Source organism: Myotis myotis, unplaced genomic scaffold (genome assembly GCF_014108235.1).
Source record: "Myotis myotis isolate mMyoMyo1 unplaced genomic scaffold, mMyoMyo1.p scaffold_m19_p_3, whole genome shotgun sequence".
NCBI classification, from domain to species: domain Eukaryota; kingdom Metazoa; phylum Chordata; class Mammalia; order Chiroptera; family Vespertilionidae; genus Myotis; species Myotis myotis.
Window position 1 is genome coordinate 179,117,898 of NW_023416335.1, and position 72,089 is coordinate 179,189,986.

Here is a 72,089-nt window from a genome sequence, read left to right on the forward strand (position 1 = left end):
GAGAGGGATAAGGGACAGCCGGGCTGAAGAAGCCAGGCAGCCTTGATTGCCTGCCTCATTAGACTTTTATTGGAATTTTTATCTTTAGATGCAATCAATAGGGTGAGTTATCTTGGGAGGACACATGTGTTTACATTGTCCTCTAGGCAAGGGCATCCAGGGATTAAGCATACGGATTCCAGTAAATATCCGGGGGTCTGAATATGCACACAGACTTGTTTGGAAAAGTCAAGAGATAATTAGGCGCACTGCCTTTGAAAATCCCCTAAGTCTCCCCTAAGTCAAAACTCTGATAAACAGGGCAGGTGGCCTTCCACACACTTCCCTTTTCTCAGAATGCCCTTTTTACAAATTTTCCAACCAAGTCTCATGTTCTCCCCAACAAACTAGCCTGATACTCCACGGGACCCAGCTCCACCATGGAACGGAGACTCTGGACACTGGCTTTCCTTTTACCAGGTGTACCGGTTAATAATGTTTATAATGCGGATTTTGTAATCAAAGAAAACACAATAATTTCAAGAGAAACATCAAAAGTGTTTTATTCAAAGTAATGTCCATCGCTAGCTACACATTTCCCCCATTTTTCAGGTAATTTGTGGATACCGTCCCAATAGAACTTTTCTTGTTTTGAGGCAAACCATTCAGAGACCCAATTTTCCACTTCTTACATTTTGAAGTGCTGCTCAGAAAGTGTGTGTGCCATCGATCGGAACAAGTGGTAATCTGAAGGAGCAAGGTCTGGTGAATAAGGCAGGTGGTTAATACTTCCCAGGCAAGATCTTTTAATGTGTCTTTAACTGGTTTTAAGTGTGTGATGGTGCATCATCATGAAGCAAAATTATTTTGCTGTGTCTTCTGGCACATTCTGTCGTTTCATGATCAAAGCATGGTTCAAATTGATTATTTGTTGTTAGTATCTATCAGTATTAACCTGGTTTTAGAAGCTCATAATACAGCACACCTTCCTGATCCCACCAAACGTAGAGAGCATTGTCTTCTTTCCGAAGCGATCTGGCCTGCAGTCGATGTTGATGGTTGACCTGGATCAGCCCATGATTTTATGCATTTGAGATTCTCAAAATAAATCCACTTTTCATCGCCAGTCACAATTCGATGCGAAAATGAATTTCTTTCATGTCGTTGAAGCAATATTTTACTGATGACTTTTCGTTTTCCATTTGTCTTTCGTTCCGTTGATGTGGCACCCATTTTCCTTCCTTTAAAATCTTTCCCATTGCTTGTAAATGATCGGAAATTGTTTGCTGAGCAATGTTTAATCTTTCTGCAAGTTGTTTTTGAGTTTGACACGCATCTTCATTCAATAATGCTCCTAATTGTTGGTTTTCAAACTTTTTCGGTTGACCTGGACGTTCTTTGTCTTTCACATTGAAATCATCACTTTTAAAGCATTTAAACCAGAGTTCACAAGTGTCTTGAGATGGAGCATGTTCACCATAAGCTTTCCGAAGTATATGATAATTTTCAGCAGCACTTTTCTTCAAAATAAAGTAATGAATTAAAACTTCCGCAAATGCTCTTTTTTTTGGTATGAAATTCGACATTTTTAAGCATAAAAATATCTATGATGTTAACACCTTCAGAAAATTTAACATATGAAGTTTTGAAGCTTGTTGTCAATACAACAAAATAGAATACATATCAAATCGCATATGTATCAACATATGTGTAACTCCGTCTACTGAAAAAAATCCACATTAGTAACCGGTACACCTAGTAGCTCTATTGAACCCCCAGCTGCACATCTTCCAGGACTGGGTTAAGGGAAATGGGACTTTGGAAACCCAAGGATGTATTCCATGAAAATAAAATTCACTCATCCTCCAGTACGAGTCTCAGGAAATTCTTTTTCTTGAGATATGGTAACAACTCGACCCCCAGCATCCAGTGAGAAAAGGGATCCCCCACTTTCACCGATACCAGTATCATATAATTAAATGGCATCCTATGACCTTGGTATTGCCTGCACTGAATTTCTTACATAAGCATTTACTTCTGACAGTTACCTAGGGACACTACCAAACTGAGACCACTTTAAATTAAATTCTCTTCCTGAGGTTTTTGCATCGTGCAGGTGGTGTGAATTGAGACATCATATCTATGTGAGTAATGGCTGTGGTTCACTATCTCAGGGGAGATTTTTCTTTTCTTTTTCCTCCCAGTGTAAAGGTTGACAAATGCAAGTTGTCATTTGGGGATTCCAGCTCTATGCCGGGATCTCTTATTAGATTTTCTATCTGGACATTTGTCCCTCAAAAGGATTTAAGAAATTTGATATTGGAACTGGAAAGGTTCACCAGGGACAAAAAAGAAGTTTCCTACTTCTGAGCAGCAGCACCGCCTTCCTTAGGTCTTTGCTTGTGTCTCAGAGCCTGCCACCACCTTCAAGAAGAGCTAGGTAATCACACTCCAGATGAATGATTCACGATGCAATTTGTAGGTATAATGGGATTTGTTAATTTGTAATTTCATCAAGGTGTAATTTGTGAGCAAAGATTGTGGTAAAGCTATAATTACCACTCTGTGATTTTGTTCATTGCTTTTGCAAATACTTATAAAGGTATCTATTCTGTGCCCTGGGGAAGGTACAAAGATGCCCAAGAAATGATGCCTGATCTCACTAGAAGCCGGATGCACAAAATTCGTGCAAGAGTAGGCCTTCCTTCCCCCGGCTGCCCGCACCAGCTTCCCTCTGGCACCTGGGACCCAGCCTTCCCTCGCAGCCATGGCAGGTTGCCTTGGCCCTCACAGCCCCAACTTCTTCCGGAAGGTCATCTGGAAGGATGTCTGGTCTAATTAGCATATTATGCTTTTATTATTATAGGTAAGTCATGTGCACATTAACTATAGTGCAGTGTAGACAGTGATGATGCCAGGGAGGAGGAATGAAAAATATGCCCCTTGGATATTCAGGAGAGAAAGTGAAAGGCGCGCCGCCCGCCTCTCCGGGCGGTGCGGGAGGAGGAGTCTGGCCGCTGGGCTCTGGGATCCCTCCGCGGCCGCCGGCCTCCCCGGAGCGGGTCCGAGTGTCCGGACCGGCTGCGTGGTGGCCGGCGGCGGCGGGCCGAGGGGTGGGGCCGGGCGGTGACCGACCGCGGGGGAGGTCATGGGAGCGGAAGGCCTCACCGCCTGGCTCTTCCCTCCCTTCCCCCCGTGGTCGGCTCCCCGCTTGCCCGCGCTGGGGCCGGGGGTCCATGCGGCCCTTGGGGCCCGGTCGGGGGGGCCGGGGCCTGCGTGGGCCGGCCGCTGGGCCCCATGGGGGGGGCATTGGCTCCCCAGCCCACGGCGGGAGCCCGCCGTGGGCTGCCACCCGCCCGCTGCCCCCCGGACCGGGCCCAGTGCAACAGCGGCGGCAGCGCAGTGGCGCACGTGCCCTGGCTCGGGGAGGCCGCCATGCTGCAGTGCACCGGCCCCATGGCCGGGCCTGCTCCGAGCGGATGCCGCTCCTCCAGAGCTGGGCCACTCCACCGGCCGCACCCCGTTTGCTGGGCCTGTGCCGCCCAGACGCGCTGGAGTCCCAGTCTGCCCGCAGGCCAGCTGCGGGGGCTGTGCGGGAGGGCCATCCTGCCTTGTGGTGGGTTCGAGCGGCAGCGGCAGGAGCCGGACAAGGACTGCGCCCTCCATCTTGCCTTGGGTCCTCCATCTTGGGACAGAGCCATGTGCGCCCTCCATCTTGCCTTGGGTCCTCCATTTTGGGACGGTACCATGTGCTTCCTCACGGGAAGAAGCCGCTACTAGCCACACCCAGGATTTCTCTGGACTAACCAATAATAATCAAGGGAGGTGCACGCCATCACTATGACCGACTTGCGCCTGGCCAATCAGCGGGGCCCACAGTCCCCTCTCCTGCCCTCACTCCACCCCCCTTTAAAACCCCCTGTCCCATCAGGTCTCTCTCTCTCTCGGCCACTGGAGCTTACCGTTGCATCGGTGAGTGTGGCAGGGGAGCCAAACCTAGGTTTGAAATAAATGACTCTTTGCTTTTGCATCGGACTGACTGGCTCCCTGGGGGGTCTTGGGAACTTTGAATTCTGGGCACAACAAAAGAAATAATTTCTAGTTTGTGGAGAATAAAAAATACTTTTATGAAAAATATGGGTATAATAGTAATAATAAAAATAATAATGATTACCATTTAAAATGCTCTACTCATATTATTTTACCTAGTTCCTCATGAAATAGATATTAATTCCACTTTATAGTTGAGTACACTGGTTTTGAAGAGCAGATAGATTTTTTGAGGCTGGCGCAGTGTTGGAAACAGTGCCTAGGTGAGAACAAAAGAACAAAGGCACATGTGGGAAAGCAAGGGGAGCATACTGAAATACTGTAGCACATGGTTTAATTTGGTTGGAGCATGGGATGTGTATAGGCAAGTAATAAGAGATAAAACTGAATATTTCGTTTTAAGTAGGTAATGGAGGAATAAATGGGAGTTGTCATGGAGACGGAATAAAATAACCTGGCAGATGGTTTTGCAAGGTAACACAGGAGGAAGATATTTTCCAAGATGAAGAAATGTTTTGGGGACAAGTGATGCTAAGAGAAGAAATAGTAAATACAAGAGAATATTGGACATAGAGGTTCTGTCCTAAGGAGCTAAATTAGAAAAGTGCTAACACTGGCTGTGCTAGTAGAGAAAAGGCTTGGGAGAAGGCCTAAGCAAGGTGTGAGATGTAATCAATGGTGGCATTGATGAAAAGGTGCTCAACATCACTACTCATCAGAGAAATGTAAATCAAAATCCCAGTATCATCTCACACCTGTAAGGATGGCTTTTATAAAAAAGACTAGAGGCCTGTTGCACGAAGGGATTTGTGCAATAGGCCTTCCCTTCCCCTGGCTGCCGGCACCAGTTTTCCTCTGGCACCCGGGACCCAGGCCTTCGCTCTGGCCGGAGCCTTCAGTCTTCATGGCTCTGGCCAGAGCCTTCAGTCTTCAGAGCTCCAGCCAGAGCCTTCAGTCTTCGCTCTGCTGCTTTGTGCCTACGTATGCAAATTAACCGCCATCTTTGTTGGGTTAATTTGCATACTCTCCTGATTGGCTGGTGAGCATAGCGGAGGGATGGTCAATTTACATGTTTATTTATTGTTAGGTAAGATAAGTATTGGTGAGGATGTGGAGAAAAGAAAACTCTATATACTGTTGATGGGAATGTAAAATGTAGGCAAAACCTACAATCAAAATGATGAATTTTGATATACTTCTCTCTGTATTTTTTATAATAAATAGGGCAAAATTAGTAAGAATACTAATGATTTGAATAAGTTTTTACAATTAATCTAATTGAGACATATAAAACACTATACTCAACAAATTCAAAGTATGCACTCCTTTAAAAAACATATGAAAATTTAAAAATGGATCATATGCCAGCCATGAGGTAAACTCAATAAATTTCAAAGAACATAAATTATTCAGATTATGTTCTCTGACCACAGAAGAATTTAGCTAGAAATCACTAACAACAACAACAACAACAAACTAAAATCTTCATATGTTTGGAAATTAACCAATAGCTACCTGTAAAAAAACTATGTAAATTTTTAAAGTGTATTGAAATAAATAATAATACTACATATTAAAATTTATGGAATAAAAACTAAAGCCATGCCTACTGGAAAATACCTTAACTGCCTATGTCAGGAAATAAAAATAGGCTACAAAGCACTTATCTAAGTATCCATTTCAAGTACTCACAAAAATAACAACAAATTGAACCCCCCAAAAACATAAAAAGAATGTATGATAAAGAGAAAATATACAAATAATCATATAATAAAGAGGATCAAAAGCTATAGTTGATTCTTTAAAAAGACTGAGAAGATTAATGAAGAAATAAAAACATCAAAGAGACAAATAAACAATAACAGTTATGAAAAGGTAGATGACACCATAGATTCCACCAACATTAAAAAAATATTAAGAGGATATTTTGAAAAAGTTGGGGTAAAAACACAGCTTTCCAAAAAACAAACAAAAAAAGAAATAGAAAATATGATCAGCTCTGTAACTACTAAAGAAATTGAACTTTAAAACTCCCTAGAAAGTAAAGTCCAGAACCACAATGTTTTATCAGGAAACTCTACCTAGGATATAAGGAAGTAATAATGCCAATCATTCACAAATTCTTCCAGTTGGTGGAAAAAGAGAAAACATTTACAAACTTGTTTTGTGAGACCAGCATAATCTTCATACCAAAAATTGACAAGGATATTACCAGAAAGGAAGATTACAGGTAATCCAGTCTTTCCAAATCTATAGATTCAGTACAATCCCAATCAAAATCCAAGATGGTATTTTTTTTTAAATTAACAAGATTGTAAAATTCATATGGAAATCAAAGAACCTAGATTAGTCATGATAAACAAGGTGTGGCAAAAGTAGGTTTACAGTTGTTCGTATGGAAAATAATACAATAATTGATAAATAATAATACAAGAATAAACTTTCACAGTATGCACAACTATAAACCTACTTTTGTCCCATCCTGTATTGAAAGAACAAATTTGGAAGATCTATACTATACTCTGTAGTTACAATAATTAAGACAGTGTTATGGTAATAGCACAAGGGTAGAGAAATAGACTAATAAAGCAGAATAGAGACCCAAACATATGGTCACATGATTCACAACCAAGATACCACTTCAATGAGGGAAATGCAGGAATTACTGGATAATCATGTGGAAAAGAACTAAACCTTGAACCTATTAATCATACATAAAAATTAAGGTGCATCATAAATGTGAAAGATTAAACACAGTAAAACTTCTAAGAAGAAAATAGTCTAAATTTTCATGACCCTGAGATAAACATTTTTTTAAAATGGGACATAAAATCATTAAGCAAAAAATATTGATAAATTGGACTTCATTAACATTAAGAACCTCTACGCATAAAATGCACTATCCAGAGAGTGAGAAGACAAATCACAGTCTGGGAGAATGTATTTGTTATACATAAATCCAGCAAAGAACTCTGATCTGGAGTATATAAAAAACTCCTACAAATCAACCCCAACCCCCACATACACACACCACAAGCACACCACACACACACACATACAAATAGAAGCAAGGAACTCCTGAAGTGTCCTGTGGTTAATCTAATTACCGATCCATTAGGATCAAATAAATGCCTACTACACATAATGCATACTGAGAATACATTCCATCCTTGGCCTGGGTTCAAGACCCTCACAGTCTGGTCTCCTGTATCCCTCTGGCTCTACCTCACACTACACACCAGGTCATCTCTCTGCCTTGGCCATTTAATATGCCTGCACCACGTCTACCCTGGCATTTTGATGCTTCCCAGAAAAGTACATTCAGCACTGTTTAGCCACAATAGACAATGAATATGCATTTGATGAGTAAAATGCATGTAAAAAATAAGTTAATAAATGCCTTCCTTCCTGTTCTCTGCCTTTTGAAATCCTACCTATCCTTTGAGGTCTACTTATATTTCACCTCTTCTGTGAAGTCTTTACTAACCATAACAGCAAAAGTCATTTTTCCATGAGTTCTTCTAATTCTTAACAAAACCATTCCTTTGATTCTTATCACATTCCATCCTGCATTATTTTATCATAGTCACAGATACTATTGTCCTATCAAAAGGACCGTGCCTGACACCTGTTTATATTATTACAGAGTATCTGTCCAATTGCCTTGTGAAGAGTGGTGCCTAGTATTTTTCAGGGATGGTATAGTGTAATGACAAGTGCAATCTCTAAAGTTAGACAGACCTGAACTCTGGCTGTGGTTCTGTTGCTTCAGAGATGTGTGACTCTGGGCAACTACCTGACTGCAATCGTCATCGATTTCCTCATCTGTGAGAGGCAGATAAAAACATATCCTCAAAAGGATGAAATGAGATAATACACAGAGAGTACTTAACATAAATAGGAAACGTGATAAATGATAGCTAATAGTAGCAGTAGTAGTAGCATTCACTATTGATTATGGCTGACTCTGAACTGTAGAAGCATTTACCCAGAAATCTAAGGGAGAAACAAACATGAGCACAGGACAACAACAACAAAACCAAGAATAATACACCAGCGAGGGAAAACTTCAAGCACATCAAAATGCCCAGCTTGTCTTTCTTCTACTGCAGACTATTCTACATGTGATCAGAGGTCTTTCAGAGAGTTCTGTTTCCCAACACTGCATGACTTTTCTCATTCCATCTAAGGTGTCTGATTTCTCACCTCTTCCTAATATACAGGGACTCAAACAAATGACACAAAGCTACTTCATTCATTCAGATAATCCACTCCAGTGGTTTCTTTTCTGCTCCTAGTGAAGGCTAGAGGTGTTCTCTTGCAAAAGACTTAACTTGAAACTCAGCGTCCTTAATATCCTTAGAAGCCTCCTAATTTCTTCTGTTCTCTCATTAGCACATGAGGAGAAAAGCTGCTAACCAACTTAAATTCAATTTACCGGCTTAAATTTGCTTATACTTCAAGTTGTCAAGAGACTAATGAAAGCAGCTTCATTTATGTAGATGGTATCAAGAGATTTCTCAAGAATTAACAAAGCCACCCGTAGTGAACTGTACCCCTTTACCACCTATTGCCATCATCAATAAGTGAATAATGAGCCCTGACCAGTGTGGCTCAGTTGGTTGGGCACCGAGGGATTGCTGGTTCAATTCCCAGTCAGGGCACATGCCCAGATTGCAGGCTCTATCCCCAGTAGGGGGAGTTCAGGAAGCAGCCAATCAGTGTTTCACTCTAACATCGATGTTTGATGTTTCTCTTTCTCCCTCTCCCTTCCTCATTCTCTAAAAATCAATAAAAATATTATACGTATATATATAATGAGAACAGTAGCTACCAGTGATCAAATTTGTTATGTGTGTGGTAACAAGAGTAGAGAAGCAAGGTTTAGGTCCCTCCTTGCCTGTTGTGCTTCCACAGTGAGCTTGACTGGGCTCCATACGGTCTTATATTTGTGCCTGAAGACATGGGTAAGGCTCATATTCAGGCTTCTAATAACTCTCTTTCATACTCTAATCCAGTGCTTCTCACAGTGTTCCCATGGGTCTCTAGTGTTTCATAAGCTGTACAGAAGGTGCATTCAACTGTAATATTGAGTAATGATTGCCTTTACCCTGTTTACAGAGGGGGAAAAGTTGGTGGATAGTATTTCCTCAATTCAAATTGTTATCGATAATTTTTTTCAAGTCTTTGGCTCCAGATACCACGTTTCTGCTGAAGGTTGCCAGTAGATGACAGGAAAAAAATGAAATGGCAAATTCATTTCTATAGGGAAACTGAAAACCAATCATTTGTTCTTTGTTCAATAGTTTGTTGGGTGTGTTATTTTGTTTTAAGACCTGTGAGCTGTTGGTTGTGAGTTTATATGGTGTACAAATAATAAAAGGTAGATTTCTTTTTGCTAGTAAAAATATATTAAAATAGTGTGTAGATGAAATACAAAAATATGTTGATTTGTATTTTTTAAAATATTCTACAAAGATATGGTGTCTGCAAATAAGATCATATGTTCTGAATCTCTGCCTCCCGAACAAGTCTGAGATACCCTGTCTTAGAATAATCTCATAAGCCATGCCAGATGCTCAGATCTTAGAGCATCAGCCCAAGGACCAAAGGGTCAGTGGTTTGATTCCTGGCCAAGGGCACGTACATGGGTCGTAGGTTCAATTCCTGGCCCCACATCAGAACTAATATGGGAGGCAACCAATTGATATGTCTCTCTTACATCAATGTTTCTCTCTCTCTCTCCCTCCCTCCCTCCCTCCCACCGTCCCTTCTACTCTCCCTGAAAGTCAATTGGGGGGAAAAAATTCTCGGGTGAGGATTAACAACAACAAAAAGATAGAAAAGATTGATAGATGAAGGCTAAATCTAAAGTAAAGGCTAAGTCTATGTATAAAGTAACTATGAAATTCTTTATGAGCCATTGCTAAAATTGACATGAATGTCTGAGGATTCAAACCACTATTTGACACTTGGTATCACACATGTAGATCTAGGATCTTAGAATGTGTTAAATTGAATTTTTGATTGGGAAGTCCAGTGAAGGTACTTGGACAAACTGTCTGAAACTTGAACCTCCCAGTAAATGGTCTTTTATTCTCTCTGTGAACACCTCCAGTAGGACCTTAACGTGACCCTTACTTCAAGGTAAAATAATAACATCTATGTTCAAGGCTGTGTTAGTTACAAGTGGATCGGTGTGAAGGAAATGAATGAACCCAGTACATTTTTAGACTAGCAAGATATTTACAATAGGAATTTATTCTGTATTTGTGCAGGTACACATGTGAAACTATATTTCTATATATACAAACTCCTTGAATCTTAGATAGTGGGACATGTCATGTTTTAAATTATAATCCTCAAGTGCATATTACTCAATTTGGAAACTACCACCCATGACCTGAGAGGGAAGGAAAATTCTCTTTATATACACAGCCTTCATTCACACAAGACATTTTATTTATATTACTGATTTAATAAAATCCCCCAGTGAGCAAATGTTCTCCATATGTGGAAACAGTGGGCTAGACTGCATAAAGCCAGTTCTTTGTGCTTTTCAACTTTTAAAAAATTATGTACATATAATATTTTGCCTGTTTTTTTTAGAAATGGCTGAATTTTGCCACTTTAAGTTTGTTCTTGGTTAAGATAAAAGATCATAATATAAAACTCAGTTTTCAGGATCCTATTAGACCCTATTTTTTCTCTTAGGGGGCTTCAGTTTCTCAAGCAACGTTCGTTTTCCCAACTGAGGAAAGAGTGAACAGAACAGTGACACAGGTCCAGATGCTGAGGGAGAGAGGGATTGGAGACCAGATAGAGAGAAAGATCAGGACAAAGCTGGTTCAGGAGTAGATAAGCGGCTAGGCAGTGACTGTGGAAGGACTTTGGAAGATAGTGGACAAGAATTGTAGCAGAGAAACAGAGTAGGGTGAAGGGGGTCTTTGTAACAAATGGATGTAAGACCAAATCCTGGCTGTGCCATCTATTGGCTCTATAACCTTGGAAGAGGTATTTATCTCTCTGAACTTCCGTCTCCTCAATTTGGAAAATGGGGAAATTCCCATGCTCCAGAGTTGTGTTGAAAGGACCTCTGTGAGACCCTGTAAATAGTGTTTCTGCATTTCCCTTTCAGCTCTTGCTTGATCCTCTCTTCCCTTAACTAGAGACAGCCGTGATGACGATGCTCTTGATGGTGGAAGTCTACACATCCCAAAGTGATCCTTCCTTTTTTAGCCTTTTTACTATGGAGAATTTCAAATGTCTACAGAAAAACAAAAGACATAATGTATAATGAACCTCCATGTACATTACCCAGCTTCAAATATTACAAGTCATGGCCCATCTTTTTCATCTACATCCACTCCCTGCTCTCTGTGTTATTCGATTTTTTGTTTGTTTTTTGTTTTATTTTAATTGATTTCAGGGAGGAAGGGAGAGGGAGAGAGAAACAGAAACATCCCGCATGCCCCACACCCAGGACCAAGCCTGCAACCCAGGCACATGTCCCAACTGGGAAGTGAACTGTGACCTCCTGGTTCACAGGTCGATGCTCAACCACTGAGCCACGCTGGTCATTTTATCTATAAACTAGTAGCCCATCCTGTGATATTGCATGCATGAGGCCGCTCACCGCTCCCGCGGGAGCCGGCGGGAACTGCAGCACGCTGCTGGGAGCCACGCTGCTTCCACAGGAGCTGTGTGGCTTCCGTGGGAGGTGGAAGCAAGCCGCCTGTGCCCACGGGAGCCAGGAGGGAGCTGCGCCGTTTCTTCAGGAGGCAGGAGGGAGCCACACTGCTTCTGTGGCAGGCGGGCCTGCCATTTCCTCTCTGGGCCTGCGCTCGGCTGCGGAGGCTGTGGGCCAGCCCCCCCAGTCCCTGTCCGTGTCCGCTCTGGCTGGGGGGGGGGGGGGGGGGGGGGGGGCCCAAGCCAGGGCACAGCAGTTCACCAGCTCCCTCTCTCTGTCTCCATCTCTGCTCCCAGCCTCAACTGCACACACAACCTCCTCCTGTCCAGTCGTGAAGCATTATGGCATCCCAGCCTAATTTGCATATTTCCTCTTTATATATAGACTAGAGGCCCAGTGCACAAAAATTTGTGCACTGGAGGGGCAGGGGGGGGGGGGTGTCCCTCAGCCTGGCCTGTGCCCTCTCACAGTCTGGGACCCCTTGGGAGATAACGACCTGCTGGCTTAGGCCCGCTCCCAGGTGGCAGAAGGCAGGCCCAATCCCTAGGTGCAGCCCCTAGTCGGGCTCAGAGCAGGGCTGATTGGGGAGTTGGGGTGCCGCCCCCTGTCATGCACAGAGCAGGGCAGATTGGGAGGTTGCGATGCCACCCCTAGTCACGCTCAGGGTAGGGCCGATTGGGGGGTTTGGGCGCTGTCCCCTGTCACGCTGCTCCAGGGGCCAGGAGGCCTCATGGCTCCGCTGATTCCAGTGCTGGGAGGCCTCGTGGCTCCGCTTGACACCGGGGCAGTGAGGCCTCGCTGCTCCGCTGATCCTGGTGCTGGGAGGCTCCACTGATCCCGGTGCCAGGAGGCCTCGCAGCTCCGCTGATCCCAGGGCGTGAGGCCTCACGGCTCTGCTCATCCCAGGTTCGGGAGGCCTCACAGCTCCACTGATCCCGGTGCTGGGAGGCATATTACCCTTTTACTATATAGGATAGAGGCCTGGTGCACGGGTGGGGGCCGGCTGGTTTACCCTGAAGGGTGTCCTGGATCAGGGTGGGGGTCACACTTGGGTGCCTGGACAGCCTGGATGAGGGGATGATGGCTGTTTGCAGCTGGTCACACCCCCTTCAGGGTGGGGGTCCCCACTAGGGTGCCTGGCCAGCCTGGATAAGGGGATGATGGCTGTTTGCAGCTGGTCACACCCCCTTCAGGGTGGGGGTCCCCACTGGGGTGCCTGGCCAGTCTGAGTGAGGGGCTGAGGGCCATTTTCAGGCTGGCGGGTGACTGAAGCTCCCAACCTCTCCTTTTTTTCTTTTTCTTTTTTATTCTGGGATTTATTTACCTTCTATGGCTGTCACTGGAACTGAGAGCCGGCTTTAGCTCTGAGGCTTGGCTCCAGCTCTGAGACCTCTGCTGCTGAAAGCAGGTATCTGTTTTGTTTGGCTTCTGTAATTGAAACACTGTTGCAACTCCAGCTTGGCCGGCTGGCTGAAAGCATGGGGATTGTTTAGCTTCTATAATTGCAACATTGTTTCTTAGAGTCCAAGCTCAGAGGCCATCAGTGTCAGGCAGGAACCTTGGCATCCTCCTTCACTGGATCAAGCAAACCTCCTGTTCGCTTCAGCTGCCGGCCGCCATCTTGGTTGGCAGTTAACTTGCACATCGCCCTGATTAGCCAATGGGAAGCATGTCGGAGGTATGGTTAATTACCATGTTTGTCTATTATTAGATAGGATGTTTCACTATGTATCTCTAAATAATAGGATTCTCTTTAAAATAAAGAAAAAGATGATGCCCAGATAGCATTGTGGTGCTAGCCAGAGGGAAAGTGGGTAGGGAGTGGCTAGGAGGGGTCAAAAGTGGGGGGGGGGGATGGGGATGCAAAGAGACTTTTCTTGAGGCAATGGGTGCAGGATGCAGTGTGCAGGTGATGTTTTGTTGAGTTGTACCCTTGGAACCACTATGATTTTGAAAACCAGTGTCACCCCAATAAAGTCAATTAAAATAAATAAATAAAATGGTTAAAATAAAAATAAGTGATGCCATAACATACCTAAAATATTTGTTATTCCTTAATATTATTAAATACCCAGTGTGCTTAAGTTTCCAATGTCTTATAAATTTTTTATAGTTTACTTGAATTAGAATATAAATTATAGCCACAAAGTACAAGTTTTGTCTCTTAGTCTATTAGTTAACATGCTCTTCTGTTTTCTGCATTTTATGTAAATTAGAGGATTCATCAGGTTCAGGTTGATTTTGTTGTTGTTGTTGTTCTATTATTATTACCTATGTCAGGAAGTTACATCAACCACATAAATAAACCAAGTAATTTTTACAAACTGAACAATTCTTAGAAAAGGTCTGAACAAACCAATATATTAATCTTCCTTCCATGAAAACAGTAAATACTTACTTCTGGGAAACGTCTATGTAAAAGGTGTGCAAAAATACTTTGTATTTATAGATAATAAAGAGTTAAGATTTATGCTTAGAAATTATAAACTGTTTTTCATCTGCATGAATCTCAGACAAACCATGTGATACAGGGGAAAATTCTTTGGCAACTGAGATTATCTGCCACATTGCAGAAATCTTGCATCTCTGGCTCCTTCCACTAAATGCCAGCACCAAATCTTAATGACTTCTATTAATGTCTCCTCATAGTGACAAAATGCGCCCTATGGTTCACTTCACCCCTATTGCAAAACATACGCTTAGTTCAAGTAACAGGAAAAGAGGAAACTGGTTTTCGTTGCATATATGCTATAATTTGGGGGAAGGAAATAAGAAAAATATCCTGAATGGGGTATGACTATTAAAACATTTACAAAGTTAAAGCTTTCCAAAGTGTTGCTCAGTTGACAGAATTTTGTTTGTCCAAACTATGCTGGAAAATGTGAATAGGCCCTCTGATAAAACACATGTGGTCATAATAAGTTCATGCTAATATATGTAGTTCAAATACAGACATTTTAACAGCTAGGAGACCAGACAGAATTAGGGAAACTGGAATAGTGGCAAGAAATAAAAAATCCATTTTCAGTTCTTTTCTAAGCATAAGTATAAATTTATAAATCTCTCATTACTTTATTTTTGCTTTTCTTTATATTTATTTAAATTATAGTTTACTATAAATCTCTTTATGCTATATGTACATAATTGGCCCATAACACTGATAAGAAATTGCACTTCATCTCTGAAGAGAAAGTATACCTTCCTCTAGCTTACTTGCCTCATTATGTGGTACACTTCTTGTCTTTTGATTTATTAAAATAGTTACTTTGTTCATTGTTAGTTGTATTTAAATACTATTTATAGTTCTAAGATGGAAGTCATTTTCTAATCTAAATTGGAAGATGTTTTATCATTATTCCTTGAAGTAGGAATTGTTTATTTATAATACCTTGCTTTTTCCTGGTACATAGTAGATTCTCATTTAAATATTTAAATTAACTTACCCATCCAGTAATCATCATCATATATCATATTGTATGCAATGATGTACTTTTGTGTTAATTTTATTCTCATGCCTCATTATCATAAACATTAAGTATAGATTGTTTACTCAAAGTGGAATCTATATTAAGTGATTTATTTTAAATCATACTGCTGACATAACTAGGAGAAGAATTTATGTCTCCTGGCTTCAATTTCACTATTTCTACCAGTAGGTTTCTTTTTGCCTTAAAAGTATATGTTTTCTGTTTCTGCTTCCTGGCTGTTTCCATGTGTCAAAACAAAACAAAAAAAACAATACAAGAATTGTTTAAAATCAACATTCAAAAACAGTGATTAACTTTCCAATATTTATTGCATACTAGTTTTGACCCTCACAAATCCAAAATAGGATATCAAACATCCCGGTGACAAAGTTTGTCTGGTGGGAGATCTGGTTCCCCTAAAAGCAGGACTGGGGGGTAGGGGAGGCCAGGGGATTGTCGAGGGCGGGGGGGGGAAAAAGACACATATGTAAAACCCTTTGTAATACTTTAAGCAATAAAACAATTAAAAAAATAAAAAAAATTTAAAAAAGCAAGTTCCCTTATTTCATCTCTGCAAACGACAAAGCAGGTGCAGCATCAACGTAGTCATTGTTTAGAGACTGGAACTTTGTAACTACGGAGACATTACCTCACAGTGTTCTGACCAGCAGCGTTGGCCAGATGTGAGAACTGTAGTCATAAAGATAGCTATGCTGGGTTACCACCCTGCCCCATGAGCTGCTTCTAGTGAACGCTTCACACCTTCACCTTGATTTGTTTGACAGCCTTAGCCAATAGCAGTATTGGCTATGTCAGGACTTATATATTCCCATTAGAATCCTGGTTCTGGTATCAGCATGGTAGAGAAATCATTAAGCCTGGCAAGTGCTTTAAGGTAGTTAGATTAACAGATGAGGTCACTTGACATAGAAAACCTGGCGTGAACCTCAGCTATAGTCGTGGCCTAATGTCATGATCTGTTTTCCCAGGAAAGAAGAGACTCTTCTGGCCAAGATAAAAGATACACAAGCCACTCAAGAAACATCGACAGCTCTGCAGAGTCAAGTTCCTGAGCAGGAAGATAAAATGGAGAAAGACACCTCGTAAGAATGGCACAAAGGAGAGGAGGGAAGGGGCTGAGTGTTAGAGGATAGTGATGGAGCACTTGGCCTCTTGTTTTAAGACATCTAATAAAGTAGTTAGGATTGGAATTGATTCCACACGTTTTCAAAGATTAACTATAACACGCAGTTATTTCCCACCCACTGTTTTATAAGGTTGAGTCCTTGAGGAATATAAAAATATACCTGGACAGATGTCCATCATATCAGACCTGGTTGAGGTTCAAAAGCTCATATCTAACACGTTAAAACAATTGGCAGATAATTTCCTTAGAATCACTTTACTGATCCAGGGACAAAGAATTACCAAAGAATTTTGGTTTAGGAAATGCCTGTGAGGATATGAGATAAAAATTACAACTCCCTATTGTGACCACTAATGTAAATCATTCTATCAACTGAAGCATTAGCATTGATTTTCCAATGTTTTCTACCAAAAAAAAAAAAAAAAAAGTGACCCATTGTATTGAATATACACAATTTAAAGCCAATGTTACTTTGGACCAAGATGTCCTGTGTTTATTGCTCGGTTCAAGTTTATTTTTAAAATATTTTATATATTAAACAGTTTAAATAACTTCTCAGGTGAACTGCGCATGGCTGTCGTCAGTATTACCAGTGCAGCATCTCCCAAAACCACACTGACATGCTGGCATTGAACTTTTGTAACTGCCTCTGGTTTAGTGCTAATCAGTTACAGAAGGAGGAAAATACCAAGAAGGGGGTTGGAAGATTCCGCATGCAAGAGCAGCAGGGGAGGCTAACTAAGCACCCGGACAGACCGCTCATCTTCCAAGAAGCCTGCTCGGTCTGCGAGTGCAGGGTGTTCAGACAATGGGCTGCGTCACGCACATCTCTGCCTGAAATATTTCAGCTCTTCCAAACGTGTATGCAGCCCGTAGACGTTTCTTATTCAAATAGAAAAGAAACACCCTGTGGTCCTAGGGCAGATTGCTTTGATTGCAACCTTTGCCAAGGCTTATTGGGAATCTTTCGTGGAATTAAATTTATGTGGGAGCACTATTGTTTTACTGGAGGAAAATAAATGCAGAGCTTATAAGATGAACATGCTGAAAGATAGAGCCAGCTTGTCTGTAATGAAACCCAGATGTGAGGAACTTGGAAAGAGAGAAGTCCTTTTCCTGCTTATTCTAGCCAGTGTGGGGAGAAGTCACGTGGTAAGGGCCTGTTTCAGGTTGGACAGAGATGGGATGTTTGTAATTTGACAACTGATCTCTATAGTCTCCACCCACAGTCAAACTCGAGTGTATCTTCATGGGTTTTAGCTTTTCAGACGAAGATGAGTGCTCGGGTTGTCAGCAGAATGGCACTGCTCAAGCTTAATAAGTACTGGGCCAGGAATAATACAATTTTTAAAGCCAATGCCTTCAATTATAAAAAATAATAATAATTTGCCTGAGATGCCTATGCCTTCTGAGAGGTACAGAGTTAGGGAAGTCTGCTTTTGAGAAACACTCTCTAGATTAATAGTTCTGATGAAGGAACTTACAAATTATAAAACAAAAGGATTATGCATACCTGTTGGTAAACAGAGATATTGAGACTGACATCACAAGATGGCAGATTAGGAAGCTCCAGGCCCTTGTACCCTTTTGGAAACATTAAACACACACACACACACACACACACACACACACACACTACAAACAAACAAAAAGACGGCAACAGAAAACTGGCTAAAATAACTTTATAGAAACTCTGGAAAACAAAGAGATCAAAATAGAGATAATCCATTGAGGTAAAATACTTAGTTCCTAAATTGTAGTGGATATGTGACCACCAGAAAGGGGGTCACTAAAAGCTGGCTGCTGCTTTGGCTCAGTGGATAGAGCATCGGCCTGCGGACTGAAGGATCCCAGGTTTGATTCCGGTCAAGGGCATGTACCTTGGTTGCGGGCACACTGGGGGTGTGCAAGAGGCAGCTGATGGTTCTCTCTCATCAATGTTTCTAACTCTCTATCCCTCTCCCTTCCTCTCTGTAAGAAATCAATAAAAATTTAAAAAAAAAAACTGGCTGCTCATTTATCCAATGGTTCAGAGAGCCAAAAGGTTTTGGACCCCAGAACTTTGTTCACAACTCAAGCATTAAACACACACACACACACACACACACACACACACACACACACGCACACACACACACACACACACGGCTTTTAGTTTATTGAGGAGAGTCTCAATGGGACACATAAAATGGGGTTGTCATAAACCTTTTCATGAGTCATGCAGGAGGCTACTGTTTTACTAGTACTTGTAAAATAATTGTACTTTAAAAAATGTTTGTGCGTTAGTTAAGAAATGCTTTTATATTTATGAAAAAGAAAGAAAGGAAAAGCTTTGTTCATAGTAATGTTTGCTTATAAAAATAGTACCTGGAAATTAAGTCTTTCTTTTCCTGCTATTCCCTTCAACATTCACACACACGCGTGCGCACACACGCGCATACACACACACACAAACTACACACACACACTTACATACACACATATATACATATATACACGTGTGCTGTATTTATGGCTATTAATTTTCATAGAGTATTTGAAAGTAAACATTAACTATAGAATCTTAACATAGGAAAATTAATTCAACAGCAGAAGTCAAAAGAAAAGGATATAGTAAACAATATATTAAACAAGAACTATAATATTTTTATGTCAGTAGGAAAGGGAACTAGGGTACAATGAGTGATAAATGTGGGATACAAATGGTTTATAGAGTCTCAATTATGTGTAAAAATATGCATTAAAAAGCCTACAATTCTTTTTTTTAAATATATCTTATTGATTTTTTACAGAGAAGAAGGGAGAGGAATAGAGAGTTAGAAACATCGATGAGAGAGAAACATTGATCAGCTGCCTCCTACACACTCCCTACTAGGGATGTGCCCACAACCAAGGTACATGCCCTTGGCCAGAATCGAACCTGGGACCCTTGAGTCCGCAGGCCAATGCTCTATCCACTGAGCCAAACCAGTTAGGGCCAGCCTACAATTCTTGGCTGATTTTTATTTTCTTTCTATTTTTACACATTTTTAAAACCATCTATAGTGGGAATTTAGTGATTCTTACATTTAAAAAAAAATGAGAAAATTTCTTAACTTAACACTAAAGTGTTCCATTTAGGTTGTTAACACTAGAGCTATAAGAAGTTCTTGTGCTTATTTTAGATGCATAATACCTTTGAAAACCAGAACTCTGGGTAATAATGATAGTTTATGCTTCTTGTGTTCATGGTCTATTCATTTTGACTTGCTTACTTTGTTTATTATACTCATTTTTGTCCACAGAAGAGAAACTACATATGGCAACCTCTCAAGGGTACACCACTCTTCAGTACGTTTCCCAAGTACTGAAAATTCCTATAGCACAGCACAGCTATTGTCACTGTCATCAACCAGTGAAACACCTCTCTGTTGCTATCTGTCTAACTTTGAGATTAGTGGAATGGCTATATTAAGGGGATCAAAGTCTTCTAAATCAGTTACAGGGGACCAATCAGAAAGCACCTTGGGTAAGTAAAGCCTGTACTGATTATTTTTAGACTATTTTTAAATTATATAGTTCAATAAATTTTCTATGTGTCTAGAAACCAGAATGATGTTTTATTATCTGTGTTCAACAATGCTAGTTTTTTAATGTCATATGACTATGCTCACTATTGATCCTCACACTGGAGTCATATTCCAGTTCCATAAATGTATGTGGCCAAGTATATCATCCCCATGATTAAAATATTGAGATAACCAACTTACACCATACACAAAAATAAACTCAAAATGGATAAAGGACTTAAACATAAGATGGGAAACAATAAAAATATTAGAGAAATCCACAGGCAGCAAAATCTCAGACATATGCCGAAGCAATTTCTTCACCGATACAGTTCCTAGGGCAATGGAAACTAAAGGGAAAATAAATGGGACTACATTAAAATAAAAAGCTTTGCATAGCAAAAGAAACCATCAACAAAACAACAAGAAAGCCCACTGCATGGGAGAACATATTTGCCAATGTTATCACTGATAAGGGTTTAATCTCCAACATTTATAGGGAACGCATACAACTTAACAAAAGGAAGATAAACAACCCAATCAAAAAATGGGCAACAGATATAAATAGATACTTTTTGAAAGAAGACATAAGGAAGGCCAAGAGACATGTGAAAACATGCTCAAAGTCATTAATCATCCGAGAGATGCAAATCAAAACGACAATGAGGTACCATCTCACACCTGTCAGAATGGCTATCATCAACAAATCAACAAATGACAAGTGCTGGTGAGGATGTGGAGAAAAAGGAACCCTCATGCACTGCTGGTGGGAATGCAGACTGGTGTAGCCACTGTGGAGAACAGTATGGAGTTTCCTCAAAAAACTAAAAATGGAACTCCCATTTGACCCAGTGATCCCACTTCTAGGAATATATCCCAAGAAACTAGAAACACCCATCAGAAAGGATATATGCACCCCTATGTCATACTGGCACAATTCACCATAGCTAAGACTTGGAAACAGCCTAAGTGCCCATCAGCAGATGAGTGAATTAAAAACTGTGGTACATATACACAATGGAATACGCTGCTGTAAAAAAAGAAGGAACTCCTACCATTTGCAACAGCATGGATGGCCCTGAAGAGCATTATGCTAAGCAAAATAAGCCAGTCAGAGAAAGATAAATATCACATGATCTCATTCATTTATGGAATATAATGAACAACATAAACTGATCCAGAGACAGAAGCATTGATCAGACCGTCAAACCTCAGAGGAAAGGTAGGGGAGGGTGGGGGTAAGGAGGAGAGAATGAACAAAGGACTTGTATGCATGCATATAAGCCTAACCAATGGACACAGACACCAGAGGAGTGAGGGCATGAGTGGGAGTGGGGGTGAGGAGAGACAATGGGGCAATAAGGACACATATATAATACCTTAATAAAAAAAAATTAAAATACTTTGAGTTTGCATAATGGTTCATAGATTGACTGCTTGTATGTTCTAGAATTGCTAGATAATTAAACAATTCTAATGCATAACATGGCCTGCCCTTCTTCTTAATGCTACTAGAAAGATTAAGTAATGTCTTGGGTATTTTGTGCCTTTAGGAGATTTAGGACTTTGGTAAGGAAAAGACAGACAGGTAAGAGAAAGAAGAAAAATAAAGTAGGTAAAATGGTGGCGAGAAAAGAAAAAAGCAATAAAGCATTTGGAGGAGAGGAAAATAAGAACAGGACTATGGTAGGAAGAAGTAAAGTTGTAACAGTTGCCAACAATGCACTCAGCAATTGCAGGCTGCAGGGTGTTTGTTCCTCACCATGTACAGGAAACTTTGAGGGTGTGTTCTAGTTTCCTAGAAAGACGGCTGAACTTGGAAACAGAAGACCAAGGTCCAAACTACCCCTCTACTCCCTACAGTGTGAAACATTGTGCATTTAGCATCTCTAAGTCCCATTTTCCACAACAGCAAAAATAGGGATTAAAATATCAACTTGACAGGGCTCTCCTAAGGATGACTAAAGGAGATATGAAGGATTTATGAAAATCACCTAGCACATAGTAGGTACTCAATAAAAATCAGTTGTGAATCTGAACCTATCTCTAAGCACCTTCTCATAGAATGGGCTAGATTGGGGCCTATATTTCCATTACTCATCTATTAACAAGCTTTAAAACTGGAAACACAAACACACTGACTCCCTAATGCCTCCATTTCAGTCTACCATTCTGTGCACATTTACAGCCTGGCTGCTGCTTATCTATGTTTGATTTTGTTTGTGGTATTTGCCTACGCCTTTGACACAGAGGTAGCTAGGGTTTTGACCTACTGCCATTGTTGTCATATTCCCTGTGCTTCATTGTTTGCACACCTAAGGTACATTTTTTCAAAGAAGCCTTCTAAGTTCACACTGACCTTTAGCAATAACCAGATCCATATGTGTAAAAGTGAAAGTACAGATTTAGATCTAGGGAGGGAATATTTTCTATCCTTTAGCACTGTATCATCATGACATGTGTTCTATATTTGGGTCAAACTGGGAAAGCTCCCACTATTAGTGGGGAAAAGAAACAAAAAATATAGTGGCTTCCCCTTGCAAGATGAGCGTTGAGCTAGGAAGTAGGCTTCTCCTTCAGTTACTGTAGGTTCTGCTGCTATTGGTAGAAGCCTGAGTTTGCTGGGACTTGTTGCATTTGGTTCATTTCCATCTGTTTCTCCTGATGAAATAATGACTGGGACTAAAAATTAATGGATCTTCTTTCCTTTTAGAATACAAAGGTCCCCCCCCCCCACCCCAGGATGAGCTATTCAAAGGGCTGCTATATATTCTCTATTCCCAAAGGAATTTTTAAAAATTAAATAAATACTTGATTGAGAATAAACAAATTGAATTCCAAACATTTCTTCTGAACAAAATACTTTGAGGAATCCTCTTTAGAAACTATGAGTTTAAACCTTTCCAGCTTTCACCTCACTCTGGTTTTGTTAAAGATACACAAATATAAATTGAACTCTAGATTGTGTTAATTTGTTGATAATTTTGGACCCAGGGTCACAATAATAACTATCGTTTATTGAGTACCAGCTAAATACCAGATATTGCTAGACACTTATCTACAGTACCTTCAATTCTCACATCACCCTAACAAGGTAGTAACAGTTTTCATTTTTATGTTCATGAAAACTGAGAATTGGAAAGTCTAACTCAGTTGGCTTAGTAAGTGACAGATCGGGGATACAATTGCAGGTCCTTCTAAATCCAGGACATATTCCTCTGTCCACTTTGTCATCATGCCTCTCTGTACTGTTACTTTCCCTTGGAACTTACATTATTAGATGTACTCTGCATGGTACTCTCTGCAAAATTACAAAGCCTATTTTGTGTTTGAATCTTAGCGTGAGGATTTGAAAGGAGCTTATTTCCAAGAGGACACTAGAATCTGAGTGAGCATTACTTTATCTGTCTAATCAAGTATTTTAGTTGATGAGAGGGCACATATCTTTATCCGGCAAAATTACTAACCATTAGTAGGAAAGGACTCATTTGAAGATTTAATTTATGGGTATGATTTGGAAGAATAAAGATGTACTTATATATGACATATCCAAATTTGAGATATTCAAATGTCTTACCTACTCAAAAATGTATGATGCTTCTGGTACAAGTAACGAATCTGTTGAATAGTCATTATGTTGATGATGTAATTGAGAGTTTAAAACAATCTCTAGGAATTTGAGTATCACTAAAAACAATCTCTTCCTGGTTATTTTGTAGCCTTTGGTTTAAAGTTTTTAATTATCTTTAATCTTCATTTAGATTGACAGTGACAGTAAAATATATAAAGAATATAGTTTTGTAGAAGCAAAGAATAAAGATAGTGACTTTGGGTTCTTTTACTATCCTGTTATTTACTTCTCTCTTTGTTGCTTCCCTCGTTGGTTTAGAAAAAGTCAGTAGCTTCACAGCTCCAAAGAAAAAGACTCTGCTCATCCCTCCTCCGGAGCCAGCTGTGATAGGGGAAGGGGAGGATTATTTCCTATCTTTGTTTGGTGATTCAAAGAAACCTATTGCACACTCATTCAATATCAAGAAGATTTGGAAGCACTTTTCTATGATTCTTGAAGAAGTGGGCTCCTCTAGATCCAGGTACATATTCTATTTTAATTATTTTATATTTTCTATTGGGATAGGAGTAATAAGTCAGTAGGAAGCAAAGTTTTAATCTGTTGTGCTGTGCCATGATTTCATCTAAGAAATTAGATAAAATATAATTGTTTCATGTTATGAGCAATTAAAAAAAATCAATATAACTTTCTAAGAAACTGAATAATGAATGCTAATTCTTCAAAGATGCTAGAGGAAACAGCAATACATAATCCCTACAAATAAAGTCAACTCAATTACTGTATTCAAGGACTTTATTATTGGCAAGTAATTCAGGTGGACTTGGTATCTTTTTTTCTTCTACTAGGTTCTTGAGTTCAATACAGAAAGAGAAATGTGGACTTTTTATATTGAATTTATTGGGGTGACATTGGTTAATATAATTATATAGGTTTCAGGTATATAGTTCTATAATTCAACATCTGCATATTGTATTGTATTCACCACCCAATGTCAAGTCTCCTTCCATCACTGTTTATTTACCTCTCCCACCCCCCTTCCCCTCTTATAATCACCACTAGAGGCCCGGTGCACAACATTTGTGCACTGGGGGGGGGTGGGGGGTCCCTCAGCCCAGCCTGTGCCCTCTTGCAGTCTGGGACCCTGCAGGGAGTGGGCCTAAGCCGGCAGGCAGACATCCCCCAACAGGTTCTTAATGCTGCCGCAGAGGTGAGAGAGGCTCCCACCACCGCCCCTGTGCTTGCCAGCCATGAGCCCAGCTTCTGGCTGAGTGGTGCTCCCCCTGTGGGAGCGCACTGACCACCAGGGGGCAACTGCTGCGTTGAGTATTTGCCCCTGGTGGTCAGTGCATGTCATAGAGACTGATTGTTCCACCATTAGTCAATTTGCATATTAGCCTTTTATTATATAGCATACTGTTGTCTATGTCTATGAGGTATTTTTCTTTGCTTAATCTCTTCCCCTTTTTCACCCAGCCTGCAACCCCCTTTCTGACAATTGTCAGTCTGTTCTCTGTATCTATGAGTGTGTTTCTATTTTGTTTGTTGGTTTATTTTGCAATAAAAAACAAACAATGCAATCAAGAAATGGCAAAGGATTTAAACAGACACCTCTTCAAAGAGGACATATATGGCCAATAGACATATGAAAAGATGCTCAATGTCACTAATCATCAGAGAAATGCAAATTAAAACCACAATGAGACATCACTTTTACTATCTGACTAGCTATCATCAGTAAAGCAACAAGTGTTTGTGAGGATGTGGAGAAAAGTAAACCCTTGTGCACTGTTGGAGAGAATGCATATTGGTGCAGCCACTGTGGAAAACAGTATGAAGTTACCTCAAAAAAATTAAAAATGGAACTGCCTCATGACCTATGATTCCACTTATGGGTATATAGTCAAGGAAACACAAAACACGAATTTGAAAGAACATGTGCACCCCTAATGTTCATTGCAGCATTATTTACAATAGCCAAGATATGGAAGCAACCAAGTGCCCATCAATAGACAAGTAGATAAAAAAGTTGTGGTACATATATACAATGGACAAAAGCCATTTAGTTCACTCATATGTGGAATTTAAAGAACAAAAACAAAGTAGAAACATTAACTGATAGATACAGAGATCAGATTGATGGTTGCCAAGGAGAGGGATTGGGAGGTTGGCTGAAAAAGGATTTGGAAGTACCAATTGGTAGTGAACAAAATTGTTGCGGGGATGTAAAGCACAGCATAGGGAATATAGTCAATAATATTGTAATAACTATGGGTGATGCCAGGTGGGTACCAGAAATATCAGGGGGACTACTTTGTAATCAACATATTGTGTGGATTAGTAGTTGTATATGATTGTCTAACCACTATGCTGTGCACCTGAAACTAATACAATGTAATATTGAATGTCAACTGTAATTGAAAAAAATTGTAGACATAGATATAATCTTTAAAAAGTGCCTGGCACATAGTAAGTATTGGTTATTATAATTGGTAGGGGTATATTTCATTTTTTAAATGATGTCTCTAATCCACCAAAGGGATTGTGACCCACACTCTAAGAAACACTAATTTATAAGTGTTCAGCCTGATCCCTGGTACATATTAAGCCCTTAACACGTTAGTAAGAAAAAATACCATCTTATCTCTGTAAAATATTTTGTTTGCTGAGTTCTTTTAAGAATACAGTTGCTAGTCATCTTCATAGTAACTTTATCAGAAATAAACTAAAATATTTAACTTTCCTCTTGATGTATTTCATTTCATGTCTCAGTGGTTTTTTCAACAGTAGGATTTAACTAATGATAATTGCACCTTCCTATGGCACTTATACCTCGACACCTAAAGCACCTTTTAAGTTTCCTTTATTTTATGGGAAAGAGATGATTTCATTGCACAGATAAGCAAGCAGAACTAAGAGATCAAGGCATTTGCTATGGAAATACACTATCTCCACATAGAATGTGTCCAATAGTGTAGACAGTTTAGGAATAACTTCCAAAGCATATTTATTACTCAGCTCTTCAAGTGAACTAAAGACACGCTCATCTGAAGGCACCTTATAATCTTTATATTTTTCTAGTGCTTTTGGAGACATTAAAATAGCAGAAGTGAATGATTTATTTGTGAAGCTCATTAACTCTTCCCTTAACAAAGAACTGGAGATTGGAAATCACATTCTCCAGCAAAATATGAATGGAAAACCAGACTCTCTGTATCATTTCCCTCCCAATATCACAATTCATGCCAATTCCACAGTAACAGTGAGTATAAGATATCAATACTACGAACTAAAATTGTACAGGAAAATCTCACTTACCCAGGTCGGATTGCGGCTCAGCACCCGTGGTTTCTTCATCACTTGCTCTCTATGTAAAATGGGGTGTATTGTTGGTGGTGGCCCATTGAGCCACGTTGTTCATCTCTGTGTGTAAGTTAATTAATACCATAGTTAAAATAATTCCATAGCTTTCTTCAATTTGTTGTAGAATACCTTGTGCTTTTATGACTTAACTATTAAAATGAAATCCAGAAGTTCCTAAAATTAAGCAAACATAATCCTTAAAAGAAAAGTTAAGAGAGTGTTTGCCTAGAGAACAGAAAACTAGTTGATACTGGAGGGTTTTTCCTCTTTCTTGTGCTTTCCTTTAAACCACATACAGTGTTGCACAGCGTGGCATTAGATATTATATACTCATTATATGTGAAGATCTCATATGTTGAGAAAGATAACATTGCAATCACCCTCTGACATTTACAAAACTGTTGAACTCTAATGGCATTTTAAATTAACAAACTATTTTCTTACAGGTCTGGACAGCAGCATCTGACAGAAAGCATCAGCCACCATCAGATTTTCTTTGGAAGGAAAAAGACAAGTTTACAACAAGCCCAAATTGTACAACCGTCCTGTGCAAACCTAATGGTGAGGTCGGTATCTGGTTATTAGCAATGCTTTTTAAATGGATAGCCTCCTTATGTTCTCCTCTCCTTAGCTCGCTCAATTATTCTTCCTTCCTTAAATTTTGGATAGAACCATCACTGACTGTCATAAAAAATCAGCAAATCAACAGCACCTTCTTCCCAGTGCTAATGTGCCAAAGAGCTGCTTATACTTGGCAAAAAGAATTTTGATATCCCAAATTTGAAGCTACTTCAGATTTCAGAGTTAAGGATGGATTTTATTTATGGTATTTAGCATGAAGAGCAGGATAAGAAAGGAAGAAACTCTGTATAGGCCCTTTCTATCCATGTATGTATTTTTCAAATGTCTGTTGAGATTTTTCTCTGCTCTAAGGGTTGCAATACCACAGGGCATCTGCTCTCAAGAACTAGAATTCCAATGAAATAAACTACAATCTAATTTGTCTAACTATACTGTATTCACTATAAAATTATGTGTATTAGTAATAGGTTAGTAACCAATTCTGAATATTTGACAATTTTATATTTTCACTCTATCTTTTTCCTTGGTATAATATTAGCATAAATACATACCCAAGGACTAACAGTAAAGTAAGGTATCTTTTTTTACAAAAAAAAAAATCTTACTTCTCTTATAAAACTACTAGAGGCCTGGTGCACGAATTCGTGCACCAGAGGGGTCCCTCAGCCTGGCCTGCGGGATCAGACTGAAACTGGCTCTCCGACATCCCCTGAGGGGTCCCAGATTATGAGGGGGTGCAGGCCAGGTTGAGGGACTCCACCGGTGCACGACTGGGGCCTGGAGGAACACAGGAGGTTGGCCAGCTGGGGAGGGACCACAGGAAGGCTCCAGGGCATGTCTGGCCCATCTTGCTCAGTCCCGATCAGCTGGACCGCAGCAGCAAGCTAACCTACTGGTCAGAGCATCTACCCCCTGGTGATCAGTGCACATCATAGCAACTGGTCAACTGGTCGACTGTCTGCCCCCTGGTGATCAGTGCACATCATAGCGAGCAGTTGAGTGGACACTTAGCATATTAGGCTTTTATTATATAGGATTCTTTAGATTTAAAAAAAATACCTGCCTTTTTTTCTTAGCCCCAGTCTAACTTACTATGTCATACAACTACTAATCTACACAATATGTTGATTAAAACCTATTTCTGAGTTTCTTCTTGCTAGATTATACCTGATGACATAGACTTGCTAATTTATTAAGAGTCATTTAACCATTTGCCACAACTTTTTGCAGCAAGGATTCAAGTCTAGAAAAGGGCCGTGCATAAACGAATACACTATACAAGAAATATGAATTTAGAAGACATGGAGGGTGGGCAGGCTGGAAACCTCCCTCTAGCAGGGAAGCTCTCTGACTTCTCGGTCCCTCTTGCTTTTATTCACTTGAATACACATTTGCCCTTTAGGAATGCAAACAGGCATATCAAAGGTGAAGTTTGGTAAATAGTAAAAGGATTATCAGGTTAGGGAATTGCCTTCAATCATTTTGCCAACAGCAGGGCAATATTATGCTGATTTTCAGCCCTGCTGAATATTGCATTAATATGCTAACTACTTGTTTGTCTTAGCCTCCAGCAGGGCTTGGAAAATTAAATGGCTTGCTCAAGGTCACATGATTGGTAAAATGGCAAAACTAAAATAAAACCAGATATTCCAACTCCAAGAATTTTTCTATTGCACTAAAAATAGCCTACAGGGTTCATATAGCCAACATTCCAGTGATGTAATTATTTTATTTTATCACATTAATAGAGGCCCGATGCACAAAATTTGAGCCCTTGGAGCCAGCCCTTGGAGCCACAGCTGCCTCAGCCCTTGCAGGCCAAGCTTCATCCAGAAAGTTATCCGGACAGTCATTCTGCTGTTCGATCTAATTAGCATATTAGTATTAGCTCTTTATTTTATAGGATCATTGTCATCAAATATTTTTAAGTCCCTATGGTATAGAGAGAAATAAAATATTACTCTTGTCAAAAAAAATCTTATAATCTAATTGAGGGAGATTGCACTAAAACAAAATCATAATGTATTTTCAACAAAAATGTCTGTGAGCTACTAAAAGAGGAGAATCCCTAATTGATTATCTGAAGCAAAAGTGGGGTTTTCCTGTTGTGATCCATGAAATTGAACTTTTTAGAAAAGATTTTATCTTTTTCTTTCTCTGCCATTGGCCTAATCTACCTGAATTTGCCTGACATTGCCTTTATGTCTAGTTAATTTTCCAATCCAATCAGTGAAATCTGCTCAATCCAATCAGTTTTTCAATGGTAACAGCATAATCCAAAACTTCTAATTTAATGAACTAAAAACAGATTAAAAGAACAAGTAGACTATTAGGGCACACTTCAGTATTTAATTTTCTCATGTTGAACACAGACATAATTATTAGTCCCTACATATGATTTTCCTGAAAAAATTTGCACATATATGTTGTATAGGTACCACATATTCAAGAAACCAAAACAAACTCCAGCTTTAGTAGTCATAGGTCCCCTAAATAGTCTCACTTAGTATCTAGTCTGGAGAATGTGGTATCCTCTCTTGTCTCTGGCTCTGGTTCTTCTGCTCATTTTCCCATCTCAAATTATAGTATTAAATATTTAGCATTTTGACTTATCAATATTACTAGAGACCCAGTGCACAAATTCGTGCATGGGTGGGGTTCCTCAGCCTGGCTGGTGATTGGGGCCAATTGGGGCCATCTCACCCAGTCCTGATAGGGGCCGATTATTGGGGCCAGCCGGCCAGGGGTAGGGACCTTGGGAGGTTGGATGGCAGTTGGAGCACACTGACCACCAGGGGGGCAGCCCTTCATTGAGAGTTTGCCCCCTGGTGGTCAGTGCGCGTCAACCAGTTGTTCTGTTGTAATGGTCGCTTAGGCTTTTATATATATTGATAACTACTTTTTACTTAGTATCTTAACTAAATCTCAGAACACCCTCATATAGCAGTTCCCTACTACTAGTCTCCTTATTTTGTGCCGGAGGACTCAGGTACATAACAAGTAACTACCTGGCCTGAGGATATACAACTTGTGATTTTCAGAATTGGAAACTAAGGCCAGGATGTCTTGCTACATTCTTATGATGTTTCACTAGTCCATGCACAATAGGTAAGTGACATTATACCGTTTGACTTTGAAATTTTATTGCAATAAGCCCATGTCATTTTTAAAAAACTCTAACTCCTGTCCAACCAGCATGGCTCAGTGGTTGAACATCGACTTATGAACTAGGAGGCTGGATTCCTGGTCAGGGCACATGCCTGAGTTTTGGGCTCAATCCCCAGTGGGGGGACGAGCAGGAGGCAGCCGATCAATGATTCTCTCTCATCATTAATGTTTCTCCTTCTTCCTTCCTCTCTGAAATCAATAAAAAAAATATATTTTTTTAAATCTAACTCCCATAGTATTTGATATTAATGAATCATTTCTGTTAGGCCATTGCCTGGTGCACTCCTATTCACTGGAAGCAAGCATGGGAAAAATTAGAGACTGACATTGAATTTCAGAGAAGCTCAGTAGTAAATGCAACCCCTCAAAAGCACATGTTTCATTGGCCAAAAGCTACAACTACAGCTAAAGAAACACTTAATCAACCTGATACTGAGATCTCAAACTACCAGATGGAAGTAGTTCCAGTTTTTCTTAAGAGGTAAAAGTTGCTCTTTTGTGTGTGTGTGTGTGTGTGTGTGTGTGTGTGTGTGTGTGTGTGTGTGTTGTTTGTTTGTTTAATTGAGCCCTTCCCACAATTGGTAACTGAGCAGGGAGGAATAACTGGGTCATAAGTAAATATATGATGAATAGGTAAATCAATAATGTCCAAAAAATTATTGAAAAGGACCATAAAACCCATAATAGTTTTAAAACATAAAAACACTCATGGCACAGCCTTAGCTGGTTTGGCTCAGTGGATAGAGCATCGGCCTGTGCACTGAAGGGCCCCAGGTTCAATTCTGGTCAAGAGTGCATGTCCAGGCTGCAGGCTTGATCCCCAGCTGGGGACGTGCAGGAGGCAACCGATCAATGATTCTCTCTCATCATTGATGTTTCTATCTCTTTCTCCCTCTCCCTTCCTCTCTAAAATCAATAAAAATATATTTTAGAAAACCAACAAAACACTCATGGTACAATAAAAGCTGGCAATTTCCCATATGCAATGAAGACCTGCACCTATCACCCCCCCCCCCCGCCCCCACCACCCTGGCCATTTCACCTCTCGATGGCACTGCTGTTAGAGGCAGAGCTGTGAAGGGGCGAAGAGATGAAGTTATCACCACATCTTTAGCAGTGCAGAGGCAAAGGGAGAAGTGCCACATCTGGTAGCTTTATCTTGGGTCAAGAGCTGGCTGTGACTGAAGGCGCAGATTTTACTCACTTGTGGGCAAATGCTTCTGAGGTTGTGATGAAAGTGCTGCCCACAAGGTCTAGAAAAGCTATACTGTCTTGTCTTAAAACATGTCCGTCTTTAGTTGCGCTTTCTTTACTAATAATGTCACTGCATACAATGCCTTTGTAGTTCAATTTGGGTTTAATTTTCCTTTTACAGAGAAAAAGAAATCCCACCAACTCTTTTCATGAATCGCAGCCCTTGGTGCCACAGTCCCGATAATCCTGCACATCCCCACTGTCCTCTGATGGAACCTCACAACCCCAGCATGGATGGAAGCCATTTAAATAGTCTTCCCAGGCCTCAGTCAGCCATGTCTAATCCTAATGCAGCCCTGGTAAGTCAAATGGATACTTATTCCAGCCGAGAGTAAGAGGTGTGTGTGTGTGTGTGTGTGTGTGTGTGTGTGTGTGTGTGTGTGTGTGTAGAACTGGTAAAAAGGGGTTAAGTTGTAAAATACACTAAGTATTAAAAATAAGTCATATCCTCAAACACAGCTGGCCCCTAAAGGAAATATTGTAAACCATTCACTTACATTTGCTCCAGCACTGTGTCTTTATTGTTTAAATAACAGCAAAATAGCATGGCCAGCAAAAATACGTAGTTCTTGAAGTTTGGTCAAAAGGACATATTGTTTTTTATTAGGCAGGATAAACTGGTCCTACAAGTGATGCTATGCTAAAAAAAATATTCATCTTTTCCAAACATACTCTCATTTAATCCCAAATTCTTTTTTTAAACTGAAGTGTCTTACTTAAATTCTCTCAATAAAGCTTTTATTAAATTCTCTCAATAAAAGCTTGTGTTATTAACCCAGAATCTGTGAATGGATTTCAGGAAGCCCAGGAATCTATTAAATTTGGTGCAAAAATGTGTTCCTGCGTTGTGTTTTCTGCAGAGAGAGTCACAGGGGGTTCCTCAGAAGCTCCCGCAAGTTAAGGATTTTGATTAGAAGAACACAATGCCAGATCTGAAGCTGTGGAGAAAGGCGGTTTCAGACAGTAGCCCTATGTTGGTGAGTTATCATAATTTGCAAACTTTTAGTTAGCAGAGGGTTCTTTTTGAAATGAAATCTTGGGCAGAGTCCCAATGTATGAAATGGATAAAAGCAGACCTGCCCAAGTGGAAGAGGAGGCAGTGATTCCCATTATACCCTTCTCCTTCTTCTTCCCTCTTTCCCTGTGATCCCTGAGGCACCTCCCTGGGATCATAATATTCTGTATACAACAGTATAAAAACCAGTTCAAATTCTAACATTTTATTGGGACACAGCACCCCAAAATAATACCTTTCAGCAGTGGAATGATGGAAATTTTGTAAATTTTATCCCATTTCATACAATTAAGTATTCCATATCTTTGTGCCTCAGTCCCTTTATCTGTAAAGTAAGAGATTTGGGTCTGAAATGTGAACTCTTTCAGCAATAAGTCTTAAACACATACTATGTACATAAATAATACATATTATCGTATACACACATGCATCTCTTCAGTACACTATGACTTAGATTTGAGTTTCTGAAGAAGCACATTAATTTATATTTTTCTCCAATTAATGATAGCCTTCACTCTATTACTCATTCTGGACAACTTGTTTTCCAAATCAATTTGACTTTAAATTTTCTTTTTCTAATTTTATTTTTTTTTAATTATAGTTTACATTCAATATTATTTTGTATTTAAATTTTCTGGATTCACCTTTCTACAGTGGTGGCAACTCACCTTGATTGTTCAATAATTTTTGCTATTCAACACAAGACATTTCATTGTATGTGTATATTCTATAATAGTTGCTTTGTTACTTTCAGGGACTCTGTTCATCATTATATACCTTTTTCCTTTTTTATTTATTAAATTTTCAATGTGAACAGCTATACGTCAGAAGTGTAAGAACTTTTCTTTGATTTCAACTATGAAAGGTGGCCATAAAGAGGCAGATATTATGAATATCATATTTTTATGTCATAATTTTACATTCATGACAACCCTAATCATCAATTAGTTGATGATTCACTGGATTATAGCAATCCTTAAATCATCAGTTCATTTCTTTGAAAGAATATGTAACTGATCCTTCAAGGGAAAATTACCTAAACTGTTAATTATCCAGTCTCTTTTTAATTTGCCTACCATTGAACTATTTGCTATCATTAGAGCACTTCTCAATAATTGACAATGAAAAAGGAGATAAAACAAAAATCGATCAGTTTTACTCATAGGTTCTTCAATCCTGCTCCTTTTCCCCTACACTAAAAAATAGGTTAGTTTGCTGAGTCATGGAAGAATCTTAGTTGCATGTGACTCATCTACATGGACATCATTGCCTTGTGTTTAAGTGTGCCTCTCAAGTACATTATAGCAGAGCCTAGTGACTTAACAGTAAGGATAGTTTTAAAGAAGCATCTACACATTGTATGCCTAATCTTTATCAAGCAAACTTGTGTTTTTAAACATGTTAAACTATAGAAAGTATGGAAGAAGTCTGATGTGAAATTGGAATAAGTCATTCTGGTTCTCATTTTTATATTTTAATTCTCTATAAATGGATCCATGAAACATAATTAATGTGTTTTTAATCACACAAATGACAATAAATATAATGCATATCACATAATAGTTGTTTAATACATGTTTGATGAAGCACAGGCAGAAAAGGAGACACTGCAGGTTTACAAGCAGGCAACTCATAGAGTTAGATCTGTCTTTTAAAGAGAATTTTGGAAGCAGTATTGAAAATGAAGTGGAGTGAGAATTATTCTAAAATCTATGAGGAAAGAAAGAAGGAGGGGAAAATAGAGGAAAGAAAAGAAAAGGAAGACCAAAGCAGGTTAGGAAAAGAGATTGGTGACAAATTGGTTCTATAGAATTGTAATTTGACTCCCAAAGGACAGGTGACAGAGAGATTGGGGCAGAAATAATATTTAAGAAATGAAAAAAAGACATCAAGCCATAGAATCAAGAAGAATAAATCTCAGCATATTTAAACCACACTAGTGCATATTATAACAAAACTTCAGAAAACCAAATAATAGAAATCAGAAATCAGTGGAATGATATCTTCAATGTGCTAAGAGAACTACTGTCCTAGAGTTCTATACAAAGCAAAAAATGTACTTCAAAAAGTGAAAGTGAGCCCAACTAGTGTGGCTCAGAGATTGAGTGTTGGATCATGAACCAGGAAGTCACAGTTCCATTCCGGGTCAGGGCACATGCTCCCATTGTGGGCTAGGTCCCCAGTGGGGACATGTAGGAGGCAGCCAATCAATGTTTCTCTCTATCTATCTTTCTCCCTCTCTCTAAAATCAATTATATATATATGTATATGTATATAAATAAAATAAAATAAAAAGTGAACAAAGACACTTTCAGGCAAACAAAAACTAAGAGAATCCAACAACAAAGTCACACTAAAGAAATGTTTCAAGTAGAAAGGAAATAACGCTAGAAGGATGCACAGACATACTGGAAGATGTGAAGAGAAATGCAGAGTCAAAGCATAGAAAAGCATAAATGAATATTTACTGTACTGCCGGGGTCCAACCCCAGCAGGTCCAGGGGTCCCCAAAGGCGTGGACGGAGTCGGCGAAGAAGGAAGGACGCAGAGACAGTGTTCAGTTGATCAGCAGCCTAGCCAGGATCTCTAGCCAGGATCTCCAGCCAAGTTCTGGTCTGGATCTCCAGCGAAGTTCTGCTTAGGATCTCCAGCCAGGTTCTGTGTCCATGTTCTCTTGCTAGGTTCTCCAGGTTCTCCAGCCAGGTTCTGTAGCCATGTTCCCTCGCTAAGTTCTCCAGCCAGGTTCAGTCACCAGGTTCTAGTCAGGTTCTCTTGCCAATTTCTGTAGTCAGGTTCAGTCCAGGATCTTTTGCCATGTTCTCTCGCTAGGTTCTGTCTCTAGGTTCTGAGGCCAGTTTCTGTCTAGGAACTTTTGCCATGTTCTCTCCAGCAAAGTTCTTCTGTCTCTAGAGAAGTTCTGTGTAGGTCCTGTGCCTAGGTTCTGTCTCTCTTGGTTCCGTATTCTAAGTTCTGTCTTGCTGTCTTATTACATCTGTATTTATACCAGTTGGTTCCAATCCTATCAATCTCTATTTCAAAGGTTAGGGCGTTTCTTATCTCCATTCCAGGGAGTAAAGATTATGTAGCTTAAGCATGATTGTTCATAGTTAAAGTGATTAATTACCCGCCTGGCACTTACTTAAGAGGTTTTATTCCCTCCCTAACTTCAGGGTAAAATCCCTACCTGGGGAAACACCCTTTCTCAGAGACCTTGGTTAAAACACATAGTGCCAAGAAGGTGAGCAAACATATTAAGAACAGTATGCCATATATGCCAGGTCCCTTGAAACAACAAGCATGGACCGGCTCCCGGCAAATTCCCCCTTTTTTATTTTTTAAAAGCGGGCATTAAAAAGAAAACCCCGAAATGCTCTCTTGTATCCATTTTAAGAGTAGGATTGGCGCTTTCCGCTATTACCTGAGTTCTGATCTATCACCCCAGGGAGAGCTTGCCAATCCTGCACTTTCCTGGGGTGGAAAGGCTGCAGTGGGGTTAAGGATAAGGCTCCTTGGGCCTACCTTCTCCCATGCCTTTACATTTACCTTTCCTTCCTCAGAAAAGCATGGACATGCTTCTTGTATAAAACGTTCTGTCTGACTGGGGGTAACCTTAATTCCTCTGCTAGCAAGCATATGTGTTAAAAGATCAGTACAGAGTCTTATTTCTTTAGACTCAGTATGGCACATCTTCTTAATCTAAAGATCAATACAGAGTCTTCTTTCTTTGGACTCAGTATGGCACATCTTCTCAATCTAAGAATCAATACAGAGTCTTCTTTCTTTGGACTCAGTATGGCACATCTTCTCAATCTAAGTTCTGTACTATCCACCATCTTACCCTACTTATCCTCTATAGGGGGGTCTGCAGTACCCTGGTGGAGTCCTATCCGTCCCGAGTGTGGGGTTCTCAATGGGGGGGGGGGGGGCTTACCCAGGGGAATCCTGTTCCAGGGGTTCCCAAAGGTGTGGACGGAGTTGGTGAAGACTATCTACCCTCTTCCTACGGTGGAGTCCTATCCATCCCGAGAGTGGGGCTTACCTAGGGGTCCCTGTTCGGGCGCCAGATGACGGGGTCCAACCCCAGCAGGTCCAGGGGTCCCCAAAGGCGTGGATGGAGTCGGCGAAGAAGGAATGACACAGAGACAGCGTTCAGTTGATCAGCAGCCTAGCCAGGATCTCTAGCCAGGATCTCCAGCCAAGTTCTGTTCAGGATCTCCAGCAAAGTTCTGGTTAGGATCTCCAGCCAGGTTCTGTGTCCATGTTCTCTTGTTAGGCTCTCCAGCCAGGTTCAGTCACCAGGTTCTAGCCAGGTTCTCTTGCCAATTTCTGTAGTCAGGTTCAGTCCAGGATCTTTTGCCATGTTCTCTCGCTAGGTTCTGTCTCTAGGTTCTGTCTCTAGGTTCTGAGGCCAGTTTCTGTCCAGGATCTTTTGCCATGTTCTCTCCAGCGAAGTTCTTCTGTCTCTAGAGAACGTTCTGTGTAGGTTCTGTGCCTCCTAAGTTCTGTGTTCTTAGTTCTGTGTTCTAAGTTCTGTGTTCTTACATCTGTATTTATACCAGTTGGTTCCAATCCTATCAATCTCTATTCCAAAGGCTAGGGCGTTTCTTATCTCCATTCCAGGGAGTAAAGATTATGTAGCTTAAGCATGATTGTTCGTAGTTAAAGTGATTAATTACCCACCTGGCACTTAGTTAAGAGGTTTTATTCCCTCCCTAACTTCAGGGGAAAATCCCTACCTGGGGAAACAACCTTTCTCAGAGACCTTGGTTAAAACACATAGTGCCAAGAAGGTGAGCAAACATATTAAGAACAGTATGCCATATATGCCAGGTCCCTTGAAACAGCAAGCATGGACCAGCTCCCGGCACTGTACAAAATAATACTAATATTGTCTTGCAGGTTTACAATTTATATCGAATTTTACATTCATGACAACCCTAGCCCATCCTATATAGCTCAGTAGACTAAGCAACCTACCATGCACCAAGTGGTCACTGGTTTGATTCCCAGTTAGGGCACATGCGTGGGTTGTGGGCTCAATCCCCAGTACAGGGTATGCAGAAGGTACCCGATCAATGTTTCTCTCTCATTGATGTTTCTCTCTCCCTCTCCCTTCCTAACAAATCAATAAAAAACATATTTAAATTAGTTTCCCAGGGCTACTGTGTCAAAGTACCATAAACTTGGTGGCTTAAAACAACAGAAATGTATTTTCTCACATATCTGGAGACTAGACATCTGGGGGGAAAAAAAAGGTGTCAGCAGAGCCACCCCCTCTCTGAAGGTTCTTGCCTATTCCCAGTTTCTAGTAATTGCCAGCATTCCTTGGTTTTTCGTGGTCTGTAGATGCATCACTATAATTTCTACCTCCATGTTCACCTGGCCTTCTCGTTTGTGTGTTCATATATCCCTCTTTTTATAAGGATGCCAGTCATTGGGTTAGGGCCTACCCTAATTTTATATGATCTCATCTTAACTTGATTACATCTGCAAAGACCCAATTTTCAAATAAAATCACATTTACTGTTCAATGGCTTAGGACTTCAAAATATATTTGGGGGTAGACATAGTTTAACCCTAACAACAGTAATAGCACAAATGCTCAGAGAGGAGTAAATGGAGTTAAAGTACTCTACATTTCATGACTTTTTCAATAAGTTGTAAAAGTAATCATTTATATTAGACTTTAGTAAATCAAGAATAATGCATGTTGGAATCTAGGATAGACACTAAAAGAATAGCATACAGTTGTCATGTTCATGATATGTATCATACGTTCATTATCATTCAATATAAAATATATTCTAATTTTCAATATATTCTTCTTTGATACATGGGTTCTTTGGGGATAATATATCCCCAAAAAAGTGGGTTTATTTAAGGAATGCAAAGTTGGTTTAAGCTTTGAAAATTAATCAAATTAATCATCTTAGAATAAAAAGGAAAATGATATGACTGTCTCAATAGATACAGAGAAAGCATTTGATAAAATTTAATATCCATCCATAAGGAGAGAACCTTAGAAAATTAGTATTTGAAAGAATTTCCTTAATCTGACAAATAGTATCTACAAAAGTCCTAAAGCAAACTATCATTTTTAATGGTCTGTAGTGGATATTTTCCCCTTAAAATCCAGATCAAGACAATTCTCCTTATGATGACTTCTGCTCAGCACTGCACTAGAAGTCTGAGTGAAAAAAAGGCAAGAAAATGAATATATAAATATACCATTATCCCATAATCCAGCAATTCCATTCCCAGGAATTATATATGACTGAAAAATATGTACATATGCATACCAGAAGACAAATACAATAATGATCATAGCAACTGTATTTGAAATAGCCAAAAACTAGAAGCAACCAATTGTTTGTCAGCAATATGATGGATAAATAAATTATGATATATTAATACAATCTTTTAATCAATGAAAACAAATGAACTACTGCTACATGTAGTGACATCAATGACTCTTATAAGCATACTATTGAGTGAAAGATGCCAAGCAAAAAGAATTGAATATTGTATGTTTCCTTTTATATAAAATTTAAAAACATACAAAACCATGGTGTTAAAGGTCAGAATAGCAGTTATCTCTGGGAGAGGGAAGGAAGTAGCCTTTGGAGGTTACACAAAAACTGCTTCTAGAACACTGACAGTGTTTCATTTCTTGACCTGAGTGGTGTTTACATGAATGACTGTTTTCATCATGCTGTGTAATTATGACTTGTGATCTTCCCTGCATGTATATTATACTTAAGTAAAAGTTTATTTTTAGAAACTTGATGACAAGAAAAGGAAAATTAGAAAGAGAAGACAGCACAGTGATAGTAATGAGCACTGACAGCTTATACCCTGAAGAGGAAGGAGAAAGAAAACCTAAAAAATATAGGGTGTCCCCCGAAAAATTTATACACACTTGAATAGCTAATAGTTCTAGATTCTATTTTATTTTGAAAATGAAATAGATTTTAATAAACACTGCCTTTATAATTATTCACGGTGTGTGTATAATTATTCACGGTGTGTGTATATATTTTTCCTGTAGATCGATGAACTCAAAATGAATATTAATAATATGAGGCTTATTTAGCAAAGGAGAAAAATAGCCTTACCTGAAATAAGTCTGAGCCTATTGTTATATTGCGGTGTATTGGAAATTAATTTTAATAGAGTTCATCATAGCTCAGTCATTTCCAGGGTCCTCTGTAGCAAAAGTGGCTAGTTACTGCCCCTAAGTCATTGTTCCTTTAGACCAGGGGTCCTCAAACTACGGCCCGCGGGCCACATGCAAATACAAATATTGTATTTGTTCCCGTTTTGTTTTTTTTACTTCAAAATAAGATGTGTGCAGTGTGCATAGGAATTTGTTCATAGGTTTTTTTTAAACTATAGTCCGGCCCTCCAACGGTCTGAGGGACAGTGAAGTGGCCCCTGTTTAAAAAGTTTGAGGACCCCTGCTTTAGACACAAGACTTTAGACACAGGCCCAGGGACACCTAGACACATGACTGCCAAGAATGAGGCCCGTTTTTCTCAGTCTCTCCTACAGTTAGGCAGGATTATGCCTACGTTCTGTACAATGGAATGTGAACTGAAATCATGTGTACAGCATCTTACCATGCCCTTGGAGTGCATGTGCCCCTGTGTCTCCTCTGGACCCCAACAAAAAGAGCTGGAGTTGCCATCTTTCAACCCAGAGATGAGGCCATGTGTTGAGGATGAAAATGACATTCTACATGGCACTCCTGTGTTGGCACTTCTCCAGATTGTTAGTGAGAGAGAAAGACCCTTGTTTAAGCTGTTGTTAAGCTGTGCCTGAACCAGATGGCCCACACAGGGTCACTACCATTTAGTTTCACTTAATAGGCTACTGGTTAAAAAGAAAACAAAAATCTCATCCAGGAAGGGCATTTTAAAGTCAGTTAGGTAAATTTAAATATAGACTGAATATTGGATATCAATAGGTCATGTTCCTTTCTTAGGTGTGCTGATTGTGTTGTAGTTATATTGGTTGTTCTTAGATTCATACAGATATCTGTACTTAGTGTCTAGTGGTTTAGTGCTATAAGCATAGGTAGATAATACGAATATGGCAAAATACTAATTCTTGAATCTGGATGATAGGTATACAGATTTGGTTGTATTATTCTTTCATATTTTGTGTATGTTTGAAATTTTCGCAATAAGAATTAAAAAAAATAAAGTTATTACTTTTTTTATTTTTAGGGCTTTTTTGCTAATCCTCACCTGAGGATATTTTTCCATTGACTTTCAGAGAGTGGAAGGGAGCTGGAGAGACAAAGAGAGAGAAACATCAGTGTATGGGAGGAACACATCGATTATTGCCTCTCACACTCTCCTCAACTAGGGCCAGGGATGGAGCCTGCATCTGAAGTACATGCCCTTGACCGGTAATTGAACCTGGGACCCTTCAGTCCACAAGTCAATGCTCAAACAGGCTAGGGCAAGAAAATTATTTTTGATAGAGTGTAGTATGCAATTGGAGGTACTAGTGCACAGAGCCAAGCACTGGCCACAGTATGAAAGAATAGCTCTTGGGAAGGGTCGATACCTTTCACAAAGCAGATGTGTTTGCATTGTGTTGCCACTATTGTTCCTAGACCTAGAGAGAATGCACTTTCCTCTTGCTGAGATTAATCTTTTGATAACGTTGTCAGTCTTCTTCTGTAATTCAAGTTAAATGACAGAAACTCGTCTGAAGATAGTATTCTACAGACATTGCTTTAAACTAACACTGGGGTGTGTGCACTGTTTGGTGCACTTTATTTGCACATGGTCTAATATACTTTGCTTGTCATCTGTGATCCATAGTGTACCCTGCAGTGAGATTCATTTTAATTGTGGACTCTACTGTTGCTACTGTCTTCCATGCCAATGTCATTATAGTAATGAAAATAATGTTCCTTTGCGTCTGAGGGTTGCTGAGCCACACTACAAAAGCCAACCTGTTAGAGAATCAATGAAACTAGAACATAGATAGCATTAGGTAGGAATGAGACATTTAAAATCTCATCAATGTAAACTCTCTCTCAAGGTCACGATTATGGAATTTTACATTAGCGAGACTGTGGTCAGTGCCTCATCACACTTCAATAGAACTGGCTTATCTGTTCCTGGGATCAAAGTATTTTTTCCCCATAAGAACATATTACCAATCCATAATGGTAACAAAGGGGAGAAGTACAAGTTTGAAATCAATTTTTTATGTGTCTTCCATATTATAGTATCTGTTCTGTGTATTGATGGTTATACCCGTATTGCATTATTAAACTTATCAGATTAAGAATTTGGAATATTGTATGTTACATCTTTATGACTGGGTAGATTTTTAGTTAATGTTGTAACTAGAAATTGTATGAATTGATATATAGAAATTTTAAACAAAAATAAAATCTGACTAACCTTAGAAAAGAAAAGGTCAATTACTTGGACCTCTTACAATCAGACTGAATAGAAAATAATGACTTGAAGAAGCGCTGCAAATTGCCAGGGGTTTCTGCCCATTATTTTATTATTAAATAATAGCATCCAAAAAATTAGGAACATTTTTTATAAAGGAAAATTACATTACATCATATATTTAAGGATAATGATTTTTTTTACTCTGTTGCTTGCTTTCAGAAATTTTAGATTATAATATCTTATATTTCTGAAGACATTTCTTTTGGTAAAGAATAAACAAGTGAAAACCATTGATATGTCTTCTTGAAGCTGTAATACAGCTGTCTTTAATGCTCATACAAAGAATTTCAAGGTATTAGTCCTTTATGATTGGATCTTTGGTTTCAAAACATTTAAACCTCATAAAACAGAAACATTTTAAATCAATTTCCCTTTAGTTATAAAAGATTATAATCTCATTTATAGAAATGTATATGTATATAATTAATGAGCCATTTTGTCACACAAGTAAGAAATGTTGTTCGGGAAGTCAGAGTGCCCACATTAATGTTACCAGGTTTGAATGTCTCAGGCTCAAATAATGCAAGAAGTTGCCATCACCCACCCTCTGATACTGAAACAAACACCACCACTACTACTAATCCTGTCATTAAATTTCAAGAAATGACAGACGGGAAATTTTATAGTACTTTGCTGTAGAACAAGTTTTCAGGGTTTAATTCAAAGCCTTCCTCCTCAGGCTAAGTCAGTCTGGAAGGACAAACAAAATATTTACAAGGTCTGTTTCATGCCAACAAATTGCTCCAGAAGATGGGAAGTGATGGGCTAGGTTTTTCCTATATCTAAGCCACTGCCTGTGGTAAGGAAAGTGTCTGGGCAGCGTACCTATATTCCAGGTCCATAACTTACTATTCAGAAAGTTTACACCATCATGTGCCAAACAGCATCCTGACTCATTGGATTCGGAAACTCAGTAGTGGCGAAGGAATAACTGTGCTAACCAGAAACACTGCATTTTTTGTTCATCTTCCTTGCAGTTCACATTCTTACATCCAGCTTCTGGCTAATTGTTTCTTTGTAATCAAATACTGACAGTCCACCTTGATAATTCTTCCTCTGAGTTGCAGAGAAAACGAAAGGATTAGGTATGGCCGAGAAGCCTTTACTGTAGTTGTTTGTTTTGTGTGGTTTTTCCAGAGAAGCTCATTGTTGTATGTACCTAAGGTATTATTTTGCTTTCTTGTTTTTTTTTTATTTTACAGGAATAAAAAAGCATCTCATTTCTGGAGTAGAAGTAATTTGTACTTGGGAACATTTGATGGGGCATTATTTTGGTTTGATACACTAGTCTTCTATGTCAAAATTACGTTTAAAATAAGTGACTTTCAATCCTTGCTTAAGTATACAGAGGTGAGGAGGCCCCATCTCTGTCACCTCATTCATCACCGGGGTGGAGTGGCTAACACGGCAGGCTCAGCAGCATCTGCCCCTGTCTACACACCATCTCGTGCAGCCCTCCCGATGCAGCCCGGTTCCTCTGCCTCCCTCCACTAGCTACTTCATCATTATGGCAGCTGTAAGTGTAGAAGGTAGAAAGCACTAGGGAAATTTTGCTGGTAAAAATTATTCTGCAACCTCAGTTTTTAAAATATACCTTCCTGATGGACACTTATGTCTTGAAATATGTTATTGTAATAGCTCATTGAAAACTTGGACTTAATAAACAAATAATCCTTGGAATGTGTTTTTAATCTACTTGGTTTAAGTTACCATTAAATAATGTTCTTTTTTAAAAAATTGATTTCAGAGAGGAAGAGAGAACTAGAAACATCAATGATGAGAGAGAACCATTGATTGGCTGCCTCCTGGACACCCCACGCTGGGGATCGAGCCCACAACCCGGGCATGTGTCCTTGGCTGGAATCGAACCTGGGACCCCATGCACCACTTGACCACCATCACCCAGCTCTGCTCCCCCTCCCTCTGGCCATGACCACACTGTTGTCTGTGTCCATTGCCTCTGAATATATGTTCTTTGACTAATCTCTTCACCTTCCTGCATCCAGTCCCCTCCTCCCCCGCCTCCCACATGCTCCTCATGTTTGACCTCTGTCAGTCTGTTCCAAGTTTTCATGTCTCTGGTTTTGTTCATCAGTTTATGTTGCTTTTGGGGCCAGTTTTTGTCTTCCCTGTTGTATGATAAACTTTCTAAGGCTGCGAAATAAGGAAATGTCATGCCTTTCCTTTTTGCCCTATATTCTCATTCTGTCCTTGTTGATGGATAAGTAAGAGTGTTTGAAATCCAGAGTCCCTTTAAATACTCAAAAGCACAATTCTGCAACTATGCCAATACATTTTAATTCCCATGAGCCACAGATTACTTATAGCATAATAGAATTATTCTGGTTAGCGACTGCAGATGCTCTGTAGTTATGTATCTTTTAAATGGCAATGAAAGGAAAGATTAGGAACTTTGGCTTCTGCTATTTCGTTGATAAATGGCCTTCTAGTGTTTAACTAGTCACTTCCAACGTTGCCTCATCATTTTTTTATGATAATATCAACATCTACGTAATTGAGGAAGATCTCAATGGCTTTCCATTTTACAAGGGGTGTGTTTAAACTCTTTCCCCAAGAGCTGATGACAAGGTGAGCTTTTGGTCAAGTATTCCTTTGCGAGAGTATCCTTCTCTAGTTGACATTTTTTGCTGCCCTAGTCCATGACTGATACATTTTATGTTTTCTTGCTCCTTTTTCTGACTAGGCTTTAGTTCATTCCTTGGTTTAAGAATAAAGCTACAGCCACCTAATCTCTAACTTGTTGGTATCCTAGACTCTGCTGGCACAAGTGACTTAATTGTAATGCTCCACACAGCCGGCTGATCTTTTAATGGTCCCTACCTACATCTGTGTACCCACCTTTCCGTTTTTCTCAGATCGCTCAGATGTCTAATTTCTTTTGGCTCACCTCTTTCTAGTGTTTTTCCTAATCATCATCATCTATTTTCCGAAGGTCACCTACTCTTTTACAAGTTCACTCTCTCCATTTCTATAGCATCATTATCCTTTAACTTCTAACTTCCTAAAAATGGTTACAAACTCCCCATTCTTCTGAGAAGCTTTTTTCTCAGGCACTTCTTTTTGTTTATTATGTTTTTATTGATTGGAGAGAGAGAGAGAGAGAGAGAGAGAGAGAGAGAGAGAGAGAGATCAATTGCCTATCTCCTGCACACCCCCTACTGGGGATCGAGCCTGCAACCCCAGCATGTGCCCTGTTTAGGTATTGAACTGGCAACTTCTTGGTGCATGGGACAACATTCAACCGACTGAGCCACACCAGCCAGGGCATCTCAGACACTTCTTAATAGGATATTGAGACTATAAAGGGATTTTTTCCAACCACCTCTTTTTAGAGCAAAAGAAACTGAAGCCTGTACAGATAAGTTACCAAAATTCACTTAGTGACCAACCACAGAGCCAAAGCAACCCCCAACATCTTTTAACTACAAAGAGTTAGAAAATCCAGCCTTGGCCCTACTGATGTAATCTCCCAGAGGTTAGAGTTGTATCTGCACTGGTACCCTTTTCCTCCAGTGTAGCCCTAAACAGGATATAGTTGAAATGGAAAGTACGGTATGTGAAATCTGCCACAGACATTAGCAACCAGCACTTCTGCAATTCAATTACCCTTCACTTTCGGTAATCAGAAGGGCATGTACCAAATATCTAATCTAGATATGAGTTGGAAAGGGGTCATTTTATTATACACAAAACAAGGATTTTTGTTGTTGTTGGTTTAGGTTGGAAAGATATTTTTAATCCTCTCATTAAGTATTGAATAATAATTTTGGCAAAGATTTTTAGCTTTTGTTAAAAATTATTACTGCATTATTACTTTACTTCACTACTGTGGTCAAAAATTTGTTCATTGATCCCCTGTGTGGGAGATTTGTTGGTAGGTTTGATTTTTTTTTTTAACCCACGCTGTTTTGAAAAGTTTCAGGCCTCTTGAAATGACTTACTTCTGTCTTCTGAGAGCTTCCATCCCCATCTGGTGGTATCTTTAGGATTGACCATCAATGTGCCCTCCGCATATTTCCTCAGCCTTTACTGGGAGCAAAATCTTACTTCATCTGTCAGTGAACAACTTCTGTATTGCAGTCAGCTCCTGAGTCTGGTGTGTCTGTTCATAGAAAATTGTTCAGAGATTAAGTCATCATTCGGTTCTCATTGGAATTCATGACCATTTGTGGGTAACTTGTAATGCTATGCACTTGTGTAGCATTTCACGGTTTTCACGTGATCTTGTCTGAGCCTATGAGGTAGATAAGGCTGACATTATCTCCACTTTATGCTCGAAGACACTAGCTCAGAGATTCTCAGTGACTAAACTAAAGTCACTTAGATAGTAAGTGGCAGAACTAAGACTAGAATTCTAGGTTCAAGCCAGTGCTCTTCCATTCCACTCTGCCCACCAAGCATTGGCGTTTGCTTGACTTCGTCTTGATGGCTCCCTTCACGATTTGCCTACAAGGAAGAACACCACGCATGTAGAAGTAGGGCTAGGAAAAGGTATGTTTATTGACGCACCAAAAAGAGACCCACTTGGCTACCATGAAATCGTAAGACTACCCCAAACAGCAAAATATATTCAGATCCTATTTCCAAAATAGCTAATTTAACAGAGTGGCAGTCATTGGTACAAAAAAAAAAAAAAAAACACCCACAAAAAAACAAAGTTCAATCTCTGGGGTATTTGACTGCTCCTCACATTTCTGTGCTACGACTGATTAAAACCATGTTGGATTAAAACCATAGTTGGATTCACAGCTCTCATATCCTCTCTCTACTCAGTCCCAAAGAATTGCGGGAGCTCTGCTGTGTGAGTAATGCACAGCATAGGTGAGTGCTGCCATGGAATGCTGCAGAAACAGAACTTTCCACAAGTTAGAGTCAGAGAACTCTGGAAAATCCAGGTAGTTTCCCTTTGTGTCTGCTACCGGTCATATGAATTCTCGGGCTTGCTAGGAAACAATGACAAATTGAGGATAAATTATAAAGAGGGAAGAAAGAGCAGGGCAGAATGGGACTTGGAACATATCATCACCACTATTCTTAAGAGTATGCAATTGCATACTGCTAAGAATGCACCAAAATTGCAAACACCAGATATTAAATTCATAGTCAGTAGAAGTTCATCTACCTAGGAACCACCCTTGTATTGTATTTGGCACTCCTAATAAAGTGCTGAATGCTTTTCCTCTAAGATGAGGAACAAGACAAGAATGCCTACTATCACCACTTCTATTCAACATAGAATTGGAAGTCCTACCCACAGCAGTCATGCAAGAAAAAGAAACAGAAGGCAACCAAATTAAAAAGGAAGAAGTAAAACTCTCATTATTTACAGATGGCCTAATACTATATATAGAAAACCCTAAAGTTTTTACCAAAAAAACTATTAGAACTAATAAGTGAATTCAATGATGTTGCAGAATACAGAATCAATATGCAGAAATCTGGTGTGTTTCTATAAACGAATTAAATATGATCAGAAGGAGAAATTAAGAAAGCAATGCCATTTATAATTATATCAAAAAGAATAAAATATATAGGAATCAATTCAACCAAAGAGGTGAAAGATCTGTATTCTGAAAATGATAGGATATTGAAGAAAGAAATTGAAGAAGATACAAAAAATGGAAGGATAAACCTTGCTCATGGATTGAAAGAATTAATATTTTTAAAATGTCCTTACTACCTAAAGCAATATACAAATTCACTTCAAGCTCTAGTGAAATGCCAATGGCATTCTTCTAAAAATTAGAATAACAAATCCTACAATTTATGTGGAACTGCAAAAGACCCTGAATAGCCAAATAAACCTGCAGAAAAAACAAAGTGGGAAGGATCACTCACCTTGATATCAAACTATACTGCAAAGCTACAATATACAGGGTGTCCCCAAAAATGCATACACACTTTAACAGCCGATAGCTCAATTTTGAAAATAAAAATGTATTTTGATAAACACTGCCTTTATAATTATTCAAAATGTGTGTACATTTTGGGGGACACCCTGTATATACATATACAATGGAATATTATTCAGCAATAATAAAGAATGAAATCTTGCCATTTGTGACAACATGGGTGGACCTAGATGGTATTAAGGTAAGTGAAATATGACAGACAGAAAAAGACAAATACTGTATAATTTTAGTTATATGTGGAATCTAAAAACGAACAAACAAACAAATGAATAAACAAAATAGAAATAGAGCCCTGGCCGATGTGGCTCAGTTGGTTGTAGTGTTGTCTTGTACACCAGAAGGTGGCAAGTTTGATTCCTGCTCAGGGCACATACCCAGGGAAGAGGCAACCAATCGATATTTCTCTCTCACATCTCTCTCTCTCTCTCTCTCTCTCTCTCTCTCTCTCTCTCTCAAATCAATTTTAAAATTTTAAATTAAAAAAAATAAAAGAGCCATAGATATATAGAGAACAAGATGATGTTTGCCAAAGGGGAGACTGATAAGGAGATGGAAATAAGTTTAAAAATAAAGAAATGAAGGGTGTGAACATTTAGAAATTGGTCATTGAACTGGTTGCCTCAGAACCATATTGATCTTCATATTTAAGACCAGAAATATACATTATGCACAGGAGTCAAAGAGCTCTGCACATCATAAATTACTATTAAAACTGTAACCTAAACAAGTGCACATCTTTCAGAATTGAGTGAGAAGGATTTTAAAAAATTAATAATTCTTTCATCTTGGAAAATTTTGAGGTATCACAGAAATAATTTTCTCCCTCCTGTTATTGTTCTACATCTCTGAGTATGTTCAAGATTTGCTACTTCCAAGTCTTAGTTTAAGATAAGTGTGATGGAAAGACTCTGAACATCTCTACTTTATACTGCTATGACAATACAATTTCACCATATTAACAGTGTGCATTATTGCATTGCCATTTTATTTTATTGTTCAGGACAATGATACCCAAGTATAGAGAACATAAGGATGGCTGACATATCGTAGCCAGCCTTCATCACAAAGGACAGGAAGCCAGTAGCAAGCAAGAAAATGGTTTTTTTTAGAAAAGATAATTCCTCAGGACTTTACTATAACCATTTCTTAAAGAAGATGATAAACTTTATGGACAAGGTAAACCATTTGTTTTTGTTTTTTCAGATGTTAAAAAGAAAAACGTTGGTCAAAAGCAAAACCAACGCAGTCTTCATTTTATGCTCATGAAGTTCTCCAATCAATAATTTCAGTCTTTTATACCCTGCCCAACCGTTGTTCTGCAACTTCTGTCATTTCTGCAGATGCACTTTCCAAAAGCGCCTGTTTCAGGAATTCTAAATCTCATGGTCTGTGGATTCACTACACTTGGAATCTGTCCCCTTAACACATGGATTAATTTAACTTCCTGATGACTGGAAATAATAAGTGACATTTCTATGGAGTAACTAGTTGGGAGTTTTTAAACTTCAAATCCAGCCAAGATAATCTCGTCTTCCAGTTTGTGGTAGTAGGTACATGGGATTTTCCCCATAGATAGGAAATCAACACCAAAGGGTGTTATTATTTTAATTAAATAATCTGATAGCATTCCTTTTTTTAAAAAAAAAAAAAAGGATTCTCTTTTTTAGCTTACTCTATACCTATAGTGCCGGAAGCTGGTCCATCCTTGCTGCTTGACACAGTCGCTGCAGGAAAGAAACATCTGCACAGCATATGTTTCAAGGGACCTGGCATATATAGCATACTGTTCTTAATATGTTTGCTCCCCTTGGCGCTGTGTGTTTTAACCAAGGTCACCTCTCTGAGAAAGGTTGTTTCCCCAGGTAGGGATTTTTCCCTGAAGTCAGGGAGGGGATAAAACTCCTTAACTAAGTGCCAGGCAGGTAGTTAATCACTTTAACTACAAACAATCACGCTTAAGCTACATAATCTTTACTCCCTGGAATGGAGATAAGAAACGCCCTAACCTTTGCAATAGAAATTGACAGGATTAAAATCAACTGGTATAAATACGGATGTAACAAGACAATAAACACCAGAACTTTGCTGGAGATCCAGACCAGAACTTGGCTGGAGAACTTGGCTACAGATCCTGGCTAGGCTGCTGATCAACTGAACGCTGTCCCCGTGTCATTCCTTCTTCGCCGACTCTGTCTACACCTTTGGGGATCCCTGGACCTGCTGGGGTTGGACCCCAGCACTATAGAAAGTATGAATTTGAGAAAATAACAAAATATGCTCATTTTTAATGTTGACCCTTACTGAAGTCATAAGGTATGATTGTTTCAGTTTCTGAGAACAAATCCTTTCTATACCTTGTAACCCTGCCTAATTTAATTTATTTTGAGTTGATATATGTGTATTATATAGCATATGCAAGAAGATGCGGCATATACAGCCTTGAAATGTGAGGAGTGAGAAAAGTGAGGATTTCCCCCCAATATCTGTTTTTAAAAATAAAAACTAATTAACCCCAAAATCAACAGTGACCATTGAGTTTTATTTTAATACAAAGAAACACCAAGAGCTAAAGATACTTTATTTTTAAAAATATCATGTGTCAAGGGACTCAAATATATACTTGTATACCAATGTTCATATCAACATTATTCAGAGCAGCCAAACTGTGGTAACAATCCACGTGTTTATCAACAGATGAATGGATTTTTTTAAACCTGGTGTATACATATAACAGATTATTCATCCAATAAAAAGTAAAATTCTAATATACACTACAACATGGATTATGCTTGAAAACATTATACTAAGTGAAATAAGCTAGATATAAAAAAAAAAACACAAATATTCTATGATTCCATTTCTCTGAGGTACCCAGAATAGGCAAATTTATAGAAATGGGAAGTATAATAGAATTTACTAGGGGCCAGAGGAAGATAGAATAGGGCATCATTGTTTAATCTCTTTTCAGGATGATGAAAAGGTACTGGTTATAGCAAGTGATGATGGTTACACAATATTGTGAATGTACTTAATGCTCCTTAATTGCATACTTAAAAAATAGTTAAAATAGTAGGAAAAATCTCAATAACAGCTAATTATTATTTTTGAAATAATAAAAAAAGTCATATGCCAGTCCAAAGCACCTGAGAATACATGTTGCTTGACAAAATAATTTGTCATATACATCCTGGTTTTATATAAAAGGGATTCACATTAATTCCTGCATAATGATGTAGCTTAAATATTTTCTAGTCACCAGGTTACACTGATCACAGCTTTTCTCTTCTTTGGACACTTCAGAGTAGACTTGCACATTTTCAAAAAACTGTCCAACAACACCTTATGCCACTTTAAACCATTAAGTATGATCTTGGAATCACATGTTGGCTAAATTGTGTAGGCTGTTCTGGCTTTTTCATGGTTACTATAGAAACTGTGTAGTCATGGTGTTGTGAGGAGACTACAAGGGCATCTGAGAGAGTACAATAAAAGTTAACTTATTCAATGGTTTATAATTTCTTCCAGCTGTCTCCATTTGTGATTATCATGTTCACATTGGGAATATAAACATACAACTGAAAGGGCTCTGTTAACCATAGCCAATAAACAATCTCACCCGTGACAGACTTCCCTCCCAACCTCCTTCCCGCAAAGATCTGTAATAGAAACACATGAAGAAGTGGCATGTATGGTTCAGGTGTTTCCAATTAGTTCCCTCATAAGCAGAGGTTTCCTAAATCCAAAACATATTTCAGCTCAAGTAGTGTTCCTTATATTTGAAGATTGTGTAGTTCCAGGAGAATTTCATCTACACATCTATGATTCATTGACACTTCATCAATAACATATTTCCTCTGAGCTCTTCTCCATGATCATTTCCTCTCTGGGTGGTCAAAAATATGGTACACTTCAGTCTTGCTCTGCTTTTGTGAAGCTCACTCTTAGAAAGTGTGCAACCTTTTGCCCTTGCAAGAAAAAGAGAAATAAATGCTCCCTGCTGGGACTTGTAGTAGATTCCTTGTCAGTTAGGTCACCTCAGAGTGTTCTAGCACAATGCCTCCTCTATCTTCCTCCTCAAGGACTGTGGCAGTCTCTCTAGAATGGCACAGCTGGGGAAAGATAGACCCATCTCTGATGGTATAAATCATTACTTGTGTAAATGGTAATACTCAAGCAAGACTATTGAGGGATTACAAAAAAAGAATGTGGGTTGGGGGCATGTTGTTTTCCGAAGGTTCTGGGAGTGAAAGTTCTAAGGTTGATCCTTTGGGCCTCGGCAGCCTTAGAGAGCACTGAGTTTTAGTTTATGGTCCCAGAAATATAACACTTCATTATTGCCCGCTGCAAAATAGCGTCAACACTCTTTATAATTACTGTACATGAATTGTGAGGATTGTTTCACAGAGCATTTGAAAAATGAGCATTGTTAAATAATATTCACTGTTAGGGAAACAAATTCATCTACAGATCGATGAACTAGATGAATTACAATGCAAAAGAAATCCAAAACTTACCTACTGCTGAATACCCCTCAAAAAAGGTAAACATTTCAAGCAGATTCATATTCTCTCTCTCTCTCTCTCCATCTCTCTCTCTTACACCCACACACATACTTTATGGTTTTGGCAGGAAATAGTAAAAGATACGCAACAGGCTAAACATTGTTTTGATGATGTAGTGTTTTTGGTTAATTGTCAATGAGCTTTGCAGAGGAATCCAAATTTTCAGATCAGCATCAGGGCAAGAGTTCTATTATGGGGTAAACTCCTTACTATTATTGGCATTTCACCTCAAGTTCAAGTCTAACCATCTAAATAAATTTAAAATGTATAATAATTATATGATTTTGTACATAAGAATCATATAAATTGTGACCACTCAATTATCTTTGTTTATGAAAATACTGACTTGAAATATATCTTTATAGATATATTCACAATACATTTATAATTTTTAGAATACATTATATGAGAAAACAGATACAAGTAGAAATTTTGTTTTATTTTTAGAGGAGTTTTACTTACTATTTTATGTTTCTTAGGCTAAAGACAGTATCAGTATGTTGAATGCCATGAAATTCCTGCTTGTTTATATTTTACCACAGTATGAGAAAATATAAAGCTTTTGGAATTGCTTGAAGCAATAGTGTCTGTTCTAAATAGGTTGTGTATGCATCTGTATTGTGGTCCTGAGAAAGAGGGTAAAAGTTTCCTTATGAGAGGTCAAAAGGATTGCCAAGTAACCAAATTTAGCCTGAATATCTATAGATTGGAAAGGTAGTAATAATAATGTTCTCTGCCTTCTACCTGCATCACACATCATATTTTATATTAGTCAACTAATAATTAACTTTAGTTCAGGTCCAGGAGAAATATAGCAACCATGAGCAGAAGTATCACAGGAACTGTTTTTTCAAGTCCGGGAACTACAGAGGTTTGGGGATGAGTGAGGGGTGGGGAAGATATCCACTATCAACATGGCTCATTCACAGTGCGGGAAAATTGACGCTGGCTACATGTTTATGTTCACATGGACCTCTCCATAAAGCAGCTTGGGCTCTCTCATGCAAGGTATCTAGGTTCTTACAGCAAGTGGCCTAAGAAACAGGAAACCGAAGCTACTTGTTTTTAAGATCTGGACACAGAAACTGACATAGCATCATCTGCCCTGTTCTATTAGGCAGTTACAGAGCCTAGATCTAAGGGGAGGGAACATAGATTTCTACTTCTCTATAGGATGCCTGTCAAAGAATGTTAAGAGCTTTAAAACATCACCACTGTGTGTACATCACCAGGAAAATACATGCTGTTTTTTCAACTTGATCTTGCCTTTTCATCTCAACTAGAAATGTCTGTGCCAATCTTGGAAAATAAAGTATATCCCTGAGTTCAGTTGATAGGCCCATTGAATTCTGATGTTTCAAAGAATCACAACAAAGCTGTGACCTCCTTATCTTTATTTGGGGTATATTGTGAGTGTAATTAAAGCAAAGGAAAGCTGTTTAAAATATTGCTCTGAAGTAATAATTGGCTTCAGAGATTATAAATGACCTCTTAATTTCTTGTACCACCTTTCTAGGCCCCTCAACATCTTCCCTCTGCCTTAACTCACTAAAAATCATTGTGGATTCACAGGAGATATATCTTGAAGGGCTTGTAATTGTCTGTTTAGTTTATATTTTGCAAACTTATTTTCCCCTGTTGTGCATTTTTAATCACCAAATATTTTTGAGCATATATTATTATATGCTAAGCACTAGAATTTAAAAAATACATGGTACATTAAGGGAGTCATAGACCAGTGGGAAACATATTTTTAGCAAAATAAAGAAATACTACAATAAAGCCAATACAAAGTCCTGCGGGGTTTCCAGAGAATGAAGAATTCCTGATAGGTGCCATGGAGCTGATTTTAAGAGAAAAGTTAAGATGCTTCAGGCAAATGGAGAAAAGAAAGGCTGATCAGTACATGTAGCAACTAAAGGAGAGGCCTGGGTGGTTTGGAGAAACGGTCATTTATAGTGTGAGTTTACACTATTGAATGAAAGAAGGGACAGGAAATGAGGCTTGAACTGTAGACTAGGCCAAACCATGAGCTTTGTGTCCTGGAGCCAAGTACTTGAACTTGCCCTCATATGTTATAGAAGAGAAATAGCAACTCCAGATTCTCCTCTGGAATCTGGCAGTACCTGAATTAGATAGCAAGAGATGGAGATAGAATTTGTTCCACGATAATGTGGTTATTTTTCCAAAAAACCTCAACTTTGCTAAACTTCCTTTATGTAAGACTTGCTCAAGAAAAAAAAACTTCAGTGAGGAATGAAAAGTAGTATTTCTAGCTACACATATAAAGTTACAAAACCTATAAATCATTGAGCAATACATTATTTAATCACATCTAGCTTCAGCTTCCAAGTAAAGGTCTGTCTTTGCTATCAGAATCTGCCTCTTAAAATTATTACCTTCATCATCCACTGTTAGAACAAAGTATACAATCAAAGAAGCGAGCCATGGTTTATATGATAGGTTCCCCACCCCCTGTTCAAAATTCAATGTTAAGCCAGTATCAATCTGGACAGTAATTCACGTTCCCTGATTAATAAATGGCATATTCTCCAATCTCCATTATGAAAATACGCTATTGGGAAATTGCCATGTTCAAGGAGCTTTCTCAGGAAGCGAGGAAGGTATCCTATGAAGGGGAAAGATGAATTGAAAAGTTGAATTATTCTGAACACATGTTACAAAATTTCAGGCAAAAACTTCTTGGGGGCTGGAGAGATATTCCAGTTTTAAAAAGATTTTTGGAAAATGTGCTAATAAGATTGATCACTATGCTTTTTGAAACCTGACCCATTAGTTTTGCCAAAGTGACTATCTGCACTACCGAGCTCACGTTACTTATTGCTCAAGATCCCACAATGACTCTTACTCCCTATAGTTTAAAATCTAAACTGAATTCTAAGGAGTCTTCTGGTTGATATCTGATCACAGTATGTCTCCTACATTTCTACAATTACTGCCTCAGTCAGTATCTTATTTTTATGTAAATTGTCAATTTCCTAAATGTTCCTAAGGACTTCTATCCCCATCATGGAAAAGACCTCATCTTTCCCAATATCTCTGTGGATTGTGGATTGTCACTAAGGACCTGCTGAATTCTCCAGGGGCCATTCTTGTCTTGCCATCTTCGTGTACTGTCCTTTCTCCGTATTACATTACCACCTAGAATTCCTCCACAACCTAAAGCACTTCCTATACAAGGCTGTAAGTGTCCAGCAGACATTGCCTTGAAGCAATAGAGAGGATTTATTTTTTTAATATATTTATTGATTTTTTTACAGAGAGGAAGGGAGAGGGATAGAGAGTTAGAAACATCGATGAGAGAGAAACATCGATCAGCCGTCTCCTTCACACCCCTACTGGGGATGCATCCGCAACCAAGGTACACGCCCTTGACCAGAATCAAACCTGGGACCCTTCAGTCCACAGGCTGACGTTCTATCCACTGAGCCAAACCGGTTAGGGCATGGATTTATGTCCTTTAGTCTACAGCATAGCAAGTAACTTAGAATTGAACATGTGACACCTCTGTTTTGAAGTCTTTTAGGCATCCTCAACTCTGGGAATTTCTCAAGAACTTTTCCCTCACAAAAGGCATGTGGCCCCATCAATCTTCCTTCTTAGCCCTATTTCTTTTGCTTCATAGTCCAGTTCTGACTCTCCACTCAACCCACCACCACCACCACCACATTTGATCTTCTGGTTACTTCTTTTATGCAAAGTTCATCTTCCTAGATTTTTTTGTTGTTGTTGTTAGAGTGAATCTTCCAAAAGGAACACTGATTTTAGATTTATTAAGTAACATCTTCTGCACAATACATTGTATCCATTGGCGTCTTCTCTAACCAGCATTTGACTTTATCAGTATAAAATGCTGAAATGTTATTTGGTCATGTTCCCTAATAGTCTCACATAGAAATTATTTTGATAGAAAGAAGAGGAAGAAAGTTACTGAGCACCTACCTTGTACCAGCCACTGAACTAGATACTTCAAGTTTTCATTTTATCCTCAGGCAACATCGGGCCCCCAACACCAGCCCGAAGCTAGAGTTCAGTCACAGTTGCTCCATCCAAATCCAGCCAAGTGCTCTAGGGTTCACCTTGGGCATCGGTCGATTTCACACTCACAAAGGCATGCAACTTTGCCTTAGGTACTCTGGAGTAATGCTGGTCAAAAATTAATCTCTGGAACAGTTGTGTTGTATCACCTGGGAGCTTCTTAGAAATCCATCACCTTAGCCTCCATTCTATACCTGCTGAACTAGAATCCACAGTTTTAATTCTATCCCTAGGTGATTAGTAAGCACATCGAAGAGAACTAGTCTAGAGAACTCAGGATGTCACCGAACCCCAGCAGCTTCACAAGTACTTGCTGATGAAGGTCTGTGTTCAACTAGGAGTGCTGGCTCAGTATGAGAGGGTGTGGACGACACTGTATCCTCAGAAGAAACGGCATAGCTTGATGCTGCAAAAGTAAAGAGAAAAGAAAGGCTTTAGTTCTGAATTTAAGTTACTTGCCAAAACTTAGAAAGTGATTTTCTGTTTGTAGTGTCCTCTCATACTCCCATAATATAAGGTTTCCTTTTTGCCAAACTTATTTGTAAGCTCTTCACTTGTGACTTTTATGAATTTATTCACTTCATCTACATAATAGATTTATTACTTTTCTTCATTGGCAACTAAAGAATATACACCGTGTTAAGATTTGTAATTGCAAGTGTTTCAGAAATGATGTCCTTGAAGGAGGTATTATGGTTTAAACTTGACTTAGTAGGAAAATTGTGTAAATATAAACCCTCTTTGAACTTTCCAAATGGAGTTTTTGCTAGTTCTTCTGCAGGTAACAAAAAATACTGTAGAGATCTGTGGTTACCCATAATGTTTCTTTGCTAGCTGCAGATTTGTTTGCTTATGTCTTGCTATCTAAAAACAGAGCGATTGGGAAAGAAGATGGGATAGTGTTACAGAAGAATAACTGGCCTGGTAAAGGCCTATTCAGAACCTTTAAATGTTGAACAAATTGGGGATCAGGATCATGGAGCTCAAAAGATATTCATGGAACTGGCTTTTACTTAAACTCAAATAGTTTCAAAAGAAACTAACCTTTCTGGTTTCCTTTAGATTTTATCAGCAAGGTTGTTAGAGTCTCTCCTTGGTATAAAAATAAATCTTTCTAATATGTTACTTCAAATTAAACTAATAAATTTATAGCTACAGCATAAAGAGTTGGAAAGTTATAGAAGTAAGTATAATTGAAATTAGTACATGCAATCTTTATAATCTAGTTTTATATCCTTTTTAATAAATATCATTAAATTTTCTTTTATAATTTTACCATAAGCATAGTTCATGTTGCTTTAGTCTTCATAAAATGGCCTTGGGTCAAATCTCATTATTTATCTATTCATTTATGGGACATTTATTTTCTAAGTGTTTTCTATTATAAATGGTGCTTTAAGAAACATATTCAAAATTGGTAGTTACAAAATAGTCATGGGGCTGTAAAGTACAGCATGGAGAATATAATCAGTAATATTGTAATAACAGCCAAGGGAACACTTTGTAAAGTATGTGATTGTCTCACCACTACGCTGTTTATCTGAAATTAATACAAAATAATATTGAATGTAAACTACAATTGAAAAAATTAAATTAAAAAAAGAAATATGTTCATGCATATTGTTTTTCTACACGTTGGATTATTTAGTATTTAAAGATGTTACTGACTATATTTATTATAATAATAATGAATAATTTAGAGAGAAGAATTTAATTGAAAATGCTAATTGAAAAAATATGACTATTTTCTAAATCTGATTTCCCCATTCTCAACTTCAAATCATTCATTTTTATTTTTTTTTAATTAATTCTCACTCGAGGATACTTTTCCATCAATTTTTAGAGAGAGTAGAAGGAAAGGGGAGAGACAGATGGAGTGGTTGCTAAAGTAACTATCTCAGTAACTTAAACACTTTCACTTTTTTCTGTTACCGTGCAAGTTTCAGGTTAATCCCCTTCCTGGCTGAACTTTGCTCTGTGTGAGAACATACAGCCTTTAGGGTTAGTCAGTCCAATTATAGTCCTATTCAGCTCTTCAGATATATATGTCAGGAAAGAATTGTTTTAACCATCAGGTTAAATGGATAGAATTCTAATTCATAAATTTGGCAGAGTTACTACCAAGGAGCTTTAGCTTCACGCATTAACTATTCATTCTTAGAGGACCACACGGATCTTTCTCATATCCACTTGATTTTCTGCTGTTTGTCTCTCCTTTTTAAGTGGTATGTCAAAAATCTAAAGGGGAAACTTTCTCAAACAAATGATGAACAAACGCTCTGAAGTTAAGAAATGACTAGTGAATTGTGTGGCAACAGTTTTGCAAAGATATTTCACTACTTTGAAAACTTTGAAGACACTTTACCAAACTAGATGGGTAGTGTAAGTGAACACACATCCTAAAGTGCAGTGTGGTCTGGCAGCCTTCCCTTCCATGAACACAGAACTTCTGGGCCTCAGAGCGCTGCTGGCAAATGATAATTAATTTAATTGTGAACAGCTGTTCCTAAGCCAGTGCTTCTTCAAGTGAGGAGACTGAACATAAACACAGCCACCCAGCTAAAGCATGGGAGTTCGGCGAACATGCTATGCTCGCTCTGGAGACATGAGAGGGGCATCTTCTGGAAAAATTGAAATTGTGATAGAGGCCACTTCCTGGGGTTTTTTGTGTGGATGTTTTGTTGTTGTTTTTTTGTTTGTTTGTTTGTTTGTTTTGGGGAGGAGACACTTGTCTCTACCTCTTGAATTGTATTGCTAATTCTCACTTGGGAACATTAGCAAAAGATCTATACAAAATGTTACTGATTTCATTCATAAGAAAAAGGGATACCCCCAACTCATTGGTAAAAAGTATCATGAGTCAACGGCTAAATAAATATTAATAGCTCCTTATTGGGGCAGTTACATTCTGTTATGTCCAAGGTTTTAATTTTTTATTCTATGAAAGTAGATTGCTTTAGAACTTCAAGATGAATGATATATGACAACTGTAAAATAGCTACTAGGAAATGTAAAGTTAAAGATGGTGGAGACTATTGAGGCTAATGTGGTTTTGGGATCAATATGCAGTATTATTTAGTCTCAAAATGTTACCTTCTGTTGATTCTAATCAAATTTGATCAATATATCACTTAACTCATAACCTTCACGTTTACTGCTGACAACACATTTTATAGCTTAAAAGTTTAAAATATGAGGAATTCTTTTTTGTTGTTTGGTTTCATCTCCATTTTATTCTCATACTTATCCTGAGCTGTTTTCCAAATTATTTCACTTCTATCTAATCATCTAAAAGCAGCTATCTTTCATTACCACAAGAGAAAATACTAATGAGGAGATTTGGGTTTCAAAAAAAGAAAAAAAGCAATTGCTTGACTTGGGGCCTTTAAATAGAAAGCCAGAGTAATTTACTTTCACTCTTCTTTAGATAGATGATAGACAATAGATAGATAGATAGATAGATAGATAGATAGATAGATAGATAGATAGATAAGAAACAATATATTGATATATGTTGTTCACTTAAGTATGTATCCACTGACCTATTAAATGAACTAGGTGGTTACTTAAGTTCTGATTTGAAGAAGTTTTGAAAAATCTGACTGCTGAGAATCTCTTTACTGTCACACCAGATATCTTTTTAGGGTTTAAAGGATTTCTGTTGGGATTTAGTGATTGTGTACCTAGGCACAAGTTGGCCACGACGAGTTCCTGATTTTACATGACCATCCTGATTTTAAATCACTGTTCTATTGTCTTGGAATCATCAAAATGTCTCCCCCCAAAAATGAAGCATTGGTGCTCAAACCCTATGTCCCAGGTTGCACAGAAATCTGGAAGTGACTTATAAATGTCAGCTCAACTTTTGGTTTAGAATATAGGTTGGTCATTGTGCACATGCTCTGAAAGAGTAATATGTGAAGCTATTTGCAGGCATTACATTCACCATAAATGACAGGGTGCCTGCTCTGTCACTGCCGTTGAGGGGGTAGCCTCTCCAACTTCTCCCCCGGGACCACACCTGGAGGGTTATTTGAAGGGTCTCCAATTCTAGGTTTCCTCCCATCTGTTTCTTCTTTTCCCGTCTTTTCCATTTGCTCCCATGGGCTGGCAGAGAGCCTCAACTACACTTCCCTCCCAGTCACTGGCAGCCCTAAACAATATCTGTGCGGCCACTGGTGGTGACAGGTGCTGCCTTTAGCAGACTTATTCTAGATGTGACAGGTCAATAGTGCCTACATTACCCTAGTAGCTTATTACACTGTCTCTTTAGCTCATCTAAGGAAGTTAAGAGATCAACCAAAGGACTTGTATGCATGCATATAAGCATAACCCATGGACCCAGTCAGTAGGGGAAGTGCGGGGGGCAGGGGGAACGAGTGGGGAGAGGTCAATGGGGGGAAAAGGAATTATATGTAATACTTTAAACCAGGGGTCCTCAAACTTTCTAACAGGGGGCCAGTTCACTGTCCCTCAGACCGTTGAAGGGCCGGACTATAGTTTAAAAAAAAACTATGAACAAATTCCTATGCACACTGCACATATCTTATTTTGAAGTAAAACAAAACAAAACAGGAACAAATACAATATTTGTATTTGCATGTGGCCCGCGGGCCATAGTTTGAGGACCCCTGCTTTAAACAATAAAGAATTAAGAAAGAGCCCTAACCGGTTTGGCTCAGTGGATAGAGTGTTGGCCTGTGGACTAAAGGGTCCTAGGTTCAATTCCGGTCAAGGGCATGTACCTTGGTTGCGGGCACATCCCCAGTAAGGGGTGTGTAGGAGGCAGCTGATGGATGTTTCTAACTCTCTATCTCTCTCCCTTCCTCTCTGTAAAAAAAAAAAAAAAAAAAAAAAAATCAAGGCGGGTTGCGGGGCAGGAGGTAGGGGGGTAAGAGATCAACTAAAGGACTTGTATGCATGCATAGAAGCATAACCAGTGGACATAAGACATGGGGGGATAGGGGAGGCTAGGGGACTGTCTAGGGCGGGGGGATAAAATGGACACATATGTAATACCCTTTGTAATACTTTAAGCAATAAAAAAAAAAAAAAAATATATATATATATATTTTTTAAAAAGAATAAGGAAGAAAGAAGGAAGGAAAGAAAGAAAGAAAGAAAGAAAGAAAGAAAGAAAGAAAGAAAGAAAGAAAGAAAGAAAGAAAGAAAGAAAGAAAGAAGAAAGAAAGAAAGAAGTTAAAAAAATGAGTCTGTTAAAGCCTTGGCTTTTAAAGGCCATTATTATTGTTGTTGTTATTATTATTATTAACTAGAGGCCCAGTGCACGGATTCGTCTACTGGTGGAGTCCCTCAGCCTGGCCTGCACCCTCTCACAATCCAGGACTCCTTGGGGGATGTTGGACTGCCAGTTTTGGCCCGATCCCCGCAGGCCAGGCTGAGGAACCCCACCGGTGCACAAATCTGTGCACTGGGCCTCTAATATGCATATAAGATCTTAGGTTAATCTCTTCCCACCCTCCCCTCTCCCCCCTTCCCTCTCAGATTCATCAGTCTGTTTCATGTTTCTATGCCTGTGCATTGAGCATCTGTCCCCTGGTGGTCAAGTGCACATCATAGCTACCAGTTAAATGGTTGGGTGGTCGCTTAGGCTTTTATATATATAGACTAGAGACCTGGTGCACAAAAATTTGTGCACTCGTGGCGGGGGGGGAGAGGTCCCTCAGCCTGGCCTGTGCCCTCTCACATTCTGGGACCCCTCAGGGGATGACCACCTGCTGGCTTAGGCCCACTCCCCGGGGGATTGGGCCTAAGATGGCAATCAGACATCCCTCTGGCAGCCCGGCAGCCCTCGGGGGATGTCCACTTACCAGCGAGGAGCAGGCCTAAACTGCAGTCGGACATCCTTCACGCTGCTGAGGAGGCAGGAGAGGCTCCCACCACCACTGCTGTACTGGCAGCCATCAGCCTGGCTTGTGGCTGAGCAGAGCTCCTCCCATGTGAGAGCACCCTGACCACCAGAGGGCAGCTCCTGCATTGAGCGTCTGCCCCCCGGTGGTCAGTGTGTGTCATAGTGACCAGTCATTCCCAGTCTTTCTGCTGTTAGGGTCAGTTTGCATATTACCCTTTTACTATATATGATAGAGGCCTGGTGCACGAGTGGGAGCCGGCTGGTTTGCCCTGAAGGGTGTCCTGGATCAGGGTGGGGGTCCTGCTGGGGTGCCTGGCCAGCCTGGATGAGGGGATGATGGCTGTTTGCAGCTGGTCACACCCCCTTCAGGGTGGGGGTCCCCACTGGGGTGCCTGGCCAGTCTGGGGGAGGGGCTGAGGGCCATTTTCAGGCTGGCGGGAGACTGAAGTGCCCAGCCTCTTTTTTTTTCTTTTTTTTTATTCTGGGATTTATTTACCTTCTATGGCTGTCACTGGAGCTGAGAGCTGGCTCCAGCTCTGAGGCCGTTGCCAGCTGAAAGCAGGTATCTGCGTTTGTTTAGATTCTATAATTGAAACTCTGTTGCCATCACTGGCGCTCTAAGCTCTGAGCCCGCTGGCGGCTGAAAGCAGGTTTCTGGGTTTGTTTAGCTTCTATAATTGCAACATTGTTGCATCTGGAGCTCAGAGCTGGGCTGCGGCAGGCGGGGAACCTTGGCTTCCTCCATCACTGGAGCAAACAAGCCTCATGTTTGCTACAGCTGCGTGGCTGCCAGCCGCCATCTTGGTTGGCAGTTAATTTGCGTATCTCGCTGACTAGCCAATGGGAAGGATAGCGAAGTTACAGTTAATTACTATGTTTCTCTATTATTAGATAGGATGTTTCCTGCCCTCTTGCTTTTAATAATTGAGAAAAGGGCTCTAAGAGCTTCCATAGCCAAGTGCAGAGGACTCAGAAGGGCATACTCTCATCCATAGCAGCATCTCTCAAAAGCCTTGGGACACTGGCACAGGTTAGGAAGGACAGACCAACAGTATCTCAGGTGTACTGTCCCTTTTTCAGGGAATGAGGAGAGGTCTTTGGCCTGCAAAGCTCTTCCCAGGGGTGCCCTTATTCTAGCATAAATTCCTCTGCTGACAAAATGATGTGGTTGACATTGTGGCACAGAAAGTAGATTGCAAACCTGTCTTGACCTTGGAATCCTTGATGCAAGTACATTTAGGTAGAAGGGGCTGATCTGGTTGAAGAGGAGCCTTACCACCCAAGCTGCTCCCCTCCATCAACAGCTTAGCAATGGACTCTGCTGGGTCACTTGGACCCACTGCACTGAATCTTTGTCTGTAAAATGGTATAGTTCACAGACCCTGGAAGAACACTTCCCAAATCAAATTCTCCAATGAATGCCAGACTGATTGCACAATAAGCAGTTGGGGAGTTGGTCAGATTTCAGATTTCCAGGCCTGATTAAACTCAGTTGTAGGATTTATGTATTTACCAAGGTCCCCAGGTAATTCTGATGCACGGACAAGTTTGGGAACCATGGTCATGGCCTGGACAAAAACCTGCACCTGTGCTCTTGAAGGTGAGGGATAAGGACCACCTGCAGCAGAATCACCTGCATGTCTGAGACGTGCGCATCGGGTCATGGAAAACTACACTGAGAAATGGGGAGTGGGAGCTACTTCAGTTGAGGCGAACAAGGGTTCAGGCCTTCACAGTATTGCAAGCAGGATGCTGTTAGATCTGAAAACATTTCTATGTGAGTCAAAATTACTATCCACAGTTTCTCTGACAGGTTCTGAACTTAGAGTAGGGCCAGTGCCCTTGTAGGAGGCCCACCAGTATTTATGCTCTATTTGCTTACTTTCTTGTCTTCCCCTATCCAAGAATCCTTAATCTAGATTTAGGGTTAGAAACATTGGCTCAAACTGACTCATGTTCTTAGAAACCTCTCATTGTATTCTTGGATCTCTGTCAAAAATAAAGTTCTTTTCCTCTGTGGTCTGCTGACACTGTTTTCCCCAGGATATGAAGGTGAAAAACTCCCACTGCTTGAGGTAGAGAAAGGACCTCAGACAGAGTACATGCAAATGTAGAGGAAATACATACTGGTTTGGTAACTTTATGTTTCTTGAGCTGGTGTTAGGAACACAGGTATGTTCAGCTTATAAAAACACATTGATTTGTACATGAGTACACTTATGATTGTGTACTCTTCTGTCTATTATACTTTATTAAGTGTCCTGATGAAAATTGGTTACTATTCCAAAACTTTATTGTGGTCATAGGTCAATTGACAAGTCAGTAGAGACAAAGATAGAGATACAGATATATTCTAAACAAAAATTGGTAATAGTTGTCTCAGTATTGTAATTACAAGTGATTTTTTTCTTCATTTATATCCTTCAGATTATCTATCACAAACACCTTTAAATGTTCAAATTTCCTGAATGTTTCTGTTCTCAACGAGGACAATAATTAACAGCAAAAGCAATTTCCCTACCATGCTACCAGGAGATGACCTTCGGGGCTGCCCCAGCAGTGAATTTTCAGCATAACTTTGTGGTTGTGGAGTTCATTTGCACAGGGACAATTTCCACCTCTGGATAGATCTGTACACACTTGCTGAAGTGAAAAGCAAACTTAAAAGAACTTAAAAGAGAGAGGATGCTTTTCAGAGACCCTTGCAAAGTCAGAACTGTGTAAGTATTTATATAAGAAGCCACTTAATGTCTACTTGACTGATGAGCCCTTAAATTGCAATAAGACTGCAGCTGAATAGAAAGTAAAGTGTTTTTAAAGATGAAGAGAGACAGTATTCCTGTACGCTCGCTCCCAGGGGGCAGCATTAGATGCCATCCATGCCAACAAGTCATCTGGGGGTCCTTCTGAGTGGCATTTCCAAGGCCGGCTTGAGAGAAATTGGAAGCAGGCCCAAGTGTCTCTGCTGACCAACCAGTTTCCCTCTAGGAGCCCCATCCCCCCCAGCCTCTTCCTTCTGCCACCCCACCCCAGCCCAACCACACACACCCTTTGGCTTCCTGTTCTTTTCCCTTTCTTGCTTTCAGCTGGATGACATTAAATTCAACCTTTTCCAATCTTTTCAACAAATGCACATAAAGCAGTGACTCTGAGGGATGAAGTGGTGTTGCCTGAAGAGGGTTTCACATGTTCCCCGTGTCCTTCCCTTTGTAAACGGGAAATTTTGAAGATGAGGTTGTTGGGCCTGGTGGCAGGGTGGATATTTCTGGGCACAGAGGAGCCATCTTTGCCTCACCTCAGTGTTGTACTAAGAGGCGTGTTACCCCACAAAGCCAGCTCCATCCCTGTCTCCTTTGCTTTTATCAGTTCACAGGAATACCAGGTGCCTGAGGGTTGGGAAAGCATTCCTCTGCAGTCTCCCCTGGTGATAGGCTCAGTGAGGTGGCTTTGGCATTGGCTTCCAGGTGGGGGGGGGGGCTCTCACCACCACCACCCCACTTCTGCCCCCTCTGCAAGCAAGTAGGGGATTGGCAAAGGTTTAGTAACCCACTCTCCCCTCCCAGACCAGGCTGCTGCCTTCTGATCTACAGCCCAGCATGGAAACACTGTCCTTGGTTGAACCCTGTGCCCCATACCACATCCACCTGGTCCTTCAACAGTAAGTCCTGCCTTAAAGCAATGGGTGCTTAACTTCTCTGTGCCTCAGTTTTCTCATTTGCAAAATGGGAAGAACAACCGGGATTATCTTATAGCATCATTATGACGATTAAATAAGTTAAAATACAGTGCTTTGCAAATAGTATTTAATGCACCTTAGCTGTTTAAGCACCTAAAACCATTCTTTTCAGAGAATTCCCCATAAGATAGGGGCAAAAATTCCCAGTTAACACCTTATTAGTATTTTGTATTAGGACCCACTTCGAGTGTCCTAGCTACCATGCATGTGCTCACTACACCCAGGCACCCTTTACCTGCACCGTTTCCCGAAAGCCTCGTGTCAATCCTCCGAAGCAGGTGCTACTGTTCTCCCCATTTGACAGATGACAAAACTGAGGCACAGGGAGGTTAACTAAATGCCCAAGGATACACAGCTACTAAATGGCAGAACTAGGATTAGAATATGGCAACCTGGCTCCCTAGTCCATGCCTTAGTGACTGTGCTATGTCACACCACATGGCCTACTGTGTGCCTTGGGCCAGAAGATGCAAATACAGCTGGCGGTCTGAGAGATGGTCTGACTGTCACAGGCCTGTTTCCTGCCCTGCTCCAAGCTTGCACTCAAATGATGGCCCATTGACTGAAAGTTTGACGTCTTGAGCGCTTTTGAAATTTCAAATATTTTAACATCCATATCTATAAATACGTCCCTTGGACAATCAGGAATAAAAACGGCATCGCTTTTTAATAGAGAATACTTTTAACAGTTGCAGGGAGGGAAAAATAATTTCCCCTCTATTGTGTTAGGTTCTGTGGCTGAGACCGCCCCCTGTAAAAAAAAAACACACAAATTAACAGGAGGGTATAAACAGCAACAATTTTAAGTATGTATGTACAGGAGCCTCATAAAGAATATGAAACTCAAAAAGCAACCTCACAATCGAGGTCCTATACCATGAGCGAAGGAAAGGAATAGGCGCAGGGGCTTCAAAGAGGTGAAGAGGAGAAGTTTGGTAAACAAAGGCTGCCTTGCCTGGCAGGTGAGTCTCTCAGGTGAAAAGTTGCCTCTGACAGTAGCTCTCTTCCCGGTCCAGGTCCCCTTTCTTACGTAAATGTCCTTTTTACTGTTTGCAGACCTTCTCCTGTGTCTGCAGTTTCTCAAAATAATCCTTATGCCAAAGAGGCAGATTTGGGGAGGCATACTCTGCGCGCTCTCACAGTTCATGTGAAGTAGGAATTGGGCTCCGTGCTTTACAATGATTCTATCACTTAATTTTTAGAAAAACTGTGAGATGGATATTGTGACTCCACCCACTTTACAGATGGGCCTCCGAGAGATTATGTAACTTGCCAGAAGTCACATAAACGGTGATCGCACCTACCTGGTAGAGGGGTTGTGAGGACTAAATGGGACAATGCACGCAAGCAAGTCTTAGAATAGAGACAGGTGCGTTGTTTGTGTCCTTCCCTGACTGCTCAAAGATTCTTCGCCTCACTCTCTTGGGAGAGACCATTCTGACTCTGTCAACATGAAAATAAACAGCTAAGGCAGCCACACACGTTACCAGCTGGGAGGAAGATGTTAAAATCAACTGCCGGTGAGAAATGTCTACATTCATCCGTTCTCCTTTTAAATGAAACTAACTTTTGGCTCCCCAACGTATTCCATTTAATGTCTCTAAAACTAGGAATTTTATAAACTATAGTCAGAACCACATCAGGTATTTCTTTTTTCTTTCGTTTAATAACATATTGCTTAAAAATGTGGGGAAAATTATATTTTCTGTCTTGAAATACGTCAGTTCCAACAGAACAGACACTTTGCTGACACATTTTCCTTTTCTAGCCTCTGCCCACCCAATGGCTCCAGCCGCATCCCCCTCACCGCCACCTCTCCAAAGCCAGCCAGACCATTGTTCCTGGTTCTGGTTGGGGATGTAAATGTGGTTTCCAACATCCCCAGCAAATACCTGACCAAGGAAGTTACTAGAGAAGCAAGCCTTCCTCTTCATACTATTGACCACCTCTCCCAGTGTAACTCGGGTGTGTGGTCAGGTTAAAAGACCCCTTCCCCCTCAGGCGTGAGGCTGAAGGGAGAGAGTGCAGAGGAAGAATGCCCTGTCCTGCCACAATCCAAGTTACCCTTTCTCAGTGAGGGGAGAGCCAGTGCACAAAGCCAGGGCAGACGTTGAGTTTGGCTCCTTATTCCCTTTTATGGGAAACTATCTCTAAACTCCCAAGGTTTTCAGAGGATTGGCAAACACACTTGTAAAGGTCTTTATTCTCCCTGCCCTCTCCTCCCCTGAGATCCTTTAAGCTGATCTCTCTGCTCAGCGGAGTCAGTCTGAAGGCACTGCCTTTACATCTGCCCACCAGCTCTGAGAGATGAGGAGAGGCCGTGCCAGTGAGTGGCATGGATGGTGTGTTAGTCACTCCGTTGTCACCCCATGTCAAGGGAGAGGGCCAGTCCTAAGGTTAAGAGGATGGCCGAACACATGACACCCAACATTGGACAGGTGTGATCAACAGCATCTATTAGCCACATACACTCACAACCTAGGGCAGTGATGGCGAACCTTCTGAGCTCGGCGTGTCAGCATTTTGAAAAACCCTAACTTAACTCTGGTGCCGTGTCACATACAGAAATTTTTTTATATTTGCAGCCATAGTAAAACAAAGACTTATATTTTTGATATTTATTTTATATATTTAAATGCCATTTAACAAAGAAAAATCAACTAAAAAAATGAGTTCGCGTGTCACTTCTGACACGCGTGTCATAGGTTCTCCATCACTGGTCTAGGGGAAGAGGGTTGCACAGGGGTCAGAGTGAACAACCAGAGGCTGTTGCGGGCAGGCTTTGTAGTATCAAGAGGGTGGGGTGACCCCTGGTTCCCACAGGAGGATGTGATTGGCTTGTTTGAATAATTCCACAGTCTGGCAGGGAGCTAAAATCCATTAGCCAAGGATAAGCAGAAGCTGTGCCTGGTCCCCTTGATAAGGATTGTTGTTTGGCTAAGGGGCCTTATCCGGGAGAGCAACGTGGGGAGGAGAGCTTACATGTAGGCCATTCAAGGCCCTCCCAATTTTACCCGCCGTCAAAGCAGCCTGTTATAGTAATTGTGGGGCTTACACTACAGACAGTGAGTACAAAAGGGAGTCTGTGAAAAATAGCTTCTGGCATACACGGCTAGATGAGGAGTGGGTTGAAAACTTGAGAGACAAAGTCTATCATGCAAGCCCGGATGTTGCTCTCAAAGCTAGAAATAGAGTGTGATATTCAAGAGCCCTCCATAGAAGCAAAGCTCTGCTCTCAAGTCTCCAAATACTCAAGTATTAGTTTGCTTTACTTTTTTCTCTATTTTCATAAGATTCATGGGACTTGTGTTTGCTTTCTGTTAAACTCAGGTAATTATTTGGGAGAAAATATATGGTTGGGAATATATAAGATACATACATATATGGAAAGCACACAAACTATAAAGCCTTATATGAATGGAAGGTTACCGTTTAAGCATCTCAAGAATGACAGCAAGATGCCCAGCTGGTGGTGGCTCAGTGTTTGAGCATCCACCTGTGAACTGACAGATCATGGTTCTATTCCCAGTCAAGAGCACATGCCTGGGTTGTGGGCTCGATCCCCAGTGGGGGGCATGCAGGAGGCAGCCAATCAATGATTCTCTCTCTCATTGATGTTTCTATCTCTCTCTCCCTCTCTGAAATCAATAAAAATATATTTTTTAAAAAGAATGACAGCAAAAGCTCCCATTTTCACTGAGAATTTGCTGTGTGCTTTACATACCCCGCCCCTTGGTTCTCTCATGCCTGCCCTTCAGGGTTCATAATATCCTCAAGTGACAGAGCAAGAATTTTCCCTCAAGCCTGCATAGATCTAAATAAAAAATTTTTTGAAGTTTTACTGATATGTGTCTAGTCTGTGAAAATAATACTGTACCTTTAAACTTATATTAAAGTTAGGGAGACCAGTTATTCATTTAGGCATTCAACAGAACATGTTTGACTCTCTACTGTGTGCCAGGCATTGTCCCCACTGGTGAGAAGTACCTTAACTTCATGATTCAAAGAATAGTGTGGAAGTATGGGATGTTCACTTCTGACCAGGAAGGAGTCATATGCTGGAAAAACTAAAAAGTAATGAACATAATAGACGTAACAATTTTTTTTAGCTACTGGACAGCAAGCAGTAGAGGACAGTGACCCTTAAAGAAGGGAAATAAAGAAAGGGGAGCCCTAGCTCAGTGCCCAGTCTCCAGGCCTCAGCATAGAGAGAGGGAACCCAAACAAGTCCCGGCAGCCTCCCTGAGCTGAAGAGACAGAGTTGAGAATTTGGAGAGACCAAGCCAACTGAGCTGATTGGAGAAGAAGGAGTTGCACAGAGAGAATTTTCTGGAGATTCCTTGAGGGTTCCCCTTGAGTCTTCAGCTGAGTACTGATCGCTGCGTTCAGGTGAAGAAACAAGTCGAAGAAAGGACACTTCAAGACACAGGCAGGGCCATTTCTGGGCCTCACACAGGATGGAAGTACTTTGTGTTCCCACCAGCCAGAGGAAAAACCTCGTCACATGCAGGGAAGACAAAACAGTCCTGCCTCAGGAGTGGGCCTAAAAGCTGCTCTGGTCCTACTCAAAAGCAAGCCTCAAACTATTTTCGATTAACTGCAGAAAAGGGCTCAAAAATATCTCAAGGAATATTAGAATAGCCAATAAGCAACAAGGTAAAATGTACCATATCTGACATCCTATCAAAAATTACTCAATATGCCAAAAGGCTGTTGTTCTTGGTGTGCTTGAATAGTGGCTTTGCATTGATAGAAGGTTTTATGATTCCTCATGTGCTTTGTCCCTGATGAGGAGAAAACAATAATCATTCAAGAGAAACAGTCCCAGAAATAACACATGTGATAGAATGCATAGACACAGACATTAAAACAATTATAATAAAATTATAATAAATATATTCCATATGTTTAAGATGGGAGATAAAAGATTGAGCTTATTAAGAGGAGACATGGATGATATGGGAAAAAAATCCAAATTAAACTTTACCACATGAAAAATACGATGGATGGTATTTTGGGTGTCCCAGGACCACCCACATGTTGGATGGCTCACTAGAAGGGCTCACAGGGCTCATTATCACCCAGGCAGCATAATCAAGCCAGGGTCTATTATAGCACAATAATACATAGCAGAGCCAGCGGGGGACAGTCACATCAGGTGGCCCCTGGAGGAATCCAGGCACGGGCTTCCTGGTGCATTTCAGAGCTGGCCTGGCTCCACAGGAAGGCCTAGTCTGTTGCTTGGCCACACACACATCTCCAAAACGGCCATATGGAACCACTGAGCCTCAGAAGATCAATGGGAGGATGAGAGAAGGATTTATGTTCTGGCTCTCTTCTGTTTCCTGGCCAAGTGGGCTGCACAGCCCCTCCCCTGTTCTCTGGGCTGTTTCCCAGTCTGTTGAGACAGCTGCTAGGAAAGCCAGATCTCCTGTCCCATCGCATGTACTGCCTCTGAACCCAGAAATGGCCACAGGAGCCAGAGCCTTTGTGACAGACTTGGTCAGACAGGATGCACAAGTGGCCCTCACCCAGGACAGGCTGAGATAGCAGGCGGGGGAAAGTGGCCAGGGCTCCTCACTGAGCAAGGTGCCAAGGCCTGAGGAGCAAG

At 39.9% G+C, this 72,089-nt stretch overlaps 1 protein-coding gene across 1 annotated transcript; it reads left to right on the forward strand.

Annotated features, from left to right (window-relative positions):
* The first annotated feature begins 16,257 nt into the window (after nt 1-16,257).
* Nucleotides 16,258-32,717, forward strand: LMNTD1 (lamin tail domain containing 1). Its single transcript, XM_036299021.1, has 8 exons — nt 16,258-16,289; nt 19,618-19,841; nt 23,771-23,972; nt 26,531-26,711; nt 27,259-27,378; nt 30,829-31,043; nt 31,938-32,115; nt 32,616-32,717. The coding sequence occupies exons 1-8, from the start codon at nt 16,273-16,275 to the stop codon at nt 32,715-32,717; spliced, it is 1,239 nt and encodes a 412-aa protein (XP_036154914.1). The 5' UTR covers nt 16,258-16,272.
* The last annotated feature ends 39,372 nt before the right edge of the window (nt 32,718-72,089 follow it).

Bases quoted from the DNA above. Each gene is read 5' to 3' on its own strand.
- LMNTD1 (XM_036299021.1), top strand. The intron at 31,044-31,937 runs GTAAAAGTTGCT...TTCCTTTTACAG, and splicing joins GTTCCAGTTTTTCTTAAGAG to AGAAAAAGAAATCCCACCAA. The intron at 32,116-32,615 runs GTAAGTCAAATG...AATGGATTTCAG, and splicing joins CTAATCCTAATGCAGCCCTG to GAAGCCCAGGAATCTATTAA.